Below are 72,089 nucleotides of genomic sequence, written 5' to 3' on the forward strand. Positions count from 1 at the left end.
CACCTGGGTGTCTTAGCCGCGCAATGTACCTGGAACACGTAGCATGATACTCCATGGAGGCAGAGCCACACTCCATCCTGCGGCAACTTAGGCTGCCAATTGCTGGTTCGTGTCAGTGCTGAAGGTGGTGTCTCAAGTGGCGTGTCCAGGGTCCAGGACGTCAACTGTAGACTTGGACGGCTGCCCACTGGGGATGGTGCTGACGTCCGAAAGAGTGGTATTGGCTGTGCACATGGCGGTGCTGATGGTGGTGCAGGTGGCGGTGGCTGCGGCGGAGATGCTGCCAGTGCTGGCCGTGGTGCAAGTGTCTGTTGTGGTGGATTGAGACACCATACCGTCTCCGTCAGCCTCGGATGGCTGATCCTTGGGAAGGATGCTGCAGCCTGACGTTGTGGCAGCTGCGGTGCAGGTTGCGGTGCGGGTGGCGGTGCAGGTGGCAGTCGGAGCAGCGGTGGTGACTGTGGTGCAGGTGGCTGCCATACCTGATGATATGGTGTCACCAGCCCCTCACCAGGAGACATCATGCCCTGATGTGACTTGCCCTTTGGCTTGTGGCCCTTCCCCACCTTGGCAGTCGCTGCAGGGACCTTGGCACTGTCCTCTCTGTGTTTGGGCGAGGCCTTACTGGGTGGGTGGTGTGACTTTCCCCTGCTGGAAGCCGGCCCCTTTTTGACCTTTGCAGTGATGGAATAGGGTGGTCCTGCTTATCTGTTGATGGCATACTGGCAGCTCTGACTGGTGCCCCCTTCGATCATACCAGACTAGCAGGGACCACAGCTGATGCAGATTTGGTGGCTGAGGTGCTGGGCTGGGATCTAGACATCCTGGCCCTAGGGGAAGGACGGGGGGAGGTGTAGGGAAGAGGTTAATGTTGGCTAGGAAAGGTTTTTTAGACACACTGGGACGGGAAGATGGAGGGGGTGTGGGAGTGGAGGAAGAGGTAGTGGTTGTAGGAGGTGTACGTCTGCTGAGTTTGGGTGACGGTGCATGGGCTGGAGGCTGTTTTGAGGTGGATGGCTGTTGAGTGGGTGTGTGCCTGCATTTGTGTACTTTGGGAGGAGGGCTCACAGACACACTGGGAGAGGACACAGGGGACGTCTGAATGGTAGTGGGGGTGGTGATTGTGCGTGAGCAGTGTGTAGTGATGGGCATGCTGGTGATGGAGGCAGTGGCTGATGATGTAGTGAATCCAGGTGTGAGTGGAGACTAGACAGGGAGGGAGGTGGAGGACGTGGAGGAGGGGGAAACAGTGGAGGAAGTGGATGTTGGTATGTGTGCATGGGTATGCTGCTTGTGTGAGTGCCTGTGGGATGTGTGGTGCTTATGTTTTCCTGAGTCACTTTTGTGTGTTGATGTGTGTGCATGCTTGTCTGATGGTGTGCTTGAGATAGGGTGAGGTAGAGGGGATTGGGTCTGGGTAGTGGAAGTTGGAGGGGGAAGGCTGGACACAGGGACAATGGCTGCCATCAGTGCTGTGGCCAGAGCCTGAAATGCTCTCTGTTGGGCCGCCACCCCAGAATGAATGCCATCCAGGTATGCATTTGTTTGCTGCAAGTGCCTCTCGACACCCTGGATGGCATTCAGAACGGTTGACTGCCCAACAGTGAGGGATCTCAGGAGGTCAATAGCCTCCTCACTGAGGGCAGCAGGGCTGACTTGGGCAGGGCCTGAGGTGCCTGTGGCAAAGGAGATGCTCACCCTCCGTGGTGAGCGGGCACAGGAAACTCGCTGAGGGGCTGCTGGAAGGGCGGTGCTGGTAGGAGGAGTGGCGGCTGTACCTGTTGTTGGGGTGGGCACAGGGGTGTCCACCACCACCAGGGAACTTCCATCAGAGGAGGAGTCGCTGTCGCTGGCATCCCCTCCTGTCCACGTCGTGGAGCTCCCCTCGGCCTCCATCCCACTGGTGCCTTCACCCTCCGTGGATTCACCCTCATGGGCCATGTGGGATGCAGCTCCCTCCGTCGCCGGTGCCTCTGCTCCTCCACCAGATGATGGTAATACACACAAGGACAGGGTGACAAAACAAGAAGGGGGGTGTTAGACCTGACAGCCTTAGGGTGGTCACCCCTAACTTTTTGCCTGCCTCACTCCACTTTTTGGACACTGTTTTTGCTGGCTTTTAGACTCTGCACACTTTACCACTGCTAACCAGTGCTAAAGTGCATATGCTATCTCCCTTTAAACATGGTAACATTGGATCATACCCAATTGGACTATTTAATTTACTTATAAGTCCCTGGTAATTTGCACTGTATGTGCCCAGGGCCTGTAGATTAAATGCTGCTAGTGGGCCTGCAGCACTGGTTGTGCCACCCACTTAAGTAGCTCCTTAACCTTGTCTCAGGGCTGCCATTGCAAGACCTCTGTGTGCAGTTTCACTGCCACTTCGACTTGGCAATTAAAAGTACTTTCCAAGCCTAAAACTCCCCTTTTCTACATATAAGTCACCCCTAAGGTGTGCCCTAGGTAACCCCTAGAGCAGGGTGCTGTGTGGGTAAAAGGCAGGCCATGTACCTGTGTAGTTTACATGTCCTGGTATTGTAAAACTCCTAAATTCATTTTTACACCACTGTGAGGCCTGCTCCCTTCATAGGCTAACATTGGGGCTGCCCTCATATATTTTTGACGTGGTAGCTGCTGATCTGAAAGGAGTAGGAAGGTCATATTTAGTATGGCCAGAATGGTAATACAAAATCCTGCTGACTGGTGAAGTTGGATTTAATATTACTATTTTAGAAATGCCACTTTTAGAAAGTGAGCATTTCTCTGCTCTTAAATCTTTCTGTGCCTTACAATCCACGTCTGGCTGGGTTTAGTTGACAGCTCCTTGTGTATTCACTCAGACACACCCCAAACACAGGGTACTCAGCCTCACTTGCATACATCTGCATTTTGAATGGGTCTTCCTGGGCTGGGAGGGTGGAGGGCCTGCTCTGACATAAAGGACTGCCACACCCCCTACTGGGACCCTGGCAGACAGGATTGAAATGAAAGGGGACCTGGTGCACCTCTAAGCCACTCTTTGAAGTCTCCCCCACTTCAAAGGCACATTTGGGTATAAACCAGGGCCTCTACCCTACCACCTCAGACACTTCCTGGAGAAGAAACTTGTAACCAGAACCTGCATCCTACCAAGAAGAACTGCCTGGCTACCCAAAGGACTCACCTGACTGCTTTCTGTGAAGGACTGCTGCCTTGCTGTTGCCCTGCTGCCTTGCTGCTCCCTGGCTGTGGTGAAGAAGTGCTCTCCAAGGGCTCAGGACCAAAAAGACTTCTCTCTTGCAACTGGACTCCTTGTGCAGCGAAAATTCGACACACAGCTTGCTAAAAGCGGCGCACATCCTGTTCTGTGGTAAAAAATTCACTGCACGCCGAACCGGGAAAACGCCGCTCGACTTCGCAAGGAAAAGATCGACGCTGCGCTTGCGGTGCAACCGGAACTTCGACGCACGGCCCACCAGATCGACGCACAGCCGACCTGGGATGACGCCGCCTGACTTCCAGAGGGGAAATCGACGCAGCGCCTGCCGTGAGGGAGAAATTTCCCCACACTGCCCACCGGAACAACGCAGAGCTTCTCAACAAGCCCAGGATTCTACGCACAGACCCCGGGGCATCTGAAAACCCTGCAACCCGAAGAGGAGCCACGACGAGCGCCGGAAATCGATGCCCAGCCGGCCCTGTGTGGAAATTAAACAACGCATCGACCGTGTGCGGCCTGAGCAATCAACACACACCCCTTTGTTTCCACACTTCTCCTCCTCTGCGGCCCTTTGAGGAGAATTTTCACTCCAACCAGGTACTTTGTGCTTGAAAGAGACTTTGTTTGCTTTTAAAAGACTTAAGACACTTTATATCACTTTTCAGTGATATCTTTACATTTTCTTATTGGATCTTTGATCGTTTTTGACCTGCAAATATCCAGATAAATATTTTATATTTTTCTAAGCACTGGGTGGTGTATTTTTGTGGTGCTATACTGTGTTATTGTATGATTTATTGCACAAATACTTTACACATTGCCTTCTAAGTTAAGTCTGACTGCTGAGTGCAAAGCTACCAGAGGGTGGGCACAGGATAATTTGGATTGTGTGTGACTTACCCTGACTAGAGTGACGGTCCTTGCTTGGAAAGGGGGTAACCTGACTGCCAACCAAAGACCCCATTTCTAAGAGGGGGGAAAGACAGAGAACACACATGGTCAATGCCAGCAACACCACTACCGCTGGCGGACACAACACACAGGGAGCAGCCATATGCACTAGGCCATGCACTACCAGTTAGTAGGAAAGTCACCAGGCCATGGGGTACAATGCCTAACGCCATTAGCTGCACACTTGAAACCCACAGGAGCCTGCCCAGTTGTAGATGCCCACTAACACTATTGGGGTTGGAGTGCCTCAGAGCCTGCCCAACAAGGGACCTACACAGCCATGTTTGCCTGGGCCTAGGGGCACCCACAGCCCACATCCCCCACCCAGATACATCCTAAAGCGCGCAGAGGCAGCTTTATGACACTGTACTCACCCCCTTGTGGCTGCTGTGATGCCCTCAAGCGCCCAGCCAACTCCGGATAGGCCACCGCCAGGATGCAGAACATCAGGATGGTCATGGTGCGATGGGCACCCCTTCCACGTTGGGAGGCCAGCCCCAGCTGGGCCTCTGCCGTCTTCTTGCTCCAGCGGCGCAGATCCTCCCATCTCTTCCGGCAGTGGGTGCTCTGTCTATGATAGACCCCTAGGGTCCACACTTCCTTGGCAATGGCATGCCAAATACCCTTCTTCTGGTGGGCACTGACCTAGAGGAAAGGACATTACTCACCCGTCCAGACCGTCAGACTCATTGCACACCAGTTCCCAACCATGCCCTGATGCACATGCACTCACCATCCTCACATGCAGCCCTCAGCCCCCCCAACATGTATCTTCCATCCACACCACTCAAAACAGCCATTGCCCACGCATCATGCTCACAGTGAACTCACCTGTTTGTCTGGAGGACCGTAGAGTAGCATGTACTGGGGGAGGACCCCATCCACCAGTTTGTCCAACTCCTCCGTGGTGAAGGCAGGGGCCCTTTCCCCAGACACTCGAGCCATTGTCGCTTCCAGACACAGGTCACAGAAGCACTTGCAGTGTAGGTCCTCTCCTGTTGAAGGTCAGCTTTCAAGTGAGTAAACAGATAGAAAATGGCGGTCACATCTGTGGCGGTTATTACCATCACCGCCGGCATACATCGCCATTGGCTCCTGGAACCCATACGGCCCAATGATAACCAATGCTGAATTACGCGGTGGTCTTTGACCGCCTTCTGCGACGCAGCACAACACCAGCGCAGTTACCTCATTTCCCCTTGTCCACCCAGCTGCCATTTCAGGGTGGCACATGCCATGGCACCTAACTGCGTCACAGCACATTTTGGCACATATACGGACTAACTACTCCACACACGGATTTACTAACATTACTGCAGACACACATGTGCAACCTATGTGGTACATGACTCTCTGCTCACCGTTTTCCTCCATAGGCCACAACCGCTGGGGCAGATGATGAGATGGCGGCATCCTCCGGTGTACAGACCCCTTGTGGACCTGTCGACAATGGAAGAAAGACACATCATAATCACCTACAGACTTGATTGTGCCACAATACAAGACCTGTGTGCCCAATGGAGCCAGAGCTGATGTCATCTATCTGCCATCCCACAGGAATCCCCCCTCTAGTGCAGATCCTGTCAGTGCTCCATTTCCTGGCAAGTGGATCCTTTCAAACAACTGTGGCCATGGCATCAGGGATGTGTCAGCCAATGTTTTCTAACGTGTTGACCAGAGTGTTGTCTGCCCTGCTGAAACACATGCGCAGCTACATCGTGTTTCCCCAGGTGGAGGATTTGCCCACAGTGAAGGCTGACTTGTATGCCCTGGGACATATCCCCAACATCATTGGTGCCATTGATGGTACACATGTGGCATTTGTTCCCCCCGCAGAAATGAACAAGTGTAGAGAAATAGAAAAAGCTACCATTCGATGAATGTGCAGATGGTGTGTTTAGTGGACCAGTACATCTCTCATGTGAATGCCAAGTATCCTGGCTCTGTGCATGACGCCTACATATTAAGGAATAGCAGTATCCCTTATGTGATGGGCCAACTCCAGAGGCACCGGTTGTGGCTAATAGGTGAGCCCAAGGTCCCCACACAGTATGAAGAGGTGTCTGGGTATGGAGTAGTCCATAAGGGTTAGTGTGTGTCTCACAATTGTCCCTCAATATTTGCAGGTGACTCTGGTTACCCCAACCTGTCATGGCTACTGACCCCAGTGAGGAATGCCAGGACAAGGGCAGAGGACTGCTACAATGAGGCACATGGGCGAACTAGGCGTATTATTGAGAGGACGTTCGGCCTCCTGAAGGCCAGATTCCGGTGCCTCCATCTAACAGGTGGCTCCCTCTACTACTCACTGAAGAAGGTGTGCCAGATAATCGTGCATGCTGCATGTTGCACAACCTGGCATTGCAACGCCAGGTGCCTTTTCTGCAGGAGGATGAGCATGGTGATGGTCTTGTGGCAGCGGTAGAGCCTGTGGACAGTGAGGAAGAGGAGGCAGAGTAAGAAGATATTGACAACCGAACGAACATCATCATGCAGTACTTCCAGTGACACACAGGTAAGAGACTGTAACTCCTCCTCACATTTCAGAATACTGTAGGACATTGTATAAGTCAGCCTCTTAACCTCTGTCTATGGACACTGACAGTTCACTTTGGATTTCCATTTTCAGATCTGGGTACCCCATTCTGCCGTCTGCTATATGTACTGCTGCCCAACAACTGTCATACATTGGTATGAGCAAATGAACTTTTACTTTGATATTTGTTACTAATGTTGTCATCATACATTTGTGAAAGATCAGACTGACTCCAGATTGGTTTGTGCTTACAGGGTGTTTATTTAGGGGCTAATGAGTATTGGAGTATGTGCAAGGGGCTGGGGTGATGGTGGAGGAAGGTTCATAGTAGAGTCCAGTCTCTTGGCATCACAGGTGTATTGTCCAATGGGGCATAGGAAGAGGAGTAATGGCAGTTCAGTTTGGACAGGATGATATAGTGGGACAGAAGGGTGACAATCAGGAGAGTATTATTTCCTGGCGGGGGTCTTGGCAATGTTCTCTGTCTTCAGCCTGGATCGCAGCGACCGTTTATGGGGTGATTCTCCTTCTTCAGGGGGTGGGGTGCTTGTGGCCTATTGGTCCTGTGGCGGCACCTCCTGTCCACTAGCGCTGACGGAGATGGAGGGCTGTTCCTTGATTTGGCTAGTGTCAGGGGCCCTTTGTTGTGCCACTGCCTCCCTCATGGTCTTGCCTATGTTAGCCAACACCCCTGCTATAGTGACCACGATCGTGTATATGTTGGTGAGGTCGTCCCTGATCCCCATGCATTGTCCCTCCTGCAGCCGCTGGGTCTCCTGAAACTTGGCCAGTACCATGCCCATGGTCTCCTGGGAATGGTGGTATGCTCCCATGATGTTGGAGAGTGCCTTGTGGAGGGTCAGTTCCCTGGGCCTGTCCTCCCCCGTCACACAGCAGTCCTCCCAGCTTCCCTGTTGTCCTGTGCCTCTGTCCCCTGAACCGTGTGCCCACTGCCACTGACCCCAGGTCCCTGATCGTCCTGGGTTAGTGGGGTTGCCTGGGGTCCTTGTAGTGGTGGACACACTGCTGATTGACGTGTCCTGGGGACAGTGGCCTGGGACCGCTGGGTGGGTGCTGTGGTGGAGTTTCCTGAGGGGAGAGGTTCTGTGGTGGTTTGGGACTGTGGCAGGGTCACTGACTGTCCAGAGGTCCCTGATGGGCCAGGCTGGTCATCTTAATCCAGGAGTGCAGAGATGCTGTAATCACTGTGGGCCTCTTCTGTGGGGGTACTGAATATGGCTGGCACCTCCTGTCCGGTGACGTTGGGTAGAGGTCCTGTTGGGATGTAAATGCATTGTTATTTTATCTGTGTGTGCCATCTTGTGCAATGGGTGTGTTTCCCTGTCTTACTGTGCTCGCACTATCACCTTCGCCCTTGTGTGAGTGGTGATTTTGTGCCCTAGTTGGGTCTCTCTATTGGACATGCTTTGGTGATGGGTGTCCATGCATGTCTGTGATGGGTCTCCATGCATTGTTGTTGCATGCAGGGCTTGGTTGTGGGAGTGGTGGGTTGTGAGGGTGGGGTGTGTGTGAGGTGGTGGAGTCATGGGAGTGAGGGTGAGGGTGGGAGAATGTGATGGCACGCAGGTAGGGTGGGGGGGGATATAGTAGTGAAGATTTGCCTTACCAGAGTCCAGTCCTCCTGCTACTCCTGCGAGGCCCTCAGGATGCATGATCGCCAAGACTTGCTCCTCCCATGTTGTTAGTTGTGTGGGAGGAGGTGGGGGTCCACCACCAGTCCTCGCTATGGCTACCTGGTGTCTTGATATCATGGAACTTACCTTCCCCCGTAGGTCATTCCACCTCTTCCTGATGTCATCCCTTGTTCTTGGATGCTTTCCCACTGCATTGACCCTGTCCACAATTCTCCGCCATAGCTCCATCTTCCTTGCAATGGAGGTCTGCTGCACCTGTGATCCAAATAGCTGTGGCTCTACCCGGATGATTTCCTCCACCATGACCCTGAGCTCCTCCTCAGAAAACCTGGGGTGTCTTTGAGGTGCCATGATGTGGTGTGAGTGATGTGTGAGGTGATGGGTGATGTAATTGTAATTGTATTTATATAGCGCTTATTACCCCTGACGAGGCGTCAAAGCACTTTTCGTCGAGTAGCACGCTACTCTGTAACTCAACAAGAATTAGTGATGGATTAGTATCGGGAAATATGAGTACAGTTTTAGTATTATTATAAGTTAATTTGAGCCGCAGATATGAGAGTTTCTTAGTTAGACTGACTGGAGTAATGGAGGGGTGGAGGAGGAAAGAAATCCAGAAGTGTTAATTGGGAGTATATCCCTCATTTACTCATTCCAAAGGCTTGGGATGAGGAAAGGGGGATGGAGTAGGGAAGAGTCTGTGGAAGGGTTAGGGAGATCATAGTAGCAGGGTGAGATAAATGAGGGAGAATTTAGTAGGGTTGTTTGGGAGGTCATGGTAGTAGAGTGAGGTTTGGTGAGTTAGATGTGGAAGCGGAGGGAAGAGCTTAGGCCGAGTTATTTAGGAGATTAAAGTAATAGAATGGATTTGGGGTGAGTCAGAGTGGGAATGGAGGATAGATTGATAGAGACATGACATATGATGATGCATAGATGAGTGTGATAAGATGAGAGCAGGGATTCATAGATATCTAGTATAACAACCCACCCAGGAGCCATGCAATGACCCACGAACATGCCAAGCACAGAACAACATACAAACATACACACATATGTATATATACATACACACATACACACACACATACATACACACACATGAATACACACACATATGCACACATATATGTACATACAATACATAATTAGAACCATGGGTAAATATACTTAGTCAAACAGGTTTAAAGAGTGTGTGTGTATTTTATTGTTATGACATAGTAGCAATACATATTTTCTAAAGAACTATACATAACTAGAAATAGACACGTAATCAGAAAACATATTTATCAACATAGGCATATGCAGTCCATAGTTGTTTGAATATGGTGGTTATGAAGGAAAGAGCCAACTCTTGAGTAGTTTTCTGAAGACAAGAAGGTTATCTGTGGCTCTTATATTTGGGGGTAATGAATTCCATAGTTTGGCTGCTTGAACGGAGAACGATGTACCACCTATAGTCTTTTTCTTGTATGGTGGTGTTCTAAGGCGGGGTGCCAATCTTGGACTGAGGTTTCTTTGTTGGATGTATTTGGTTATTTTGTTTCTGATAAAAAGCTGTCCTGTTCCATGTATAGCTTTGTGGGTGATACAAAGCAGCTTGAAAGTGCATCTTCTGGCAACGGGTAACCAGTGTAGTGCTCTCAAGGCAGGGGAGATGTGGGCTTGCAGCTTTACATGGAATAGTAGCCTGGCTGCGGAGTTCTCAATACGTTGTAGTTTTTTCATAATAGATAGAGATGATCCATGGTAGAGACAATTGGCATAATCCAGTTTATATAGTACAAGTGAGATAGTAGCTTGCACCTTGGGGCAGATGTAGCAACGTTTTTTACCCATTTTGGGGGTGATTCTAAGTCTGGCGGGCGGCGGAGGCCGCCCGCCAGACTTCCCCCCTCCAGAATACCGCACCGCGGTCGGAAGACCTCTGCGGCTATTCTGTGTTTTACACTGGGCTGGCGGGCGACCGCCAAAAGGCCGCCCGCCAGCCCAGTGTAAAACTACCTTCCCACGAGGACGCCGGCTCAGAATTGAGCCGGCGGAGTGGGAAGGTGCGACGGGTGCAGTTGCACCCGTCGCGAATTTCAGTGTCTGCAAAGCAGACACTGAAATTCTTTTGGGGCCCTCTTACGGGGGCCCCTGCAGTGCCCATGCCATTGGCATGGGCACTGCAGGGGCCCCCAGGGGCCCCGCGACACCCCATACCGCCATCCTGTTCCTGGCGGGAGAACTGCCAGGAACAGGATTGCGGTATGGGGTGTCAGAATCCTCCATGGCGGCGCAGCTTGCTGCGCCGCCATGGAGGATTCAGTTGGGCAGCGGAAAACCGTCGGGAGACCGCCGGTTTTCCACTTCTGACCGTGGCCAAACCGCCGCGGTCAGAATGCCCAGCGGGGCACTGCCAGCCTGTTGGCGGTGCCCCCGTCATTTTAGCCCTGGCGGTCTTGGACCGCCAGGGTTAAAATGACCCCCTATGTGTCTATGGGCAAAAGTGTTCGTACATATGGCTCCTTGTGTGGAAATCCAAGGTGGGGGAAGATGCGTTGTAGAGTCTTCAAGGTGATGAAGCTTGTTTGTGCTAATTTGTCCACTTGGGCATTCATAGTTAACTTGGAATCCATGGTGATTCCAAGGTTTTAAACTTTTTTGGATAATTGAGGAGGTGGTCCGAGATCGTCAGGCCAGACGCACAGAGGGTCATAACTTTCCCAGTCACCACATATGAGTATTTCTGTTTTGGAGGTATTTAGTTTGAGATGGCTCCAGGTCATCCACTGATCAACGGCTCTGAGGCAACTGAAGATTTCTGAGTTTTCAATGTTTTTGGGGCATTCTAATTTAGGTAGTATTTGGGTGTCATCTGCATAGTTGTAGCATGTGAGATGGAAATCATTGATCAGTTCTGGTAATGATATCATGTAGATGTTGAAAAGCAAAGGTGAGATGATTGATCCTTGGGGCACCCCTGCTTTTGTGAGGTAGGGTTTGGATGAGAAGGGGGGCATGTAGATGATATTAGATCTTTTTTGAAGATAGGAAGTAATCCAGTCAAGAGCAGTCCCTTGTATGCCGGCTTCGTGGAGTCTCTGAATTAGGGTGTCATGGTCAACTGTATCAAAGGCAGCCGAGAGGTCCAAGAGAAGTAGTGCAGTAACTCCATTGCGGTTGACTGTGTTTTTAAGATCATCCCAGATTGCTATGAGTGCCAATTCAGTGCCTCTTCCTGGGCGGAATCCAGTTTGGAAGTCTGAAAGTATGGAAATTACTTTAATGAATTGTGAAATCTGGGCGAATGCTGCTCTTCCTATCAATTTTCCCAGGAAAGGTCCATTTGTGATTGGTCTGTAGTTGTTGGGGTCTTGCGGGTCTAGGTTTGTTTTCTTTAATAACGGTCATATGTATGCTTTTTTCAGGTCTACAGGAAAAGTTCCTGTAGTTAATGACTTGTTGATGATTCTTCTTACAGGTGTGGCAGCAGAAGTAGATAGAAGAATGTTCTTGAATCTTTGTGGTGGGCTAGGGTCAGAAGGGCAACCGGAAGGTCTGCTTGCTTTGACCAAATCCATAAATTCACCTTGGGATATTTGTTGGAAGGACTGTAGAGGCTGAGTTGGTTTATTCTTAGAGGGTATTTTAGGAAAGGGGTTGGTGCTGATGGTTTTCTTCTGTTTTAAATAGGAGTCCAATGTGTCTGCCTTGGTTGTGTAGTGAGTTGCCAATTTTTTTTGCAAAATCTTGAGTAGTGGGATGACTTACTTCCATGCATTTAGGTTTTCGAAATTCGTTGAGAATTGTATAAAATCCTTGGTTGCAGATTTAGCATTTTGAATTCTGTCTGAGTAGTACCTTTTTTTAGAGTTTTTGATTGATGATTTGTATATTCTGTTAAGTTTGTGTAGCTGCAGTTTGTCTTGACTGTTGTTTGGTTTGAGGCAGGTCTGCTGCAACTTTCTGATTTGTTGCTTTATCTTTTTAAGTTCTGTGTTTCTCCAAGATGTTGGTTTTCTTTTGTCGTGTTTAGTTTTTCTGAGTGGTATTAGGATATCAGAAGCTTCCTGTAGCCACTCATAACGTTTTGGCACAGAATTAATTGTATCTAGATCTGTGTTGGCTGTTAGTTGTGTTTCTAAGTCATCCAAATTGAGTTTGCTCCATGGTCGATAGGTGCATGTATGTAAGTAGTTGTGGGGTGTGTTGATTTGTGGAGTTTTATGTTGGAAAGTTATCAAATGGTGGTCTGACCAAGTGATTGGCGTGATGCTATGAATGATAACTAGTTCAGGCTTAGCAAAAATGACATCTAGGATGTGCCCAGTGATATGTGTGGGATTGTTTACAATCTGATGTAGGTTCAATGCGACTAGGCCAGTGGTATTAGCTTTTGGATGGGGCATATTGGGTTTGTCAAACCAAATGTTTAGATCCCCAAGAATGCATAGGTTGGAGTATAGTGTAATAAGGTTTGAGAATGTATCTAGAAAAGCATCTGGGAATGTGGAGTTGTTAGGTGGAGGTCTGTAAAGGAGGTGAAAGTTACAGGAGGAAGTTGGAGTAGGGTGGCATCTTGTGAGGAGGGCTTCACAACCTTGTATGGAAATGTTGCCTGTTTTTCTGAGGTTTATTGCCTGTTTGAATATAATAGTTAGTCCACCTCCTCTCTTGCCTATACGGTTTTGTGTGAGGGTTTGATAGCCCGGAGAAAGGGCTTCGTGCAACACAGGCCATGTCATCTCCCAACCAGGATTCCGTTATGAATAGTAAGTCAGGTTGTGTGTCTGTGAGCAGGTCGTAGATGTGGTGCTTGTTTTCTTAGAGTGATCGAGCATTTATGAGCTGGCAGTTTAGAAAAGGTGTGTTAGTGGTAGTGTTGTTTTGTTTAGGAGCAGGGTAAGTAGTATAATATGAGCTTGAAGCAGGAGTGTTGTTAGTTGTGATAACTGTGTGAGGCTCACCATAGTCTTGCTTTTCAATATAGTGTTCCTCTTCCAGAAGGTTAAGGAGGCAGTTTGTTGGGTCTGTGTGCGTGGGTGATGGACTTGGTGGCAGAGAGACATGAAGAGTGTACTGTTTTTTGTAGGGTAGTCTTATTATGTAATAGACAAGGGGATGCAAGGTTGTTCAAAATGGCTTGTTGTTTATTTTGTTTGCGTCTGTTTAGTTTGGATGGAGTATGGGTTAGGGGTGGTGGAGGAGCATGTGGATCATGATGTAAGGCTCTAAATTGTGCAATGGAGGAGAGGTGGGTGAATGAAAGTTGCTGGGTTGGGGTGCTTGTGGTAGGTGTTTGTGAAGAATGAGAAAGTAGGGGTAAATATAGAATGGGATTTGTATTCTTTGTGTAGTCCTGAGGTTGGGAGTGGGTGTGGCGATAAGTGTAATGAAAATTTGTGTTGATTTGATGTGCTGATGTGTGTGGTCTGTATTGTTTTTGTGGAATAGTGAGAGGGGATATTGATGTTGTTGTTTTTGGTGAAGGATTTGTATGTGAGATAGTGCTGGTGAGTGGAATTAGAGTGTTAGATGGGGTGTTTATATGTTTTGGAGATGAATGGGCGAGGTGTGTAAGAGGCGAAGGATGTGTGTCAGGGAAGTTAGTGTTACTTGTGATGGCTAGAAGAGGTAATATGTGTGGTGGAGTGAAGTGTGGGGATTGTATGGTTGTGTGCAATTGGTGAAGAGAGGGGAAGGGTGTTTGTAGATGGTGTGTTGGAAGGCTGGGTTTGGGCATTGTTATGATGAAAGGTGGTATGTGTGGAGCAAACAAAGGATAGTGTTGTTGGTTAGTATGAACAGGGAGTGTGTATCTGGAAGGCTGAGACTAAGAGAAATGTATAGTGTGGCTTTGTGTTGTGTGGGTGATGGCAGGTTGTGTTAGTGGGAGTGGACAGAGTAGTGTTTGTTGTGAGAATGCAGGTGTTTGACTGTTCTAGTTGTGGAGGATATGTGTATATGTGTTGTATAATGGGTATTGTGTTGGGTGATGGGACATTGCAATCTGTCTGCAGTCAGTTTATGATGCATGAGTTGGATGTCTTTGCAGATAACGTGTTTGCATGTTGACGGATTTGTAGGGACTGAAATCAATCCTGGTCCATAGTGAATTGGGCAGCATTTCTGGACCTAGTCCCTATTGTCCCGAACAGACCCAAACAGGCAACTGCCCTTGTCTTCTCCACCCTTTGCCTCCACGCCCGGGCTGAGACGCCCTGAGTCCTAGGCTTAAATAGCCCTACTGACCAATAGGAACCTGGTCCTAACCCTAACCAATCCAATTTCTAACCCTGATTCAAACAACTAATGGGAGACCCAGCCCTAATCACCAATCATACCCCTAATCCTGACCACCAATCACAGCCCCAGCCATAGAACCAGCAACCAATCAGATTCTCAGCCCTATCCATCAATCACAGCCCAGCCCTGGAGCCAGCAGCCAATAAAAAGACCAGCTCCCAACAACCTATCACAACAACATATGCAAAAACCAATAGGAACTTATAGAAGGAGCAAGTTAACTGAAGTCCAGTCCCTGTGGCCAGGGAGGAGGCAGCCTCTGCTCTATTCAGAATCTCCTTGGATACAGACAGGCTGAATCCACACTTCCAAGCTAGCAGAGTCTACTTTCTAGGTAACAGAGAGCTTGTTTAAAAAACAAACACTGAAATACTGTTGGTCGCACACTCAGAAAAGTGGCTTTTTTTAAGGCAAGAAACAGGGGGAGCAGACAGTTTCTAAACACAATTTAAATCACAGAAACAGATTAAAACCCAGATGTGATGTGTGGGGTGATGTGTTGGGGTGTGTGGTGTGGGGTGTGTGGATGGTGTATGTGTGATGGTGTTCTGTGCCTCTGGATGATGGTGTGGTCTTTGCTTTTCTCTCTCTCTGCCTCTTCAAAATTGTTGCACGTAAGGGGTTGTGGGTAATGTGGGTGTGTGTTTTATAGTGGTGTGAGTGTGTGGGTGTGGTGTGTGTATGTGTGTCAGCTGTGTGTATTTTGAATTGTCCAATGTGGTTGCGTTTTGTAAATGTGTCTGTATTTTGAGCGCGGTGGTGAGTACTGCCAATAGTTTACCGCGGTTGAAAGACCGCCGCGTTGATTCGTGGGTTGTGATACTGTGGGCGTATTCCTGTTGGCGTAACGGTGTTAGTTTTGCTATCACCAGTTTATCACTGACATTTGGTGTGGTGGACTTGTGTGGGTGTCTGTATGGTGGCGGTTTTTTCAGTGTGGGTCATAATACCCGTAGCGGATTTCCGCTGCGGTCACAGTATGTTGCCAGCTGTCGGCAAGGCAGTAAGCGGAATTTACCACCAGGGTTGCAATGAGGGCCTCAGTGTTACAAAAATAAAGTTACTTTATTTTGGTGACACAAATACCAAAAATACCATAGAGGCTTTACTCCCTTAGGAGGTGAGTAATACACAAATTATATACACTAGTATGCAGAAACAGGTGTAAAAACAGTTAGAAAACAGTGCAATTAGTGAAAATCACAAACGTTAGATATGGGCCTAGGGGGAGCACAAACCATATACTAAGAAAGTGGAATCCAAGAGTCGGTCTCCAACCTAGGCAAGTGTAGTGTGTAGAGAGGAGCTTGGAGTACTAGAAAACCCCAAAGGTAAGTACTAGAACCACCCCAGTGTCCAGGAAAGCAGGAGTAAATCACAGTAAGTTTTCTAGGACACACACAGAAATGAAAAGAAGAAATATGCAAGAACCAGAAGAGACTGCAAGACACCAACAGTGGATTCCTAGACCAGGGGACCTGTGGGAGAAGGGGACCAAGTCCAAGAAGCACAGAAGAGTCCAGGAAGAACAGGAGCCCCTGCTAACCCGGATGAAGGTGCAAAAGAAGAACCACCGATGTAAAAGAACATTCAGTACTGCACCCCTAAAGACAGATTTGGGTTCCTGGAGGATGCAAGTGATGTCCCACACCGGGTGGAGGATTGCAGTCTGGTTTGCGTTGCTGGAGTCCACCAACAAGCCTTTGCACATGCAAAGCTGGCAGTTAGAAGAAAATGGTGCTGCCCAGGACCAGGAAGGTCTAGATGGACTCTACCCAGGAGGGAGAGTCAGAGGGGGCTCTCAGCAACTTAGAGAGCCCACAGAAGACCAGGCAGCATGTACAGGAGTCCCACAGCACAGGGACAAAAAGTTGGAGAAGGGGCCCATGCAGCACTACGACAAAGGCTCCCACGCCGCTGGAAAACCACTCAGGAAGCTGTGCCTCACAGGATAGAGTGCTGAGGGCTGGAGCTACAAGGTGCATGAAGGACTTGGAGGAAGGATGCCAACAAGCCTTGGCAGCTGCAAAACACGCGGTGCACGGGGTATGGTCATGCGTGGGGATGCAAGCTCTTGCCTCCATCAAAGTTGGACAGTGGGACCACTTCAGGATCACTTCAGTCCACCACCCATGATGCAAGATTTATGCAGCTCTTCAGGAGAGGGGATCCACGCAGCCAGTCATCGTTGCAGTTGGCACCTGCTGAAGCAGGGGAGTGACTCCTTCACCCCAAAGGAGATTACTTCACTCTTCTGGTGCAGGCTGAAGACAGGCTGTCCTCAGAGGATGCATGACAGAGAAACAATTGCAGTTGCTGGCAGGAACCAGAGATACAATGTTGCAGAAGGCGTCTTGCTTCTTTGTTGCAGCTTGTAGAGCTCCTGGAGGGTCAAGATCCAGTTGCAGAGGATTCCTGCTGGAGTCTTGCAATCTGAATCTGAGGAACCAACCAAAATAGAGACCCTAAATAACACTGAAAGGGGGATTGGTCACCTACCCAGGAAAGTACCTATCAGTGGAGGGCTCTGACATCACCTGCTGGCACTGGCCACTCAGATGCTCCCAGAGTTCACTGCCAACCTTGAATCCAAGACGGAAAAACCCAGGGACCCTCTGGAGGAGCTCTGAGCACCACCCCTGGGGTGGTGATTGACAGAGGAGTGGTCACTCCCCTTTCCTTTGTCCAGTTTTGCACCAGAACAGGGACTGGGAGCCCCTGAACTGGTGTAGACTGGTTTCTGAAAGCAGGCACCAAATGTACCCTTCAAAGCATTTCCAGTGGCTTGGGGAGGCTACCCCTCCCATGCATGCAACACCTATTTCGAAAGGGAGATGGTGTAACACCCCTCTCCCAAAGGAAATCCTTTATTCTGCCTTCCTGGGCTTGAGCTTTTCAAGCAACAGGAGAGCAGAAACCTGTCTCTGAGGTGGCAGCAACTGGGGTTTCCTGGAAAACCTCAGAAGGCTGCAATGGCAATACTGGGGGTCCGCTAAGGAGCCCCCAGATTGCAAGGAGTCATACAAACAATGCTTTTAAAAGCCTTGGGGTATGATTCCAACATGTTTCATACCAAATACCTATGTTCTGCGGTACCATTATGTAGCTGGACATAGGTAGTGTCCTAGGTCCAGTACACACGTACAATGGTGTCTCCGCACTCACGAAGTCTGGGAAAGTGGTCCTGGAGGTCGTTGTGGTACCTCTGCTAGTGCAGGGGTGCTCTCACACACAGTTACTTTGCACCCTGCCCTCAGGGCTGGAGGGCCTGCTATAGGGGTGACTTATAAGTGACCTGGTGCTGTGTAAATGTCAGTGCACCTTGCACCTTTTCACGCAGGCTGCAATGGCAGTCCTGCAGAAGCCTTTGCTTTGGCTCCTTATGGGTGGCAAAATATATGCTGCAACCATAGGGATCCCCTGGAACCCTAATGCCCTGGGTACCTAGGTACCATAACTAGGGACTTATTAGGGGGCACCACTATGCCAATTGTGGATGAAATACTGTGTTAACAGTAGCCAGCTACAAATTTAGGGAAGAGAGATCTTAATCACTGGGGTCTTGGATAGCAGGATCCCAGTGAACACAGTCAAACACACAGACATCAGGCAGAAAATGTGGGTAACCATGCCAAGAAAGAGGGTACTGTCCTACAGTAACCTCTAAAGAAAGGTCTTTGTAGTAATAGCTGTAATGGCAGTAACAGGAAGTAAGGAACACTTTTGTCCTGCAGAATGGACATTCAGAATGCTTATGTTTTTGTGCTGGGTGCTTGAGTGCATTGTTTTCTACTTGCAGTGGTTTCATGAGTTGCAGCCTTGACTGGGGACTATTTATTGTGCTCAAAACAGAAACATTATTGCTGGGATCCACAAATAATGATTTAATGTAGTCTTTAGAGTGTCATGCTAGACCTGTTCCCTGTGGTCCCCACTAACTGTGAGAAAGTAAACCTGGCATGTCTGGCATTTAGCTTGCCATCTCTGCCCTGTCTGTCTGGTGCATGTATTGGATTTCAAATTAATTTATGTAATACTCAGAAACACAGTTCATATACATTTTCTCAAGGTGATGAATAGCATTCAGTGATCCTGGGATAGACTATGACATTTGTCTACTTCCTCCGCTAGAGCAAGTGCTAACTCAGCAAGTATTCTGCATTTTCTAGTTCAGAGGCTGTTGCTTATTTTGAGTGCAAAAAGAACAGATAATGGATGGAATGCGAAGCAAATCAAACATTCACCCCCAGTCACAGATCTGGGTATAATCCATCAGTTTTTATTCTCGCTATGCTATTCCACTTTGGACCCAGCCACATGCAAAACAGTCCTGACCCTGCATGGCATGGGAACAGTCCAACCGGAACTTCCAGGCTACGTCCTCCCTGGTCTAAAAACAAGCATCCTGCGACCGGTTTTGGGATATGACCCCACATCAGCCAGGCTAGTTTGAATCTGGTGGCATAGAAAGTAAGGGCCCCGCATCTGGGCATACCCTTGCCACTTGGTGTGACAAATGCAAAAAGAACACATGATGGGCGGAAGTTCTGTCTGGACTGTTCCTATGGTAAACAGGGTCAAGACTGATTTGCATATGGCTTGGTCCAAACTGGGGTGGCGTGATGAGCAAAAGGATTGATGGATTAAACCCAGATCCTTGACTGGGGGTGAATGTTTGATTTGCTCTGCATTCCGTCCATCATTTGTGTTTTTTGCTTTTGTCACCCTAAGTGTGCCAGACCGGGAGCGCGGTGGTATACCGATATGCGTATTATGACCCACACATAGAAATCCGCCACTATACAGCCACACACACAAGTCCACCAGCCCAAGAGTCAGTGATAAACTGGCGGTAGCAAAACCCACACCGTCAAATCAACAGACATTCGCCCACAGCATTATGACCCACGAATCACTGCGGCGGACATCCAACCCTGGTAAACCATTGGAGGTACATACCGCTGCGCTCAAAATACACACACACTAACAAAACTACACCACATTGGACAATATATATAACACACACCTGACACACATACATACACACACCACACCCACACCACTATAAAACACACAACCACATTACCCACAACCCCTTACAACTCAAACAAATTGACAAATGAGGGAGAGACACACCAGTAGCACCCACAGAATCAGAGCCACAGAACACCATCACCCATTCATCATCCACACACCTCACAGCACACACCCCAAAACATCACCCCACACACCCTCACACACACCACTCACACTACACCCATGGCACCACAAAGACACCCCAGGTTCTCAGAGGAGGAGCCAAGGGTCATGGTGGAAGAAATCATCTGGGTAGAGCCACAGCTATTCGGATCACAGGTATAGCAGACGTCCATTGCTAGGAAGATGGAGCTATGGTGGAGAGTCGTGGACAGGGTGAACGCTGTGGGACAGCACCCCAGAACAAGGGATGACATGAGGAAGAGGTGGAACGGCCTAGAGGGGAACATACCCATGCACAAGATGTCACACGCAGAAACAATAACACTGCATTTACATCCTCACAGGACCCCCACACAACGTCACAGGAAAGGAGGTGCCAGCAACATCCAGTCCCCCCTCAAAAGAGGCCCACACTGATGACAGTAGCTCAGGATCAGGATGACCAACTTGGCCTATCAGGGACCTCTGGACAGTCGGAGACCCAGGCACAGTCCCTTACCACCACAGAGCCTCCCCCTCAGGAAACACCACCACAGCACCCACCCAGCGGGCCCATCCCTCTGTCCCCAGGACACGTCAATCAGCAGTGTGTCCACCAATACAGGGACCAAAGAGAAACCCAGAAACACAGGACGATCAGAGACCTGGGGTCAGTGGCAGTGGGCACACGGTTTAGGGGACAGAGGCACAGGACAACAGGGAAGATGGGAGGACTGCTGTTCGACAGGGGGAGAACAGACCAAGGGAACCGACTCTCCACGAGGCACTCACCAACATCCTGGGAGGATACCACCTTTCCCAGGAGACGATAGGCCAGATACTGGCTAAGTTGCAGGAGACCCAGCGGCTGCAGGAGGGACAGTACCTGGGGATCAGGGAGGACCTGAGGGACATCCACACCACCCTGGTCACCATTGCAGGGGTGCTGGCAGACATGACCAACACCATGAAGGAGGCAGTGGCACATCACTGGGCCCCTGACACTAGCCACACCAATGAACAGCCCTCCACCTCTGCTGATGCTAGTGGCCAGGAGGGCCCGCCACAGGAACAACAGGCCAACAGCACCCCTACCCCTGAAGAAGGAGAACCACCACGCAAAAGGTCCCTGCGATTCAGGCAGAAGCCAGAGAACATTGCCAAGACCCCCGCCTGGAAATATGACTCCCCTGAATGTCAACCTTGTGTCCCACTATATCACCCTGTCCACCTTGAACTGCCATTGCCCCACTTCCTATACCCCCGTGGACAATGCATCTGTTATACCAATAGACTGGACTCTATCCTGGACATTCCTCCATCATCAACCCAGCCCTTTCCAATACCCCCTACACTTATTATAACATAAATAAACACCCTTGGAACTAATACAAGTATGGAGTCTGTCAATTGATTGAAATATGTATTAGTTTAACAAGCTGTAAACATTGCAATTCAAATGTACAGTTATATATGCATAGGTATGACCTGTAGTGGGCAGCAGTAAACACACCAGGAGCCAGAGTTGGGGCACAGATATCTGAAAATAGAGATGCCAAAGGGTACAGTAAGTGGCCACGGAATTTGGAAAATCAGGCTGCCATGTACAATGTCCAACAGAAAACTGCAATGGAAGGTAAAGTTACAGTGTCTTACCTGTGTGTCACTGGAAGTACTGTTGAATTATAGTTGTTCTGTTGCCCACATCCTCTTCCTCAGCCTCCTCTTTGTCACTGCCTACAGGCTCCACCACTGCCACACGACCATTCCCAGCCTCATCCTCCTGCAGAAAAGGCACCTGGCGTCTCAAGGCCAGGTTGTGCAACATGCATCATGCGTAGATGAGCTGGCACACCTTCTTGGGTGACTAGCACAGGGATCCACCTGTCAGATGGAGGCACTGGAATCTGGCCTTCAGGAGGCCAAACGTGCGCTGAATGATCCTCCTTGTTCGCCCATGTGCCTCATTGTAATGTTCCTCTGCCCTTGTCCTGGCATTCCTCACTGGGTTCAGTAGCCATGAGAGGTTGGAGTAACCAGAGTCACCTATAAATATCGAGGGATACCTGTTAGCCAGACACACACCCTTAGGGCCAAACCCACACCCATATACCAACAGACACTGGGTGGGGACCATAGGCTCACCTATTAGCCACACCTTGTGCCTCTGGAGTTGAGACATCACATATGGGATGCTGCTATTCCTCAAGATAAAGGCATCATGCACAGAGCCAGGATTCTTTGCATATGCATGGGAGATGTACTGGTCCACCAGGCACACTATCTGCACATTCAGAGAGTGAAAGCTCTTTTGATTTTTGAACACCTGTTCATTTCTCCGGGGGGGGGACAAAGGCAATATGTGTACCATCAATAGCACCAATAATGTTGGGGATATGTCCCAGTGCATAGAAGTCAGGCTTCACTGTGGCCAAATCCTCCACCTGGGGGAATACGATGTAGCTGTGCATGTGTTTCATCAGGGCAGACAACACTCTGGTCAGCACGTTTGAGAACATAGGCTGTGACAACCCTGCTGCCATGGCCCGCTTGGAAGGATCCAATTGCCAAGAAATGTAGACCTGACAGGACCTTCACAAGAGCGGGATATCAGTGGGGTGGCGGATAGCTGAGATCAGGTCCGGCTCCAATAGTGCACACAGCTCATGGATTGTGGCCCTATCAAGTCTGTAGGTTAGGATAATGTGCTTGTCCTCCATTGTCGCCAGGTCCACCAGGGGTCTGTACACGGGGGTATGTCTCCATCTCCTATTCATCCTCAGTGGTTGAACTCTAGGCTGAAAAACGGTGAGCAGATGTCATGTTCAAAGATATCCTCAGGTTAATATGCCTTGCATTTTTTAACAGAAACAGTATGTGAATGTGTAGATCCATTGATGTGCCTATGTCTGCTGTGATGCAGTTAAGTGCCATGGCCTGTGCCCCCATGAAATGGCGGCCGTCTGACCTGTGAGGAGGGACAAGTGGAAATGAGGTAATTCCGCTGACGTTGTGCGTTGTTGCAGGAGGCAGTCGACGACTGCTGTGCAACACATCATTGGTTATCATTGGGGTCTAAGGGTTCCAGGAGCCAATGGTGATGTATGCCGACGGTGACGGTACGCACCGCCGCAGACGTGACCACCATTTTCTATCTGTTCACTCACTTGCTACCTGACCTTCAACAGGAGAGGACCTACACTGCAAGTGCTGCTGTGACCTATGTCTGGAAGCGACCATGGATCGAGTGTCTGGGGAAAGGGCCCCTGCCTTCACTTCCGAGGAGTTGGAGAGACTAGTGGATGGGGTCCTACCCCAGTAACCTTTACTTTATAGTCCTCCAGACAAACAGGTCTGTGAGCCGAATGTGTGGGGCATGAATGTATGGAGTGCTGTGTATGCAAGCCTCGTGCGGGGGGTGAGGGGTCCAGGGCTGAGTGCTGCATGTTTGGTGGGCAATGTATGTGCGTAAGGAGATGAGAGGGATATGGTGGGCCATGAGTATAACAGTCCGGACGGTATGACAAATACCTTTTCTTATGTATCTTTTTCTGCAGATCAGCGCCCATCAGAAAAAGGGTACTTGGTGTGCCATCGCCAAGGAGGTGCGGACCCTGGGGTCTTTGACAGGCAGAGCACCCACTGTTGGAAAAGGTGGGAGGACCTGCGCCACTGGGCAAGGAAGATGGCGGAGGACCAGCTGGGGATGGCCTCCCAACGAGGGAGGGTTGCCACTGACCCCCCTGATGTTCCACATCCTGGCGGTGGCCTATCCGGAGTTGGATGGGGGCTTGAAGGCATCACAGCAGCCACAAGGGAGTGAGTACAGATTCAGAACCCTGAAGTTGTGCTCGTTAAGGTGTAACCTGGGTGTGGGATGTGGGTCTGTGTGTGCCACTAGACCAGGGCAAAAATGGCAGGGTAGGTTCCATGATGGGCAAGCTCCGATGCACTCCAACCCCAATAATTCTATTGGGCATCTACTACTGGGCAGGGTCCTGTGGTTTTCAGGTGTGCAGCTAATGGTGTTAGGCATTGTACCCCATGACCTGTCGACTAGCATTTTAACTGGTATTGCATGGCCTAGTGCATAGTGCTGTTCCCTGTGAGTTCTATACGCCAACGGTAGTGTTGTTGCTGGCATTGAACACGTGTATCCTCTGTCTCTTCTCCCATTTTAGTTTTGTCACCCTGTCCTTGTGTGCATTAGAATCATCTGGTGGAGGAGCAGAAGCCTCAGCGATGGAGGGAGCTGCATCCCACATGGGCCTGGAGGCCGAATCCACCGACGGTGAGGGCACCAGTCGGATGGAGGGCAAGGGGAGCACCATGACGGAGACAGGAGGGGACAGTTCTGACAGCGACACCTCCTCCGATGGAAGCTCCCTGGTGGTGGCGGACACCTCTGTGGCCACCCCAACTATAGGTACAGCTGCCACCCCTCGTACCAGCACCGCCCTCCCAGCAGCCCCTCAGCGAGTTGCCCGTGCCCACTCACCCAGGAGGGTGGGCATCTTCTTTGCCCCAGGCACCTCAGGCCCTGCCCCGGTCAGCCCTGCTGCTCTCAGTGAGGAGGCCATTGAGCTCCTGAGATCCCTCTCTGTTGGGCAGTCAACCATACTGAATGCCATCCAGGGTCTAGCAGAGTATTTGCAACAAACAAATGCATTCCTGGAGGGCATTCACTCTGGCGCGGCGGCCCAACAGAGATCATTCCAGGCTCTGGCCAACTCACTGATGGCAGCCATTGTCCCTGTCTCTAGCCTCCCTCTATACAGTCCCATTCCCCTCAACCCCAGCCTATCCCAAGGACACCTTCAGACATGCATGCACCCAAATCAACACACAGAAGTGGCTCAGGCAAACACAAGCACCACACTTCATCCCACAGGCACTCACACAAGCACCATCCAGATGCAGACACACCAACATCCACCGCCTCCACTGTGTCCCCCTCATCGTCCACCTCCCTGCCAGTTGCGTCTCCACTCACACCTACATGCACTACATCCTCATCCACTAACTCCATTACAGCACGCCTATCACTACAACCCCCTCACTTGAAGTCACCACCCTCACATCCATGCACACGTCCCCTGTGTCCTCTCCCACTGTGTCTGTGCCCCCTCCTCCCAGAGTACACAAACGCAAGCACTAAGGCACCCAACAGCCATCCACCTCACAACAGCATCCAGCCCATGCACCTGCACCCAAACACAGCAGACAGACACCTCCTACAACCACTCCCACTTCCTCCACTCCCAAACCTTCACCCTCTTCCAGCCCTAGTGTCCCTAAAAGGCTTTTTCTCTCCACCCTTGACCTATTCTCTGCCTCTCCCGCCCCTGTCCTTCACTGGGGTGCAGTGTGGGCAGAACCCAGCCCAGCACTTCAGCCACCCAGTCCACGGACACTGCAGTTTCTGCAGCTACTGCAGGTGTGAGAGGCTCCAAGGAGGCACCCGGCAGCACAGCCAGTGTGCCTGCACCACCTGCCAAGGGCAAGAAGGGGCTGCCAGCTAGCAAGGGCAAGAAGGGAACACCAGCCAGCAAGGGGAAGGATGCACCATAAGCCAGCAAGTGCAAGGATGCACCATCAGCCAGAAAGGGAAAGGAGGCACCAACAGCAAGCAAGGGCAAGGGGGCAGCACCAGCTAGCAAGGACATGAAGGGAACACCAGCTGGCAGAAACAAGGAGGCACCACCAACTGTCAAGGGCAGGAAGGGAAAAACGCATGTCAAGGCCAATGTAAAAGGAACAGACGCCGCAGGCAGGATGGATCTGGTGTCTGGGGCTGGAGCAGCATCTGGGCAAACAACACCATCCAAGGGACTTCAGCCGTCCGAGGCTGCAGGGGAAGGGCTGGAGCCTCCTCCCACCACTGACAGCACGGCCAACTGCACCGCCGCCAGCATGGCCACGTGCACCGCCACATGCACCAGTGCCAGCAGCACCACTGCCAGCAGCAGCAGCCCCAGTGGGCAGCCATTCGGGACTGCAGGGGAAGGGCTGTAGCCTCCCCCATTACTGACAGCACCGCCGCCAGCCCCGCCACCTGCCACCACTGTACAGCCGTCACCACCACGAGCAGTGTGTAGTCGTGACTACATGGGCTGTAGTGCGGCGCGGCCCCTGCTACAACTGTAGGTGTGACACACAGGTGAGCGACTGTGACCTTGCACCATCCAGGATCTGCATCACAGGGCACAAGGCCCCCTCCAGAACCTGTGGAAGAAGGCGTCCACTAGAGAGACTGTGGCTTTGCACTCCCCAAGACCAAGCAGTGGGCAAACCACGCACTAGAGAGACTGTGGCTTTGCACTCCCCAGGACCAAGCAATGGGCAAACCATCCACTAGAGAGACTGTGGCTTTACACTACCCAGCACATTATAGAGGGCATGTAGCCCCCTACAGGAACAGTGGCGATGTGCCATCTTCCGGCTAAGGTGCCCCCCGTTCCCCTTCCCCCTGAGGTGCCTGTGTATCTTCGACCTGATGCCCCAGCAGTGTTCTCTCCATATTGAGGCAGGAGTCAAGTGTGGCCTTGGCCTATGTGTTATGACCCTGTGGGCCACAGACATTTTGAAGTGGGCATTGTCCCTCGATTTGTATATATTGTACATTCTGTTTTGTTCTTTGAGGACGTATTTCTCACAATTTATATTATTACACTCACTTTAATCTATTCCTTTTGTCCTTGCGTTATTCCTGAGGGTTACGGGGTGGATATGTAATGTTGTTGCATCTGTTTGTGTGCATGGTGTTGGGGTGGGGGTGGGGGAGTTGTGTGTTGCGTGTGTGTGTCACTCTCTCCCCCCCTCCCTTGTGTGCTAGGTGTGGTGCTCACATGGTCGTCTACGCCACCGTTTGTGTTCCTGGTGTAACAGGAGGTATACCAGCATGGGAAACACATGTAGTTCGAGGTGAGTTGTTTCCCTTCTGTGTACTGTTTCCGCTGTGCTTTTGATGGCGTTGGTACCGCCCCGGAAAAGGTGGCGGATTGGCCTCTAATAATAAAGTGGGCGGTACATTGTCTTCCGTCTAGCTGTTGGGGGTTACCACTGCGGTGCTTGTTGCTACCGCAGTGGCGGTCGGAGTGTTAAAGTGGCTGTCTGTGTTGGCGGTTTCCGCCGTGGTCAGAATTACATTTTTTTTTAGCACTGGCCTATTGGAAGTATTACCGCCACTTTATCACCGACCGCCAGGGTTGTAATGAGGGCCTATGTGTGATTTTTTTATATCTGCAACAGTTTATATTTGTGTCCATGCTGCCTAAGCAGTCCAACACATGCAAACTGGCTATCAATGCCGTACTAATAATCAGCTGTTGTAATGAGCCTATGGGAGAGGTGATAAAAACCAGGATTTTAACAGGAACCTGGGACCAACAGAAGGGAGGTATGAGCAGACGAATGTTGAGAATGTGATATAAGGAGTCACTAAGGTGGGTGGAGATCTGCAGAAGGCTATCTCATACATAGCAGATCTACATCATATAGTCTCACCCCCACAAATCTTTTGCCACAAGCATGCTGCAAACGTCCAGTTTCCCCTCCGATACCAGGATGTGGTATGGTGGGACCCCCGGGAAGGAGTCCAACAATTTTTGCAAAAAAATTAATTCAGGCCTGGTGACTGTGGGCATTTGGTGGGACCTTTTTAAAACTTTTATGGGCCTATGTGGCATTTGATGGGACCCGCAGGACAACAGTTTATAAAAAAAACATTTTAACCCAACGCCAATGGGCTTGCAGCAGGCCCTGGAAGTATTATTAAGCTCCGGGGCACTGTGACAGGTCCTCAGTGTGCAAGGATTTTCTAGAAATAGACTTTTACCCCTTTTCCTTTCACTTAGCTTCAGGTCACCTGGGCCACACGTTTGATCTAAGCTGGTGCTCCTGATTGTGCACTGCAGCATAGAATGTGCCATATATGAGTTTCAAAGCACATACTGCGGAACTTCCTGGGTGCTGTGACACTCATCCATTCTCTGGTGCAGTCAACTCAGCATAAAGGTAGTGTGACCATTTGCACCTTCTGTGATGATAGACCTGAGTTTGTAGAGGGAGAACAGGATAAGTGCTCAGCATTTGCCAGTCTCCTTCGGACCATAATGTTGCAGACCGGGCCCTCCAGGAAGTGGAGTTCAGAGAGTTGTGATGCAGTCCTTCAGCAACACCACTGTTTCACAAGTGTGATTTCAAACAAAGAACCTGCTCCAGTTTCCGCTCTTTCTCCCTGTTACCTGGCAGGGGCTACTTTCCCCTCCACAGAGCAACCCGGGAGCCACAAGTCTGCCCTCACAGGTGGTGATGCGCTTTACTAATACACATAACAATACCTTTCTGTCCTTTAGCCTCAGGGAAGTATGTCATTTCCATATTGAAACCTGTCATCACCAGTTGTAAACCCACTCCATTTCACTGAAAAATATACTTTTCACTTCTATTGTGAAAATATCCTTGAGTCATGTGACTTCTTCCCTTACTTGCCACTGTTAAAAATTTATTTACATATCTCACAATCCATAAAGAATAACAAAAAACAGATATGCTGGCAGCTACATAACCAAAATAATTTAAAGTTAATTTGGGAAAAAGTGTTAGACTAATGTTTAAATTGTGACTCTCCAAACAACACATGTGTATGATCATCATTAGAACATTAACGCACTGAGGCCCTGATTTCAACTTTGGCAGGCGGCAGAGGCCGCCCATCAAGGTTGAACTGCCAAAAGGCCGCCTATGCAGCCGCAAACCCACTGGCCGCATTTCAACATCCCCGCTGGGCCGGCGGGGATGTGGGCCGTAACATTGCAGCCAGCTCCTAATGGAGCCGGCGCAATGATGGCAGTGCGGCAGGTGCAGCAGCACCCGTCGTGCTTTTCACTGTCTGCCAAGTAGACAGTGGAAAACGCAATGGGGCTGTGCCTGGGGGCCCCGCGAGTCCCCTTACTGCCAGCCTTTCTGTGGCGGTGTCTACCGCCATGGGCAGGCTGGCGGTAAGGGGAGTCAAAATCACCAGGGCAGCGCTGTTGGTGGTAAAATGAGGCCCTGAGTTAGCTTTGTGCAGGGCCCCTGTGCCTCTTCAGCTGCTCCCTCCAGCCAACCAGTAAACAAATGCCGACTTCTGAAAAGCTGCTCTTCACAGCTCATGATGTTCACATTAAAAAGGCTTGAAAGATTACCCAAGGACCCATTCCCAGGATGATCAGGGCATCATTCCCAGTTGCTCCACACAACATATCCTTTCTATGCCTTTGGCCTTCTGTACTTTATGCTCTGTGATTGGCAAACATCAAAACATTTGGGGCCTCATTATGACGCTGTTGGTGAGTGATTAAGTGCTGGTAATACCGCCAACAGGCTGGTGGTAATTACCACCAAATTATGACCATGGCGGTGATAACGCCCATAGACAGCCAATGTACCACACCAACGGCCAGGGTGGAAACAACACTTACCATGGCGGTAGCCGGCAACAGCCAGGCGGAAGACAAAGTACCGCCCACCATATTTTGATACATCAATCCACCATGTTTTCTGGGGTGGTACCAATGCCATCAAAAGCCTGGCAGAAACGCATCACTGAAGAGAAAAGACACAGGGAATAACAACGCCGCCATGGAACCGGAACTGCAAGTCTTCCCAATGCTCATCTGTGTCATGCTCCACCTGGAACACCAACGCCGACGAAGATGACAACTGTGAGTACAGCCGTCTAGCACATAAGGGACTGAGGGAGGAAAACGAGAGTGACACACACAAACACATGACACACACCACACACACAACCAGCTGCACATGAAAAACAATGGCACACGATACACAACACAATAATGCAAGGACAACAAGAATGTACTAATGAGAATGTATTTATATAAACAGCTACTAAATAATCCAATTGTACGGGAACAGATATGTACAAATGTACACAAAGGGCCACTGCCCAGACCAATGTACTAAGGACCCACATGACCACAGGGCACAGTCCAAGGCCCAACTCAATTCCTGACTTCATCCGCATAGAACTCTACAGGGGCATCAGTTTGCAGGTGGGCAGGCACTTCAAGTGGGTGGGGGGTCAGGGTCACCTCAGCCGACTACAGGAACAAGCCCACTGGTTCTGGAGGGGGATCCATGCCCACATCTCTGTGCTGGGTTGTGCAAGGCCACAAGGCCACGTCTCTCAGGTGGGTGACTTTCCCACTGGTTCTGGAATGGGCTCCTTGCCCATTTCTCTGTGCTAGGGATTGCAAGGCCACAGTCTCTCAGGTGGGTGACTTCCCCACTGGTTCTGGAGGGGGATCCATGCCCACATCTCTGTGCTGGGGAGTGCAAGGCCACAGTCTTGCAGCTGGGTGACTTTCCCACTGGTTCTGGAGGGGGCTCTATGCCAATTTCTCTGTGCTGGGGAGTGCAAGGCCACAGTCTCTCAGGTGGGTGACTTTCCCACTGGTTCTAGAGGGGGCTCCATGCCCATTTGTCAGTGTTGGCGACCCACAGTCTCACAGGTGGGTGACTTTCCCACTGGTTCAGGAGGGGGGCCCTCTTACAACAGCACATGGTGGGTGGTCAACATGCCCTTCACTGGTGGTGATGGCTGCACTGTGTCGTCTGGAGGTGAGGGCTGAACTGTGGTGGCTGGTGGAGGTGCCTCCGAGGCAGCCTCTGCTGGGGTCGAGGGCTGAGCTGTGGTGGCAGGTGAAGGTACCTCCTGGGCAGCCTCTGCTGGTGGTGGTGAGGGGTAAACTGTGGTGGCAGGTGAAGGTGCCTCCTGGGCAGCCTCTGCTGGTGGTGAGGGCTGAACTGTGGTGGCAGGTGAAGGTGCCTCCTGGGCAGCCTCTGCTGGTGGTGAGGGATGTACTTCATCAGCTGGCGGTGGGGGCCCCGTGACCACTGGTGGTGGTGGAGGTGTCACCCTGACAGCCTCCACTGGAGTCATGGGCTTCTTCCGCTTCATGGTATGCAGCGTGGGATCCTGACCCTTCCTGGCAGGGGTTGAGGGCTTCTTCCGCTTCACGGCAGGTTGTGCGTGTTCCTTAGCCTTTCGGGCAGAAGTCAAGGACTTCTTCCCCTTCGTGGCAGGAGGTACAGGCTACTTCCCCTTCATGGCAGGAGGTGTGGAATCCTTCACCTTCTTGGTTGGTGGAGTGGGATCCTTCACTGACTTGCCACCATGACATTGGGACCCTGCTCTTACGGGCAGGACGGGGGACGGGAGGGAAGAGGTCAAGTTGAGCAAGGAAAAGCTTTTTAGGGACAGTGGGGCGGGAGGAGGGAGGAGGGATGGGAGTAGAGGTTAAGGGAGTGGTTGTAGGAGGTGTATGTCTGCTAGATTTGGGTGCAAGTGAATGGGCAGTATGCTGATGTGAGGTAGATGGTAGTTGGTGTGCTTGCATTTGTGTCCTTTAGGAGGTGGGACAGACAGGGTGGGAGAGGACAAAGGGGCCACGTGCATGGATGTTGTGGAGGTGTCTGCTAGTGGGGTGTGTGTGCTGCTTGGTGTGGTGATGCTGGTGGTGGATGTTGATGCAGTGCATGCAGGTGTGAGTGTGAGGTGACTGTGAGGGAGGTGGAGGAGGAGGAAGAGGGGGGACACAGTGGAGGCAGTGGATGTGGCTATGTCTGCAACTGTCTGGTCTTCGCGTGACTGCTTGTGGGATGAAGTGTGGTGCCTGTGTTTGCCTGTGCCACTCTAGGGTGTTGTTTTGTGTGCATGCTTGTCAGTATGTGTGCATGGGATGGGTTGGAGTTGAGGAGACTGGGACTGGAAAGTGGTAGTTGGAGGGGGGAACGGTAGGAACACGGACAATGGCTGCCATCAGAGAAGAGGCCAGGGCCTGAATCGATCTCTGTTGCGCCGCCAATCCACCGTGGATGCCCTCCAGGAATGCATTGCTGCATATGGGATGCCAGCCCCTGGATGGCATTCACAATGGTTGGCTGCCCTACAGAGATAGCGCTCAGGAGGCCAATAGCCTCCTCACTCAGGGCAGCAGGGCTCACTGGGGCAGGGCCTGAGGTGCCTGGGGTGAAGGAGATGCCCACCCTCCTGGGTGAGCAGGCACGGGCAACTTGCTGAGGGGCTACTGGGAGGGCGGTGCTGGTACGGGGTGGCGGCTGTACCTGCAGCTGGGGTGGTCACAAAGGTGTCTGCCACCATCAGGGAGCTTCCATCGGAGGAGGTATCTAAGTCTGTGTTGTCACCTCCGTCCCACTGGTTTCCTCAACATCGGTAGGCTCTGCCTCCTGGGTCCTCTGGGATGCAGCTCCCTCTGACGCCGGTGCCCCTGCTCCTCCACCAGATGATGCTAATGCACACATGGATAGGATGACAGAAGAAAAAAGGGGGGAGAGAGAAAAAGGAAACACTGGGTTGCTGTACCAACACCACAGTTGGCATTCACAGCACCATCACACACAGGAATCAGGCTTCAGCACTATGCATTGCACTGATTTGGCTAGATGCCACGGCAAGATGAGGGCCACACAAAAGCAACTGCACCCCTCCTGGGACGCACAAAGCTGTGACTGACATGGAATGCTAACAAGCTAGGTTACCTCCATTTGCCATACACCCATTAACCTAGAGTTGACTCACACTGCAAAGTCTGGCCTAGCCTTAGAGGCACCCACTAACTCACATCCACCACCTGGATCCCATGCCACCTGCCAAATGTTTTTATAATGCCTACTGTACTCACCCCCTTGTGGCTGCTGTGATTCCCTCAAGCGCCCATCCAGTTCTGGGTAGGCCACCGCCAGTATGTGGGCCATCAGGGGGGTCAGGATCCGTCGGGCACCCCTTCCTCGTTGGAAGGCCATCCCCAGCTGGGCCTCCGCAGTCTTCCGTGCCCAGCGTCTCAGGTCCTCCCACCGTTTCCAACAGTGGGTGCTCTGCCTGCCATAGACCCCCAGAGAGCAAACATCCTTTGCGATGGCACACCATAATCCCTTCTTTTGATGGGCGCTGACCTGCAAAGTTGATACAGACAGGAGAACACCATTACACATACAATCCAGCCTGTCACACATATGGCCCACCAATCTCGTTTCCATCACCATTGGCACACACATCGGCCGGTGCATACTATGTACACCACCACAAGACATTTCACCCCCGATAACACGATGCTTGCACACACATCTCCATGCATCCATCCCACATGCATCATGCTCAAAGTGTACTCACCTGTTGGTCTGGAGGTTCATACAGCAGTCCGCGCTGGGGTAGGACCCCAGGCACCAATCGCTCCAACTCCTGTGAACTGAAGGCAGGGGCCCTTTCCCTGGTCACATGGGCCATGGTGAGTTCCAGACACAGGTCACAGCAGCACACGCAGAGTAGGTGTTCTCCTGTTGAAGTTCAGGAAACAACTGAGGAATTAGATAGAAAATGGAGGTCACGTCTAAAGCTGTGTACACTGTCACCGTCGACGCATATCGCCATTGGCCACTGTACACCATAGAGCCATAGAGCTCCATATTATCCAATGAGGAATTGCACGGAGGTGCAAGACCGCCTTCGGCCACGATGCCCAACGTCGGCGGAATCACCTCACTTCCACCTGTTCCTACATACAGGACAGGCAGTCTCCATTTCAATAGGGAGGACAACGGTCTTATTGACGTTAACTGCATCACAGCCTAGATTAGCATATACCTCGCAATTCACACTGTCCCATCACATAAATGCACTATGTACACTGAAGTTGTGGTTCTATTGTTCAAATTGTTACAGCCTACCCACTCTTGTGTCCCTTATGTACCTACCCCGTGGATGAATAGGAGGTGGATACATACCCCGTGTACAGACCCCTTGTGGACTGGGCTACACTGGAGGACAGGCACATTATACTCACATGTAGACTGGACAGGGCCACAATAACTGAGCTGTATGCCCAATTGGAGCCAGACCTGATATCTGCTATCCGTCATCCCACTGGGATCCCCCTTCTTGTGCAAGTGCTATCATTGCTCCATTTCCTGGCAGCAGGTTCTTTCCATGTGACAGGGGGCTTGGCAGCAGGAATGTCACAGCCAATGTTCTCAATGAGAGTTTTTTCTGCCCTGGTAAAACATATGTGCAGCTACATTTCTTTCCCCCACTTGGAAGATTTGGCCACAGTGAAGGCTAGATTCTGTGCAATGGGACGTATCCCCAATATTATTGGGGCGATTGATGGAGCACATATTGCGTTTGTCCCCCCCACCAGAATGAACAGGTGTTCCAGAATAGTAAGAGTTTCCACTCACTGAATGTGCAAATGGTGTACCTGGCAGACCAGTACATCTCCCACGTCAATGCTAAGTATCCTGGGTCAGTGCATGACACCTTTGTTCTGAGGCTTAGCAGAATCCCAAATGTGATGGCCCAACTACAAAGGCACAGGGTGTGGCTAATTGGTGAGCTATGGTCCCCACCCACTGTATGTTGGTGTGTGCCTTCAGGTGTCATCCCTATAGCACAGTGTGAGGCTAACTGTTGTCCTTCAGGACTTGCAGGTGACTCTGGCTACCCAAACCTATCGTGGCTGTTGACCCCTGTAAGGAATGCCAGGACAGGGGCAGAGGAACGTTATAATGAGGCACATGGGTGAACCAGAAGGATCATTGAGAGGATCTTCGGCCTTCTGAAGGCCAGGTTCAGATGCCTCCATCTGACAGGTGGATTTCTGTGCTACTCACTGGTCTGCCAGATAGTAGTGGCATGCTGCATGTTGCACAACCTGGCCCTCAGATGGCATGTACCCTTTCTGCAGAAGGAAGAGACTGGAGATGCCCCTGTGGCAGCAGTAAACGCTGAGGACAGTGAGGATGGAGAGGCTGAGGATGAGGACAACAGAACATCAGTTATCCATCAATACTTCCAATGACACACAGGTGAGACAGTGCAACTGACCATTCCTCTCACTATTGCTGTATTCTGTGTGGCTGTAGCATGATGGCATTAACTTCCTTTGCATCTCAACTTACTGTCACCTATGGCTTGTCATTTTACAGATGTTGGTGATATAACAACTGTGTACTGATGTGCTGACTACAGACAGCTACAGGTCATTATTTCTATGCTCTCACAGTGTTCAGATCATTTGCACTAGATGTTACTGTTTCCATAAAAGCAAACTTTCAAAACATAAAATACTATCAATCAAGTTGTGCTCAAGGGTGTTTATTGTAGTGCTATGAAATTGAGGGAGAAGTGCAATGGAATGGGGTGATGATGGAGGAAGGTCCAGGGTATTGTTCCAGTCTGTTTGTAGCACAGGCGCAGTGTCCAAGGGGCCATAGGAAGGGGAAGAAAGGCAGTTCAGAGTAGACAAGGTGACAGGGTGGAACACAAGGGGGACAAACAGGAGAGTCTCATTTCCTGGCGGTGGTCTTGACAAGTGTCTCTGGCTTCTGTCTGGTTAGCAGGGAACGTTTGCGTGGTAGTTTACCTTCTGCAAGGGGAGGGGTGCTGGTGGCCTGTGGGTCCTGTGGCGGGGCCTCCTGCCCACTAGTGGAGGTGGAGGGCTGGTCAATGGACTAGCTAGTGCAGGGGCCTGCTGGTGTGTGACACTGCCTCCCTCATAAGGTTGCCATGTCTAACAGCACTCCTGCTATAGAGATCAGGGTTTTGTTGCTAGCCTGCAAGTCTTCCCTGATCTCCTGATAGTGTCCCTCCTGCAGCCGCCTGTTCTCCTGCACGTTGTCTAGGATCTGGCCCATCGTGTCCTGGGAATGTTGATAGGCTCCCAGGATCTCAGAGAGCACCTCCTGGAGAGTTGGTTCCCTGGTCCTGTCCTCCCCCTGGCACACAGCACTACTACCAGTGTCCCTGGTGGCCTCTGCCTCTGTCTCCTGAACCGTGTGCCTACTGCCACTGACCCCAGGTCCCTGATTGTCTTGTGTGCAAGGTGTGGCTGGGGTCCCTGTACAGGTGGGCACACTGCTGATTGACGTGGCCTGGGGACAGAGGTTTGGGTACGCTGGGTGGGTGCTGTGGTGTTGTTTCCTGATGGGGGAGGCTCTGTGGTGGTCTGTGACTGTCCTTGGGTAACCGGCTTTCCAGTGGCCCCTGATGGGCCAGGTAGATTGTCCAGATCCTGAAGACCAGAGTTACTGTCATCACTGAGGGCCGTTTCAGTTGGGGGACTGGATAGTGCTGGCACCTCCTCTCCGGTGACATTGGCTGGGGTACCTGTGGGGATGTAAATGAAGTGATATGGTTAATCGTGTCAGGAATCCCCAAGGTGCCTCTTGCGTTATCTGTCAGCATTCCCAGGGATTAGGGTTAAAGCATATCTCTGTTCTTGGTTAAACCTTCATGTTTCTAAGTAAACATAATGTGCTGTGTTACACAATTGGTTTTATCAATGCTTGTTTCTCTAAAGCTTGTTTGCTAATGTGAGCAGGTGTAGACGTGTGCTTCTAATTGGGTGTGGTGACTCACCCACATGTGGAAACTCAACTGATTTCCTAATTGGCTATAAATAGCAGAGTGAAGCATGCCTCCCTGCTTGGCCTTGTTTTACTTCCTGATCTCAGAATCTGACTTGGCAGTCCAGCCCCTGCTGTCATCCCCGTATTCAGGACTTTTGAGGCAATTCTTTTCTTCATTTCTGTACCAGATGACACCAGGCATTTCACCAGCACTCCAGAAAAGACTGCAACTAAGTGACTAGTATTCTCCAGGGAGTTTGTTTTTTGAGCACCGTGCTTTCCTAGAACAGCTGGTGTATTTCAGACCTCGTATTTTGGCAGAGTGCTTATCTTGAAGAGACAAATGCATTTCTGAACATTCTACATTATTATTGTAGTTACTTGCCTCAATGTGCTTCAGGAAATCTGCTTGAGCTCAAGTCTCACATCTTCTGGCTAATACCACCAGTCCAGTACCTCGACATCTAACTCTTATTGTGACGTTAGTGTTGTCCCCTCAGGTTCATAAGGTCATTCCTATATTGCTTGACTCTGGGGCTACCGGAAACTTTTTAGACTTGGGTTTGGCTAAAACCCTTAATATTACAACTGTCAGAAAAGACGTCCCTGAACCAGTCAGAGCCTTGGATGGCTCTGAATTGTCCTCCGGGCTTATCGTTTATCAAACAACACCCATTGCCCATGCTTTGTGCAAACAACCATACATTACAAATTCAGTTTGACCTCATAGATACCCCAGTATTTGGAGCCATTTTGGGGATACCCCGACTTCAGTTACACATTCCCAAAATTGACTGGGCAGCAAGGACAGTGACATTAGACTTTAAACATTGCTGGCACTCCTCTCACCAATACAAACCATTACTAGTGACACCCTTGCATTGTGGGTCCACACACAGTACGGCCATCAAGCCGGAGGACATACTGGCCATTCCTGCACTGTGTAAAGACTTCCATGATGTCTCTAGTGAACAGAAGGCCACCCAGCTGCCCCCACATAGGTCATACGATTGTCGTATAGACTTGATTCCAGGGGCAACGCTACCATGTAGTAGGGTGCATGCTCTTTCTGAGCCTGAGAATCAATACCTGCTAGACTACCTGGATGATCTTTTGGCTAAGGGTTTCATTCGTCATTCAACATCACCAGTATCGTCGTCTTTGTTCTTCGTTCCCAAGAAGAATTGCAAGCTGCGCGCCTGTATAGATTATCGCGCAGTGAACAAAGTGACCATAAAAAATCTGTTGATCCCGGTACTTTTAGATCAGGTACGTCAATCGTCCATTTATACCAAACTCGACCTCCGGGGTGCCTACCACTTGATCTGAGTGATGAAGGGGGATGAGTGGAAGACTGCGTTCCGAACTAAATTCGGACTGTTTGAGTACACAGTGATGCCCTTTGGGTTGTGTAACGCTCCTGCAGTGTTTCTGTTTTTCATCAATGAAGTGCTGCAGGAGTTTCTGGATATCTGTGTAGTGGTATACATCAACAACATTTTGATCTATTCATCTTCCACTGAGGAACATATAGGGCATGTAAGAGCGGTTTTACAACGGCTTCGTGAGCATCATCTCTTCGCCAAGCTGGAAAATGTGTTTTTCATGCTACAACTGTAGAATTACTGGGATATGTGATCATTCCCGTTGGATTTTCCATGGATAGGTCCAAGGTACAGGCCATCCTGGATTGGGTAGCCCCAAGATCCATCAAGGAAGTGCAACAGTTCTTGGGCTTCGCAAATTTTTATCAGCGATTTATATCCCACTTTTCTACCGTGGTATCTCCCATGACTCGTCTCCTACGAAAGGGGGTTAAGTTCCTCTGGGATGCAGAAGCTGAGAAGGCCTTCCAGCCTCTTAAAAACACATTCACTGAAGCACCCATTCTCCATCAATCCAACACGGCTCAGTCATTTTTTGTGGAAGCAGACGCTTCCCAACTGGCAGTGGGTGGTGTCTTGCCCCAACAAGATCCTGAGTCTGGGCATTTCCATCCAGTAGCTTACTTCTCAATGAAATTGCTACCCGCACAGCAAAAAAACACGGTGGCAGAGCGGGAACTTCTGGCCATCAAGCTTGCCTTCCAGGAATGGTGTCACCATCTACTAGGAGCTAGACACATCATAACTATTTACACAGATAACCGTAATTTAGAGTTTTTTCAAGCGATCAAGGCCCTGACACCTCGTCAATTACGCTGGCTTCTATTCTTTAATGAGTCCTATAGGCCCAGTACTACACAACAAAAGGCAGACACATTGTATAAGATGGGTTCCTCCTCTGATGTTGCACTAGAACAGGTCAGAAGCATTATACCCCCAGAAAAAATCGTGGCTGTGTGCACTTCCCAAGAGTTCCTTGAGAAAACACGGGTAGCCCAACACAAGGTTCCCTGTTCAACTGATGTGTATGAAAAAGAGGGTTTACTATACAATGCTGATCAGTTGTACATCCCTACCAAAGAATTACGGGATACAGTGTTAAACTGGAGACCTGATTCTGTCCTCGCAGGTCATCCAGGTGAGACAAAGATGTTAGATCTCTGTCAAAGATGGTTTTGGTAGCCCACACTTGTGCAGGATGTCAGAAGCTACGTCCAGACTTGTTCCACCTGTGTTCGGGCTAAAACCCCACATACTTCAGCCACAGGATTGTTACTTCCCATGCCAATTCCGGTGGCCCCATGGCATACCATAAGTATGCATTTTATTTCTGTTCTCCCAGCTTCCAATGGACACACTGTCATATGGGTGGTTGTAGATTACCTAACTCAAATGGCTTATTTTGTTCCATTAAAATGCCTCCCTACGGCTTCCAAGCTCTCTGATTTGTTTGTCCAACACAATGTACGGCTTCATGGGTTGCCCACCACAATTGTTTCTGATCGTGACCCCAATTTATATCACGGTTTTGGCGTAGCTTCTGTTCCACTGTCGGTATGAATGTCCGCTTGTCCTCTGCATATCATCCACAAACGGATGGGCAGATGGAACGTGCCAACCAATCGCTGGAGCAAATCCTGAGATGTTACATTGACACGTGGTCTACTGAGTGGGATAAGGCTTTACCTCTTGTTGAATTTGTATATAACAACAGTGTCCATATGGCTACAGGAGTATCCCCATTTTACTGTTTGTTTGGTCTTCAACCAAGAATGCTACCTATAACTGGGTCCCAAACATCCACAAGAGTCCTATCAGTACAGAAAAACCATAAAGAGTTACAGGAGATTCAAAAACAAGTACAACACCATTTAAAACTCTACCAAGCTCAAGTAAAAAAACAAGCAGACAAAAGAAGGAGACCTGCTCCCTCTTATCAGATAGGAGATCAGGTGTGGCTCTCATAAAAAAATCTCCATCATGCAGGATCCAGAAAATCAAACCCCCGAATTCTATGCCCCTTTCCTATTGCCAAAATCATCAATCCTATGGTAGTAGAACTGACATTGCCAGATGATTTCAAGGTACACCCTGTATTTCATGTGTTGTTACTCCGTCCCTATCCCCTGATACCCGCGATGCCCCACCACCTCCCCCGGTAAAAGTAGACGTGCAATGGGAATTTGAAGTGGCAAAAACTCTTGACTCCAGACGTGTCCGTGGTGTTCTATACTACTTATTGGCTTGGAAAAGCTATGGGCCTGAGGACAATTCCTGGGAACCCACGTCCACAGTTCATGCTGCACGTCTTACTAAAAAATTCCATCTCCTGCACTCTTCCCAGCCCCGCCCTTAGAGAGGGTCCTTGGTAGGGAGGACTGTCAGGAATTCACAAGGTGCCTCCTGCGTTATCTGTCAGCTTCCCCAGGGTTTAGGGTTAAATCATATCTCTGTTCTTGGTTGAACCTTCATGTTTCTAAGTAAACATAATGTGCTGTGTTACACAATTGGTTTTATCAATGCTTCTTTTACCAATGCTTGTTTGCTAATGTGAGCAGGTGTAGACATGTGCTTCTAATTGGGTGTAGTGACTCATCCACATGTGGAAACTCAACTGATTTCCTGATTGGCTATAAATAGCAGAGTGAAACATGTCTCCCTGCTTGGCTTTGTTTTGCTTCCTGATCTCAGCATCTGACTTGGCAGTCCAGCCCCTGCTGTCATCCTCATATTCAGGACTTTTGAGGCAATTCTTTTCTTCATTCATGTACCAGCTGACACCAGGCATTCCTCCAGCACTCCAGAAAAGACTGCAGCTAAGTGACGAGTATTCTCCAGGGAGTTTGTTTTTTGAGTGCAGCGCTTTCCTAGAACAGCTGGTATATTTCAGACCTCGTATTTTGGCAAAGTGCCTATCTTGAAGAGACAAATGCATTCCTGAACATTCTACATTATTATTATTGTAGTTACTTGCCTAAATGTGCTTCAGGAAATCCGCTTGAGCTCAAGTACTACAAAAAGTGACAGTGCAATTTTAAAAGAGCATTTACGTGACTTTTCTTTCTCTAATAGCATAACTCTTGGATTTTAAATTGTGTCATTCATGCCTGTGTTTCAGGTTTGAGGAATTTGCTCTTCGAAGAGTTTTTCACACACACAGTGAAACCAAACCAAACTGTGCCACCCTAACTGTTTGAACCCAGAGTGGACATTTGTATTTCTTGCATTGTTTTTGTTCCTTTTAGTTTAACCCTATGCATGCAGGAAAGTTGTATGTGATATAATTAGTGCCCTTGTTTGTCTTTCTTGTGCATGATAAGTGCATCCACAGTTCTAATTGTAGTGTGCAACAGTGAATCTCTGTAAAGTCAGCCCTAGCGTTGCAGTACTTATTGTTATGGTACTCAGTTTGGGTTTTTGGTAATGTAGTGTTAGAATTGTGTCAATAGTTATTATTATCCAAGAAAAGTGCTGGAGCATCCCGGTGTTCTTCTACCGCTCCTGTGCCCATATCAGAAAGAAAGATTCAGTTTCAAGGAAGTTTAGTGCACTAACTCTACTATCACTCTGTCAACAATGACCTGTCCCCCCGAAGATAAAGGGTGCCTGGCTGGACCAGCAAGACGTGGCAGTGTTTTGTCTCTTTCTCTTCCACTCCCCCTTTCTTTTTGGGACACCTGCCGGGGTTTCTGTGTCCACCAGGAAGTGCTGAGAGGTGTTCCAGGAGGTCGGAAGCATACCGTCGCCCCTGCAGACATCCTACTTTTCAGGTGAGTGGCCCGCCTCGACAAATGGGTATGACATATTGTACATTCCTGGCTTCCCCTCTATGGTTGGTGTTGCCCTGCCAGCTTTTACTTGTGTATGTTGGTGTATGGTGGGATTGTTAGTTCTCTATGCTGTGCATGCTTTAGTGATGAGTGTCCATGCAGGGCTGTGAGGGGTGTCTATGCATTGGTAGAACATGTAGGCCTTGGCATTGGGATTGAAGAGATGTGATGGTGGAGTGTGTGGGATGTAGTGGAGTGATGGGAGTGAGGGTATGTGATGGCATGCAGGTAGGGGGCTGATAATTGTTGAAAGTTGACATACCAGAGTCCAGTCCTCCTCTGACTCCGGCCAGGCCCTCAGGATGCAGTATTGCCAAGACATGCTCCTAACATGCTGTGAGCTGTGGGGGAGGAGGTGGGGGTCCACCGCCAGTCCTCTGGATGGCGATCTAGTGCCTTGCTGCTATGGAACGTACCTTCCCCCGTAGGTCGTTCCACTTCTTCCTAATGTCTTCCCTTGTTCTTGGGTGCTGTCCACAATTCTCCGCCACAGCTCCATCTTCCTTCCAATGGATATTTTCTGTACCTGTGCTCCAAACAGCTGTGGCTTTATCCTGACAATTTCCTCCACCATGACCCTTAACTCCTCATCAGTGAAACGGGGGTGCCTTTGTGGGGACATAGGTGTTGTGTGGTGTGTGTTGGTGAGAGTGTGTTGAGTAATGTGGTTGGGTGTGTGAAGTGGGGTGCATGAGGGATGTATGGGTATAAGTGGTGTTTGTCTCTGTGCTGTTCGTGTAAATCTCCTGGCAGTAATTGTTGTCTGTAAAGGTTTGTGGGTACTCTCGGTGTGTGTTTTGTAATGCTGCGGGTGGGTGGGTGTGGTGTGTGTATGGGTGTCAGGTGTGTGTTTTTCATATTGACAAATGTAGTGTTGTTTTGTATGTGGGTGTCCATTCTGAGCGCAGCGGTGTGTACCACCAATGGTTTACCACCGTTGAGTGTCCGCCGTGGTGATTCGCGGGTCATAATGTGGTGGGTGTTGTTTTGTTGGCATAATGGTATGGGTGTTGGGACTGCCACTTTATCTCTGACCTTTGGGCTGGTGGATTTGTGCATGTGGCAGTATTCTGTAGGATTGGTGTGTGTGTGTCATAAAATGGAGAACGGATATTCGCCACTGCGGCGGTATGTTGGTGGCCGTCACCGCAGCAGTAAGCGTGATTTACCGCCAGTGTCATAATGAGGTCCTTGGTGTCTTACAGCAGATGGCTCTGTGCCTTGGAATTGCTAGCCCCAAGTCAGCACAATGCCACAGAAAACAGGACGACTATGAACCCTGTGCTATTGTGCTTGGCTTAGCCTATGCCTAGAATGCTACCACAAAGGAGTGTATAGCAAAAAAAATCTCAGACACATTGAACGTGCCACTTTCAAAGTGTAATAATCTGCTAAAACAGTTTCTAATGATTTAGGGCTGAAAATGAATGATTACAAGTAAAACGAAGTGCCACAATAATGTCACAAAATTTCATTTTTTTTGCTGCAAAAGTTTCAAATGTCTGCTGCAATATCCTAGGGGGTTAGTCTAGGGTTGTTTTTAAAGCAACGCAAAGTAACATTTTATTGTCATATGTAAAGCCAACCCTCCTGCTGCACAAGGCTTTTGGTCATGGGTGGCATGAGGTTGGCCACAGACATTCAACCCCATGCCGCGCATGGCCAACCCACCCGGAGGCAGCCATTTCCCCCAGACAGCCAACCCCATGCTGCACACAGTCTTTCTTTGTGGAAGGCGAAGGGTTGGCTGCAGGGCCTGACTTGTAGCCAGGCCCTGCTTCCAGCTCCCCACAGGCAACCACCCAGAGGCAGTCAACCCCACACCTCACAAAGCCTTTGGTCATACATGGCGTGCGGTTAGCTGCAGGGTCTGTCTTGCAGCCAAGCCCTGCTTCAATCTCCCCTGCAGACACCCAACCTCATGCTTCACACATCATTTTTCTGTGTGAAGCCTAGGGTTGGCCTTCGGGCCCTGGGGAACCCATGCCCTTGGGTAAAACATATATATTAAGGGGAGTGGGCATAATTACATACATAAATGCATAAATAGATGCTGCATATATATATATATACATACATATATATGTCTTCCTCAGTGAGCCCGCCCTTGAAACGAAGTTGCTCAGTCTTGCATTAAGCGTTGAACGGAGTACATGCCAATCCAGGATAGTTTTGTCTCCAATTGCTAAGTGCACATGCAGAGGATTTGTATCCTCCTGCAGCCCAACACATCGTTTTGATGTTATCAGTCCTCCTTGGAATCGGGCGCTGCCATCATTAATAAAGGTGCATATATATTTGTAAAAAAAGTGGCACACTCTAACTGCTGGTGCAAGCGTTTGGGGCTTGACCATGTTGGGGCTTGACAATGTGCCCCATACATGGTCAAGCCCCAAACGCTTGCACCAGCAGAGAGAGCACCAGTTTTTGACCAACTATATACATATATATATATATATATATATATATATATATATATATTCATTCTGTTACAAGTAGTTTATGTATGTGTGTCTGTATATATGTTGGAGGACTTACACTGGACCTCATAATCCTCCGAATCCCCTTATTTTTTGATATGTATATATGTATATAAATATACATACATACCCACAATATAAACAATAAACCTGTAAACAATATAAACAATTGATAAGAAAAATTATAATAAATAACAAAAATTTGAAAATGTAAGAAATATATTTACAAAAAACTATGAACATTAAAATAAATTAAAAAATAAAAACAATAATATGATTTATTAACAAATATATACACTGCAATAAAATCTATTTAACCAATATTATGAAAACTATTGGAGTTTAAATTAAGAATAATAAATATACTATTTCCACTCTAGTTAATTCAATAGTAGGGGCAGTGTTGGACTTCATGGGGGTTAGTTTTAATACTCCTACTCCAGTCATCACAATAATAGGGTAAGTGTTGGACTCTGGAAGAGTTAGATTTACTATTCCGACTCCAATCATGACAACAGTAGAGAACGCTTTGGACCATAGAGGGGTGGGATGTACTATTCCCACTCTGGTATAAGCAACAGCAGGGAAAGTACTGGATTTTGGAAGCGTGAAATGTACTGTTCTCACTCAATTCTACACAACAGTAGGGAACGTGTTTGACTTTGGAGGGGCACATTTCCTATTCCCAAATCAAACAACGAAACAGTATGGAAAGGGTTGCATTTCCAGGGTGAAGAATTTAATATCGTCACTCCAAAAAGTGCCACAGTATGGAAAATACTGTACTTTGGAGGGGGTAAAATTTACTATTCCCATTCTAGTCTGTGCAACAGCAGAGAAAGCATTGGATTTCATAGGGGTGAAAGTTACTTTTTCCTTTGCAAACAGTGCGATAGTGGGGATGGTGCTGGACTTTGTAGGCATAAAAAATTACTTTGGGGTGAAATTTAGGGGCATATTTATATTCTGTTTGCACCGAATTAACGTCATTTTTTTTTTTTACTCTAATTCGGTGCAAAACTAATTCCACATTTTTACTTTGGCACTAGACCCGTCTAGCCCCAAATTTATGGATTTAAAGTCATTTCTTGGATGTGGAAACCTACCTTGCCTTAATGAGATGCAAGGTAGGCGGTCCCGTGCAAAAAATTACTCTATGGTCTTTACGCCATATTTATACTCCCATGCAAAAATGGTGCATCGGAGCGAGGAGGGGGGTCAAAAAATGGTGCTTTGCCCCATTTCTTAATGCCTGAGTCAGGGCAGGCGTTAGGGGACTTGTGGGCCTATTTCCGTGGTGGTACACCACGGAATAAGCCCAGAGGTGCCCTCCCCATGCCCCAGGGACACCCCCACCCACACCAGAGGGACAGCAGAGGAATCGAGACCCCATCCCAGGTAAATACAGGTAAGTATTATATTTTATTTTTTAAAGTTCCATAGGGGGCCCCCATACCTGGCACAGGGTGCAATGACCATGCCCAGGGGACTCTTGTCCCCTGTGCTGGCAATTGGGGTGGTGGGCCTTACTCATGCCTTTTCTAAGGCAGGAGTCATGTGGCATGGTAGGTTTAGCGCCATAAAATGACGCTAATCTGGTCAGAGTAATTTTATTTTTACTCTAACCAGCCTAGCGTCATTTTTTGGTGCTAAACACCCATCTCTCATACTGCCACCCTCACCCGGCTAGCATCAAATTTTTTCAAGCTAGCCCACCCTTTGAACCATCTAGCGTCATTCCTTAAATATGACTCCCGGCTGGCGTCTAAGAATGGCGCTAGCCGGCACTATACTTTTTGCTGCAAACCTGCGCTAACCCAGGTTTGCAGCAAAAAGTATAAATCAGGGCCATAGTCTTCTGACTCCAGTATGAGCGACAGTATGGAAAGTGTTAGACTCTGAAGAAATAAAACTTACTATTCAAGCTCCATTCTCTGCAACAGTAGGGACAATGAAATATTCCCACTCCAATGCAACAGTAGCTAAACTGTTGGACTTTGGAGGGGTAAACATTTTTGGAAGGTCAACATAATTTGATTGTTATTCACAACGGGTGTTCATTAATGTATTTACACCTATATGGAGATCTTGTGTCACCTTGAAAATGATGTTTTGTAAGTGTATAGTGTCCGATACCATTGATCTTTATTAAAAGAGACATGAAATGACTGCTTTTCACATTGCTGATTGTTATTCACATAGGGGCTCATTAATGTATTTGCACCTATGTAGGGATCATATGTCATCTTGAACATGATGGTCAATTGGTGGCACCCACAAGAGATATGGCTCTCTCCTCCCCTCTCTTACGCCAGTGCAGAATGTTGCTGCAGAGCACTACGTGCACACCTTTGGGCTGTAGTGCAAGGGTCTGTAAGTGAGTCTGGCATAGGTTTTGTCCTTGAAGGATTCCCTTCCACTACACAATACTAGGCTTAGCGTGTGTACTGTAATGCAAAGTCGGAGAAGAAAGGCAAATAAAAACATTTCTCCTTTTATCGCTTCCTTTCAGATGGCATTATTTTTTTGCACAAACCCATGTCTACTATTGTGAATAGATAGGGTTTTACATAAAAAATCATGGGTTGTTCCATGGGAATGTCCCTGTACTATCCATATAACACCCCCTTGATGCTAAGTAAAGCAAAACAGTGCTTCACACTGATGTGTGCTACTTTGAAGCTACTTTCCAGTGCAAAATACGTTATGTGCTGGAAATTACATTAGACAAACATTTTGAGCTGGTTTGCGTCACTTTTATGATGCAAACCCAGTACAAAATATTTGTAAATCTACCCCTGAGTTTTTCCTCAAGTTCCTCTGCTTGGATGTCCTGCTACAGTTTTGACATAATTGTAGGAACTGACCAAATGGTACATTTTCTCTGAGATGTTGCAGGTGGAAACTGTCAAATATGAATAAATTATTTTGCCAATGAGCTTGTGGTGGTGCCAGTTGCTAGATGGCAATTGTCATTTAAAATTCTTCTGATGTCAAGCAAGACCAACTTCTGGTTACTGATGGTGTATGTAAAATTGTGATGAGTATTCTAAGCTTTTATCCAAGTCATAAATTGATTGGCTACATTCATAGTGCCATGCCATATGATGAAGATATAATTTATATACATATTTCTGGTAGTTATGTGTGTCATGAATGGGATGTTCTTACTGAGCACCCATTTTTGTTTTGAAGTGATAGATGTATAGACCAGATACACTTGGAGCAAAGGTTCCCCCCATTTTTTGCTTTGTGGCTGCAAGAACAGTCAGCTCTTGAATTCTTAGTAATTTTGTGTATGTGCTATTCTTACACACTCCATGATGAAATGCCGTGTGTTGTAAGTTCCCATTCTTGTTAGAATAGGATTCCTTCTAGGACCTCTAAGGTTTATGTTTGTGGAATACTCTTCTAGAGGGAATCTATGCCCATGCTGATGAGAACATCTTCCACAGTATTGAAGGTGAGGTCATCTTTGAGTTAGGAAGGTGTTTTCTTGTACCAAGGGGCATAAACAATGGTTACACAAGGTGGACAGGGGTTGCAGCAAAGATGCAATTGCTGATTCAATTGAACCACATAGTGGTGGTGGAGTTTTTTGGGGGGAATTTTTGTAAGAATGTAAAAGTAATATATTCTGGGTTCCATGGCTCTGAGGAAGTCACCTTCTAGCTGGTGATCCATCCGCATGCTTCTGCTTCCTTGATCATTCTCTCAAAGTTGTTCCTAAAATTAACAGTAAGATTGATCATGAGACACTGGTAATTGGGGTCACTGCAGATGAAAACATTGAATATCATAGTCATGTATGTTTGTTAAAACAGCTGCTCCCCCCTTTTCGGTGGGTTTTGATATGAGATTATTTTTGGATTGTAAATCCTGGATAGCATCCTATTTACTTGCACTCAGATTGTGAAATACTATGAGGTTATTTATGTCAACCATCTCTAATTCCATGATTACTGCTTGTTTAACAGAAACATTTTCTGCAGTTCTTGCCACTTACGCCAGTTGATTTAGGTCTGTGTTGTCCCAGAGAGGGGGTGGTAGGTCATATTGTCCATTTTGCCCTAAATATTTGAGGCCCTGCATCCAAGCATTGATAGATGTTATGATCGGGTTGATCCGGCTATCTTTCAAGGGCCATCAAGTATGAAGTATTAGAGAGTCTTATGCTCCCTTTTTAATTTTTCTCTCTATGATGACTCAGTATGTTTTTTCCAGATCCGGGTGAAAGTGGTTGGCAAGTTGTGTGAGACCTTGAGTGGTATCATAGACTTCAATTTTGGGAGGCTCAAGCATACTGCTGTGGTGGCTACATGTAGAAGGGAGGAAGAAGGTCTTGAGGATTGAGATTGCAAGATATGGGCTTTGTCTATTTCTCTCAGTAGAGGTAATCAAATATGAACCAGGACCATGGTCAGATCATAGTTTTATGGAGCAGTTATCACCATTTTAGTGGTCTGCATTCTACCCCATAAGAATTGAAAGAGTTTATACTATTTCAGAAAGTCCCTTTGTGTTTGATTCATCAGATGGTTCAAGTTGTCCTTTATTATTGTTTGAATATTCACTTTACAAATATTCCCAAGTATTTCAATGTTGAGACTTTCCAGGGGAAGAGTTGATCCCCCAGAGGGTTGGGAGTGGTGTAACAGGAAAAGAAAAGGACCTTGCATTTACTCCAGTTTGTAGCCTGAGAAAGTTGGGAAGGATGCAGCGGTGGGCAAGAGGAAAGAGATGGATAACCTGAGTGATGACAAAGCCATTAGTGTGTCATCAGTATAGAGCATAATTTCTTCTATCTTTAGTGGAATACCATTAATGTAAGTTGTTTATTGTATAGCAACAGCTAGGGTTCCAATGCAATTAGGAATTATAGTAGAACAAAGGGCACTATTGTCATTGATCCTTGAAGTAGGACCTTTATGCAGCCATTGTGTCATTGTTATAAATGTAGGTCTGATGCCCATTCTGGCCATTGAGTAGTCCCACTCCACTCTGTCAAAGGACTTCATGGCTTCGAAGGAGACAGCTAACTTTTCCTCCATGTCACAGAAGTGCATGAGAGTACGTAGGTAATTTCAGGAAGAACAACCAGTTAAGAAGCTCTCTTGCTTCTTATGATCTGCACAGGTATAACATTTGTTAGGTGTGAGTCAAGGGTCTTAGCAAGGTTTTTATGTCGCTGTTGATTAAGGATGTGGGTCGATAGCTATCACATATCAAATGATCTTTATCAGTCTTGGGAATTAAGAAGATCAAAGCCTTGATAACGTGATTAGCAGGCTTTCTTTCTCATCACTTCTTGAAGACCCTTCCATGTAGGGGGACTGACAGAGGCGTTTTGGTTTTATAGAAGTCTAAGGAAAATCTGTCTTCCTGTGGAACTTTTCCAGTTATGTTATGCTTTGTTATGCAGATTTGAGGAGCTCACTATCACCTGAAAGGGTATACTAGAGCTGAGAATGTGTGAGTCTAGCCAAACCTATGGCCTAGTGGTGCTTCTCAAAAACCCAGATATTCAGCTTCTTCTGGAATTCAGGTAATGAGTAGAAGGCCCTTATATTAGCAGCCGGGTGTTCCAAGCTTAAGGAGCAATGTAGCAGGCTTTACCACCGGACCTGGTTATTCATATGCATGGGATGTGTGCAAGTAGGAGTACAGAGGAGCAGAGTTGTCTGAAAGGTATGTGGAAGCAGATGCAATTGTTGAGGTATGACGGGCCAGTGTTATACACTATATATAAAGCGTGGGTGAGGAGTTTCAATTGGGCTCGTTTGTACGTGAGGAGCAAGGTGAGTTCCTCCTGTTGTGGTGTGATGTCAGTACTGTATCGCAGGTTTTCCATGTGCTGATTGGGAGATATTTGAAAATCTTCCTCAGCATCTTCAGGGTATTGACACATGAGGCAGTGATGGCATTGATTTGGGAGGTCATGCTGGGTTTTCTGTCAGTTGCAATGCCGAGGTTCTTGGCATGAATGGTGATTTTGGTCTTAGCTCTGTTGACTACCAGGTGGAGTCCCATGATTCAGTGCCTTTCCTGAAGATCGTGATTTCTGTCTTCTCGGTGTTCAGCTTCAGACAGTTGGTCTTCATCCAGTGGGTAGTTTCAGTCATGCAGGCATTGAACTTGAGACAGGTAATGGAAACATGGAGGAAGAGGATGAGCTGTGTGTTCCTGGCATAGCCATTGATTTAATGGTTTCCATAATTTCTTCATCAGTGATAGGCATGTTGAGATCCTCACCGATCTTGTCTAAAAGCTAGGGTATGCAAGTTGAGGTTATGAAACTGTTCTCCAGAGTGTCATCAGATGGAACTTTAGATGTGTATAAGGAGGAAAATAATGACAGAACGTCTTTTGTGCTACCTTAGGAGTAAGTCAGGAGATCACTACGATAGTTACTGTCAGAAATTGGTTTGTTGGTTGAGGGGGATGAAACCCTACTCAAGCATCAGCCACCATCCTTGCCAGAGTGAACCACAAAAAGTTGCTAAATTAATCTGTGCTTAACTGTCTGATGGCTTGCTTCAAAAGCAGTCAGACTTAACTTAAAGGCAACGTGTAAAGTATTTATGCAGCACACAAACATTAATTAAGTGAAAACACAACACAAGAAAACTTCCACACCAATGTAGAAAGAATAGAGTACAATTAATACATTATGTAGCACAGAAATGACAGAAATCCAATCAGCAGAACAAGAAATATGAAATTTTAAAGGTTTAGGTGAAAACAGTGTTTAAAAGCACATATCACCAACTGTGAACATATGATCATACTGGGCCGGAGTATAGTCACAAGTTCAAGCTGATTGCAATGAAGTGCAGGTAGGATACAGGGACCAAGATAGTCCCACTGAGAAATGTACCCTAAATCCCGGTTTCAGAATGTTGTACCACACAGCAGCTGCCTGAACAACAATGCAAGATCCATGTTGAGGATGCATCACACAGTGGCTATTCCGATGAGCTGCACACCTGCGATGAGGTCTTGCATCATGGCTGCATCACTATGTATACCTGGTGCCTACTTTGACTTGGTGGAAACTTCCAGAGTCCTCCAACTAAAAAGGTACCTGAAATTTCCTTTCTCCCTGCTTGTCTGGGGCACAAAAACTAGTGTGAAATCCTTTCTGAGTGTGCTGAGGCAGGGTCTTCATGATGTACTGTGGTTGGTAACAGCTCCTCTCCCTCATCCTGACAGAGATGGTCCAATCTGACAAAACACCTATTCCCCCTTTGCCTCACTGTGTGACAGTAATATATGAAGTCCAATTGCCAGCTACACTAGTCATGTGACGAAGGATACAGGATGCAGGTACCAAAAGGTTGGGAAAAGAAAATGTTAACGTTCTAATAGTGACTTTTTCAGTTGTGACTAACAATCCTACTGTACAGTTAAAGAGGATTTATTACAGTTTTTCAGAGATCAAACTCGAATTTCCTACCTGCTCCCATTTGAAAGCTATCACTTACGTACATGGCCAAATTTTCACATACACTGCATCAAGCCCTATAAGCTGTTTAGCACTTATGGTAGGGGTGATTTATCTGTGATAAAAAGTAAGACAGGTCGAAATGACACTTTAAAACTACACACACACTGGCTGCAATGGCAGGTCTGAGATATGTTTAAAATAATACTTAATGGGTTGGCACAATGAGTGCTTCAGGGACCCTAGTAGCATTTCATTTACAGGCCCTGGGTACACGTAGTAGCAATTTACTAGGAACTTAGAAATACATTAAATGTGCCAATTGGTTGTAAGCCAATTTCACCATGTTTAGGAGATAGAGCACAAGCACGTTAGCACTGGTTAGCAGTGGTAAAGTGCACAGAACTCTAAAACCCAACAAAAATTGATTCAGAAAACAGGAGGGTGAAGGCAAAGGGTTTGGGGATACCTCTGCAGAGAGGGCTAAGTTTAACAGTTATGAATTGCAGGAATGGTTTACAGCGCTTTCCTTTGTTTACGTTGTAATGTCAAAACACTTCCTGCTTTTTCTCCACACTCATGTTGCCTACGTCAGAAATGGTGCAGTGCTTTTTGGCCTGTGATATAAAGAGCTTATTTAGCTTGTATTTTCGAATGCAGTAGCTGGAGGACAGCATGGTTGAGGGGTGGAATGATATTGGTGCTAATGGAATGGAATGTCTATTCCCAGTATTGATTTCTTTTCCTTAGCTTTTTCACATGAGATGATAATTACACCTTGGAGATATGCGTTGCTTGCCACCCAAAGGGTATGAGGGGATGTTACATAATGTTCATTTAGAGCCATATAATCTCTGAACTGGTGGAGTAATTATTTCTTCACCTCTGGTTGTCTGTAGTGGAGAGTATTCCCATATCAGATCTTTAATATAAGCGTTTGGAGTTGTTGGCCAGTTTGATTCGTGCCTGGTCAGAGGCCCCTTCTGTTTCAGTTACACAGCTTGTAATAGAGGGGTATCCGGCTGGTATGAGTCGTCTATTCCAGTTTCTGTGCCATGAGAGTAGAACAGTGAGATAAGGTCCCAGTAGGATAATGAAGTCTCCAGGGTTCTATGAGAGAGTTGTTGTTTGTTAGATCTTTAAGAAGACCTCTGTCAGGGTTGTTGCATGGATTTAGTAGCCCAGGGTGATTGAGACCTGGGTCAGGTGCTAAATTCCAGTCTCCTCCTATGATCACAAAATGGTGGCTGAATTCTGCCCCCACTCTTTTGAGTTGAGAGAAGAAAGAGAGCTTGGGGTGTACATAGGGCATACAATGAAGGAGTGGTCATACAAATTTATCCTTGTGAATGTATGTCTACTACAAGGATCAGGACATCTCACTTGGACCTTTACTGGGAGTCACTTATGAAAAAGAATTGCAACCTTGTTTTTTTGTGGAGGTTTTAGAGTCAAAGGTGGATGTGTCCATCTCATGCAGGGAACTCGAAGTTTATACCACTTTGCCAACCCAGTCTCTTTTGAGCTTGTCGGAATCTGTGCAGGATATTGGAGTCTACTGAATAATAGAATTTCCTTTGCATGATACTAGTCTCAAAGGAAACATCTGCTGCTATCAAACTTTTGTGGTCTTTATAAGTGAATGACCCATAGCATTTTGCTGATTGAATGTTTTGGTGTACTTGGTGGTGTCTAAGAATACACATGAAAATGGATCTTGGAGAGTTTGTACAGAGTTCCCTGATAAGGAGAGGTGGTGGGCCCTTGGAAATCTAGTGGCAGGTTAAACTCCATGTTAAGGAGTTGGGGGAGGAAGGTGCAAGTACATCCTAGTATAAAAGGCAAGACCTGTGATAATAAGGCAGAAGAAACATAGGGGCATATTTACAAGCCCCTTGCACCTCCTTGCACCGCCCTAGCATCATTTATTTTTACTCTAAGGAGGCGTTTAGGAGGTCCCGCCATGCACCATATTACTGGCTACCCCTTTACTTTGTAACCCCTTGCACCGCATTGTACCTTCGCCAGGTATATTGTATACTTTCACCATCATTTTTAATGCCTGCTCATGGCAGGCATTAAAGTGATGTTCCCATAATAACCTATGGACTTCCCTGTGCTTTGCTGGACTAGGGCCAAAATGTATGCGTAAAAAGAACCACAATAGTGTCATTAATTGTGATGCTTTTGTGCTAACCTGAGCCGTGGTGCACTGAATAATAAATACAGCAATTTCATGATGGCATTAGGGGGCATAGGGCGAGGCGCATCAGACCTTATGCACCACTTTCTTACAAATATGCCCTATAGTAAGGTATTCATCATTACTACCAGTGCAAAGAAGATAAACAAACTAACCATGTTGTATGATTCTCACGGGTCTAGAGATGCCATCCTACACCCTATGTCTAAGTCTGACAGCATAACAGTGATAACCCTTATGCCTGTTCTGATCTAAGGGAATAACCTTGACTGCAAACTTGAATGTGATAGCAAGGTTCTGCCTGTTGTCTGGATGGAAATCCTCTCAGGAGGCGGAAGAGTCAGTGTCAGCATCAGTAAAGCTGTCTTTGGAATGGTGTGCATCCCAGGATGACCATGACTGGGATGCCCTCTGCCCCCCTTAGGCCTCTGTGTTGTTTATATAATAACTCATAGAGAGTTCTAAGAACAGGCCTGACGCACTGATGTGTCTAGTAAATGGGGCTGGCTCCTGAGCTCCTGGAGTGACAATACAAATTAGTATGTCATGTACCAATCATGACAGCCTGGAGCAAAGCACAGGTTGCATTGTGTACAAAGGGCTGATAAAATGTGCAGTGCGAACAACTATGGCCCTCATTATGACCCTGGCGGTAAATCCCACTTACCGCCATGCTGACGGCAGCCAACTTACCGCTGCGGCGCTGGATATCCGTTCACCATATTATGACACACACACACCAATCTGACAGAATACAGCCTCAGACACACATCCGCCAGACCAAAGGTCACTGATAAAGTGGCGGTATCAAAACCCACACTGTTAAGCCAACAGAACAATGCCCACCACATTATGACCCACTAATCACCACAGTGGAATTCAACGGTGGTAAACCATTGGCAGTACATACCGCCACGCTCACAATGAACACCCACATACAAAACAACACCACATTGGACAATTCAAACAACACACACCTGACAACAATACACACCACACCACTATAAAGCACCCACCCACATTACCCACAACCCTTTATGAATACAAATCTTTGGCACAAGACTGACACCAAGACCATTGCTACAACTACATACACACATCATATGCACCCTTACAACCCTCACGCACCCCACTTCACACACCCCAACACATTACCCAACACACCCTCACCAACACACACCACATAACACCCTTGGCCCCACAAAGGCAACCCTGTTTTACTGAGGGTTAAGGGTTATGGTGGATGAAATAGTCAGGGTAGAGCCACAGCTGTTTGGAGCACAGGTACAGCAAATATCAATAGCCAGGAAGAAGGAGCTATGGCAGAGAATCGTGGATATGGTCAATGCCGTGGGACAGCACCACAGAACAAGGGACAACATCAGGAAGAGGTGGAACAACCTAAGGGGGAAGGTATGTTCCATTGCAGCAAGACACCAGCTCGCTATACAGAGGATTGGCGGTGGACCCCCACCTCCTCCCCCACAACTCACAGCATGGGAGGAGCAAGTCTTGGCAATACTGCATCCTGAGGGCCTGGCCGGAGTCAGAGGAGGACTGGACTCTGGTAAGTCAACTTGCAACAATTATCACCCCCTACCTGCATGCCATCACATACCCTCACTCCCATCACTCCACTACATCCCACACACTCCACCATCACATCTCTTCAATCCCAATGCCAAGGCCTACATGCTGTACCAATGCATGGACACCCCTCACAGCCCTCCCTGGACACTCATCACTAAAGCATGCACAGCATAGAGAACTAACAATCCCACCATACACCAACATACACAAGTAAAAGCTGGCAGGGAAACACCAACCATAGAGGGGAAGCCAGTGATGTACAATATGTCATACCAATTAACCATAATACATAATTTACATCCCCACAGGTACCCCAGCCAATGTCACCGAAGAGGAGGTGCCAGCACCATCCAGTCCCCCAACTGAAAAGGCCCACAGTGATGACAGTAACTCTGGTCTTCAGGATCTGGACGATCTACCAGGCCCATCAGGGGCCACTGGATAGCCGGTTGCCCAAGGCCAGTCACAGACCACCTCAGAGCCTCCCCCATCAGGAAACAACACCACAGCACCCACCCAGCGTATCCAAACCTCTGTCCCCAGGCCACATCAATCAGCAGTGTGCCCACCTGTACAGGCACCCCAGGCCACACCTCGTACACAAGACAATCAGGGACCTGGGGTCAGTGGCAGTGGGCACACGGTTCAGGGGACAGAGACACAGGCCACCAGGGACACTGGGAGGAGTGCTGGGCGTCAGGGGGAGGACAGGACCAGGGAACCGACTCTCCAAGAGGTGCTCTCTGAGATCCTGGGAGCCTATCAACATTCCCAGGACACGATGGGCCAGATCCTAGACAACTTGCAGGAGAACAGGCAGCTGCAGTAGGGTCAGTATCAGGGGATCAGGGAGGACTTGCAGGCCATCAACAACACCCTGATCTCCATAGCAGGGGTGCTGGCAGACATGGCAACATTATGAGGGAGGCAGTGTCACACCAGTAGGCCCCTGCCACTAGCCAGTCATCTGAACAGCTTCCACTTCTGCTTCCACTACAGGACTCACAGGCCACCGGCACCCCTCCTCCTGACAATCCTGCAGGAGAACATTCCCTGCGATCCAGAACGAAGCCAGAGACACTTGTCAAGAACCCTGTCAGGAAATGAGACTCTCCTGATTGTCCCCCTTGTGTCCCACTCAGTCACCCTGTCCACCTTGAACTGCCATTGCTCCTCTTCCTATGTCTCCTTCGACAATGCACCTGTGCTACGAACAGACTGGAACAATACCCTGGACCTTCCTCCTTCATCATCCTATTCCATTGCACTTCCCCCTCTATATATAGGCACTACAATAAAGACCCTTTGATATAAATCAATTTTGAGTATGTCATGTATTTCACACATGTATTGATTGAAACAGGTACAACCAGTGCAAATGAACTGTACTTAGAATGAGCATAGAATCAATGACCTGTAGCTGGCTGTTGTGATCACACCAGGAGTATTTGTCAAATCACCAACCTCTACAAAATGAATAGCCGAAGGTAACAGTAAGTGAGCATAGAAGTGGGAAATACCAGCATGCCAATGCCACACAGAATACAACCAAAGTCATTGAAATGTAAAGTTTCATTGTCTCACTTCTGTGTCATTGGAAGTACTGATGGATTACAAATGTTCTGTTGTCCACATCCTTATCCTCTGCCTCCTCATCCTCACTGTCCACTGCTGCCACAGGGGTATCTCCAGTCTCCTCCTCCTGCAGAAAAAGGACATGGCATCTGAGGGCCAGGTTGTGCAACATGCAGCATGCCACCACTATCTGGCAGACCTTCTTGGGTGAGTAGCACAGGGATCCACCTTTTAGATGGAGGCAATGGAACCTGGCCTTCAGGAGGCCAAAGGTTCTTTCAATTATCCTTCTGGTTCCCTCATGTGCCTCATTATAACGTTCTTCTGCCCTTGTCCTGCATTCCTCACAGGGGTCAGCAGCCATGATAGGTTTGGGTAACCAGAGTCACCTGCAAATATTGAGGGACAACATTTAGCCACACACTATCCCTTATGGCCAACACCATAGGCATACAACAACATATACTGGGTGGGAACCAGGGCTCACCTATTAGCCACTCCCTGTGCCTCTTTAGTTGGCCCATCACATTTGGGATGCTGCTTTTCCATAGGACAAAGGCATCATGCACCAACCCAGGATACTTAGCATTGACCTTGGAGATATACTGGTCCGACAACAACAAGCACACCATCTGCACATTCATAGAGTGGAAACACCTGTTCATTCTGGCGGGGGGCAAATGCAAGATGTGTTCCGTCAATCACCCCTATTACATTGGGGATATGTCCCATTGCATAAAACCCGGTCTCACAGTGGCCAAACCCTCAACCTTGTCAGCACTATTGAGAACATTGGCTGTGACATTCCTGTCACTTGGAAAGAACCAGTTGTTAGGAAATGGAGAACTGATAGCACTTGCACAAGAGGGGGGATTCCAGTCAGATGACTGATAGCAGATATCAGGTCAGGCTCCAATTGGGCACACAGCTCTGTGATTGTAGCCCTGTCCAGTCTATAGGTGAGTCTTATGTGCCTGTCCTCCAGTGTAGCCAAGTCCACCAGGGGTCTGTACACGAAGGTATGTCTCCATCTCCTATTCATCCACAGCAGTAGGTATCTAAGGGACAAAAGAGTGAGGAAGCTGTCACAAACTGAACAATGGAGCCACAACATTAGTACACAATCTGTAAACATGTTATGGGACAGTGTGATTTGTCAATTATGGGCCTAATTATCCTGTGACGCAGCATTATTCCATAGGCCTGCCCCCCCCTGAAATGGCGTCCGCCTGGCCTGTGTGCAGGGACAGGTGGAAGCTAGGTAATACCACTGAAGTTGTGCGCCGTGGCGGGAGGCAGTCGGGAACCGCTGTGCAATTGATCATTGGTTAGTATTGGGCCCTATGGGGTACAGTGGCCAATAGTGATCTATGCCAGAGGTGACGTGTACACTGCCATGGATGTGACCGCCATTTTCTATCATATTCCTCACTTGTTTCCTGCCTTCTATAGGAGAGGACCTACACTGCATGTGCTGCTGTGACCTGTGTCTGGAACCTACCATGGCCCGTGTGACCGGGGAAAGGGCCCCAGCCTTCACTTCAGAGGACTTGGAGTCCCAGTATAGACTGCTGTATGGGCCTCCAGACCAACAGGTGAGTACACTGTGGGCACAATGCATGTGGCATGAATGTATGGAGGTGTGTGTGAAGGCATTGTGTAAGGGGGGAGGGATGTCCTCTTGGCTGGGTACACATTGAGTGCTGGGCTATGTGTGTGCCAACAGTGATGGAAACGGATATGGTGGGTCATTCGTGTTACAGGCTGGAATGTTGGTCTAATGGTGTTCTCCTGTCTGTATTACCTCTGCAGGTCAGCGCCCATCGAAAGAAGGGTATATGGTGTGCCATCGTCAAGGAGGTGCAGACCCTGGGGGTCTATGGCAGGCAGAACCCCCACTGTCGCAAACGGTGGGGGGACCAGAGACGCTGGGCACAAAAGACCATGGAGGCCCAGCTAGGGATGGTCTCCCAACGAGAGAGGGGTACCCATCGAGCCCTGACCCTCCTGATGGCCTACATACTGGTGTGGCCTATCAAGACCTGGATGGGCGCTTGAGGGCATCACAGCAGCCACAAGGGGGTGAGTACAATGGCCATCATTGAAGAAAACGGCAGGAGAGGTGGTATCTGGGTGGTGGGTATCTTGTCAGTAGGTGCCCCTAGGTCAGGCCAGACATAGCAGTGTAGATCCTCTGGTGGCTAAGGGTCTGAAGGGGAAATACTGCCTACCCAAATTGTTACCATCCACTACTAGTCAGGGCTGCGTGGGTCCCAAGTGTGCTGCAGTTGGCGTGTGTGCTCCTCCTCATGCCTTGGTGGCTAGCAATATTGCTGGTAGTGCAATGCATAGTGCGTAGGCCTGTCCCCTGTTCGTGAGGGTGCTGTGTACGCCAACTGTGGTGTTGGTGCAGTCATTGATCCAGTGTATCCTTTGTCGCTGTCCTCCCCTTTCTTGTTTTGTCATCCTGTCCTTATGTGCATTAGCATCATCTGGCGGAGGAGCAGAGGCACCGGCGATGGAGGGAGCTTCATACCACAGGAGCCGGGAGGCAGAGTTCACCGACACTGAGGGCACCCATGGGACAGAGGGTGAGGGGAGCACCACGGCGGAGACAGGAGGGGACAATGCAGACTCTGACACCTCCTCCAATGAGAGTTCCCTGTTGGTGGCGGACACCTCTGTGACCACCCCAGCTGCAGGTACAGCCGCCATCCCCATACCAGCACTGCCCTCCCAGCAGCCCCTCAGCAAGTTGCCCGTCCCCACTCACCCAGGAGGGTGGGCATCTCCGTCGTCTCAGGCCTTACCCCAGTGAGCCCTGCTGCACTGAGTGAGGAGGCTATTGACCTCCTGAGATTCATCTCTGTAGGGCAAACAACCATTGTGAATGCCATCCAGGGGCTGGCGGACCAGATGCAGCAATCTAATGCATTCCTGGAGGGCATTCACAGTGGATTGGCGGCCCAACAAAGATTGATCCAGGCTCTGGCCTCCTCTCTGATGGCAGCTATTGTCCCTGTTTCAACCATCCCCTCTCCAATTTCCACTTCCCAGTCCCATCCTCCTCAACCAGAACCCATTGCAAGCAGACAGACAGACGTGCATGCACACAGGACAACACCCATCTTTTCCTTTACCAGATTGACGTCTTCCCTACCCCTTCCCTTCTCCTGCACATATGGCCAGTGTATCAAGGACCCAGCCAAGCACCTCAGCCGAACAGTCCACGGGTCCAGTTTCAGCAGCACCTATTCATTTTGAAAAGGATTCCAGGCCACAAATACTAAGGGAAAGGAGCCTGCACCAGCTAGCAAGAAGGGGAAGAGCCTGCACCAGCCAGCAAGAAGGGGGAGGAGCCTGCACCAGCCAGTAAGAAGGGGAATGAGCCTGCACCAGCCAGTAAGAAGGAGAAGGAGCCTGCACCAGCCAGCAAGAAGGGGAAGGTGTCTGCACCAGCATCTGTCACAGAGCCCTCACCACCAGTCGTGGTTGTGCAGCCATCAGTGAATGCAGGGGCTGAGCATGAGCCTCCCACAACCACCACCACAGTGCAGCCATTGGAGGGTGCAGGGTCTGAGCATGAGCCTCCCACAACCACCACCACAATGCAGCCATCTGAGGGTGCAGGGGCTGACCAGGAGCCTCCCCCAACCACCACCACAGTACAGCCATCGGAGAGTGCAGGGGCTGTGCAGGAGCCACCCACAACCACCACTACAGTGCAGCCATCGGAGGGTGCAGGGGCTGAGCAGGAGCCTCCCACAACCACCACTGCAGTGGAGCCATCAGAGGGTGTAGGGGCTGAGCAGGAGCCTCCCACAACCACCACCACAGTGCAGTTGTCACCGCTGGCGGATGCCATATGATCCAGCCTGCATGGGCTGCTGTGCGGCCTGCCCCCTCCAGAACAAGTGGGCAAGTAACCCACTTGAGAGAATGTGCCCTTGCACTCCCCAGGACCAAGCACAGGGCATGGTGCCCCCTCCAGAACCAGTGGTCTTGTTTTCGCATCCAGATGAGGTGCCCCTCCCTCCCCCTGAGGTGCCTGCCTAATTGCCAACTGATGCCCCTGCAGTGTACTCTTCGTATTGGTGCAGGGATCAAGTAGGGCCTTGGACTTTGCCCTATGGCCATGTGGCCCCTGTGAACTGGGGACTGGGCAGTGTCCCTTTTTTGTTCATTTGTAGAAATCTGTTACATTGCCACATCGACTTATTATTTTTGATGTTGATTTTATTACAATCACTTTAGTCAATTCCTGTTGTCCTTGCATTGTTCAGCCAATTTTCTGCAATTAATTGATTATCTTGTGCAGCTGGTTGTGTGTATGGTGTGTGTGTGTGTGTGTGTGGGGTGTGTGTCGTGCATGTGTGTGTGTCACTGTTGTTTTCCTCCCCTCCCTTGTTTGCTAGGTAGCTGTACTCACCGTTGTCGTCTTCATCGGCGTTGGTGTTGGTGTTGGAACATAAAGTAGAAAATCATCGGGAAAACATGCAGTTCTGGTTCTATGGCAGTGTGGCTCTTTCCTGTGTCTCTAATGGTGAGTCCTTTGACCTCTGGGCTCTGTATCCACCAGGCTTTTGTTGGCGTTGGTACCTCCCCGGAAAAGGTGGCGGTTTGGCATGTCATAATATGGTGGGCGGAACATTGTCTTCCGCCTGGCTGTAGGTGGCTACCGCTGTGGTTGCTGTTATTTCCACCCTGGCGGTTGGTGTGGTACACTGGCTGTCTTTCTGAGTTATCACCGCCATGGCCATAATTTGGTGGTACTTACCGCCGGCCTGTTGGCAGTATTACCGCTACTTTATCACCAACCACCAGGGTCGTAATGACCACCTATGTCTTTTTGGAAAGAAGCAGCAATTAAAATATAAAAACAACAAGCTAAAAGCTGCCTGTGCTACAAAAAAATGAAACAAATAAAATGTGTCTGAATACAAAAGGCACAGGCTATGGACCTAATGTTAAAATAAGGGTGCCTAGCCAAGGTGCTAGGGGCAACCCACAACAAAAAAGACATATGTTTCATTTGCTCATGGTCTCCACCTCTGCAACTGTTTTAAAAGGTTCCAGAGGTCAATTCCTCAGTCAGAGGTGTTAAGGACGTTTCCCTCATCACCTGCACATCTCATGGTTAATGTCAGCACCTATCAAATGCAGTATCAGTACTTTTTTTGTGATGCTGTTCGGAATTTATTATTCCCATACCATGATGTGAAAGGATTGACCTTCCTGCATAACTTTGGTCCATAAATAGGGCTAGCACACACTTCTTATAGAGTTGTAGGATACAACATTCCTCATTGCTGGTTGAACGCTTGTGCCTACCAACCACCCATCTTCTTCCCCCAGATGTTCATGAGGGTGAAACCTAACTGGATCTTTACTGCTTTGACCTCCATGTCACCTTTGCCACCCTCGTTTAATTTTCCAACTGGTGCTATCTGGCAAGGACCCTCACTCACTGTACCTCATTCAATTTAATACCTCAGTTTCTTCAGTGATATGGACACAGAACATGGGTGGTTGAAGCCCAATAACCTAATCAATACTGCAGCCTTCAGCACCCTAGAGCAACCATGTCACAGTGATGACCTCTGACATGACAAGTGGTTAACAGCCTCAACAGTTCTAAGTCTCTATACTAAGAATTTGATGAGTTACAAGCACAGTCAAAAAGATCTCTGCCTTGCTAGAAAAGCTGCAGACTGAAACTCATAGAAGTACAACAGACAATATTGAGTATCTTCCATCCTTAATGCCATTTTTGTTGGGATGTGTTAGGAACATTTAAACAGTTGCATAACACCACATGGGCATTTAAGAGCTGTGAAACTTATTAGGATGCCCGACATTTGAGCCAGACCGTCAACTCTTTCCCACTCCTCTCCCCCCACCTGCAACACCACACTCCCAGGGCAAAATGAGTTTCTGGACCCAAACATGGAGAAAACATGCTGTTGCCAGAATTATTAGGACAATTCCTGCATGCAGGTCCCTAATTCTGAGCTGCTTACTTTGCACGTTTTCTCCATTCTTTTATCAGGTGGAATATGTTTGCAGTAAAGAAATATGGGGCATATGTACAAGCCCCTAGTGCCACCAGAGCATCACTTTTAGCAACGCTCTGTGGCGCTGTGCACTGCACCACATTTACAAGGCGGCACTAAGCCACTTTTTGTGGGCCCCTCAACACAGTTTTCTGCAGCAGAGGGGCGTGCAATTGGTGTTGCTGTGGGTGTTCCACCGCAACACCCATTGCTTTTGACATTGCCCCAGATTTACAAGGAATCATAAATATGAGACAACACCAAAACCGAACGCAGTCCCAGCATGGCACAACAAGGAGAAATACTTTTATTTCTCCTAGGTTTTGCTTTTTCTATATGTGCTGCATTTTTCAAAAGCCTGTTAATGATTGTTTATGTGCAGGAAGGTGTCCATAAACGTATATCAATAATGACCATTTGCTACTTCTATGTGTGCTGCATTTTGCAGCACACATAGAAGTGCCAAATCACCACTGAAGAGCACCTTCCGGCACATAAACAATCATTCCCTTCAACACAGACATCCTTGCACTATGGTGCAAGGATGCCTGCGTGGGCGCTGGCAGCTAAATTTAGCACCAGCACTATGGGAAACACAGGGGTGCGCCCTATTCTTGTAAATACGGCGCATCCCTGTGTTTCAGAACTGGTGCAGCGTGGCGCTGCAAATTTTGATGCAGTGCTGCACTGCGCCAGTTCCATGGAAATATGCTCCTATGTTTCACTGGGTGCTTTCCAACATCACGTGGAAAGAATTCTGTTTGACTTGCAATGAGGTCCTATGTTTATGAAGAATTTCTCATCCTTTGCTACTTCTGGTCTGATGGTAAATGATGTAGATCTTCAATAAAGTTGATGGTGGAATGGTTTCTCAGACAGTTTAGTCTAGGTGGTTCAGACTGGGTGTTAGAAAGCATGCCCTCAATAGTATCTACATAGAGCCTTAGATGAACTGAGAGGTTTTGCATGAATGTCAGGAATAACAGTTGATTTTAAAAGAAGAACAAACATGTTATATAGAGTTAGGTGGTAATTAATAGGTTTCAATGTAGGTGTATAGTACCATAGTTAAACTTGTAACCTGTACAAACTGCAATGTGCAACAACTTGTATCTAGTATGAGTTCATTTGAAAGGAATCTGAATGTACAGACAGCTGGAAAACAGAAAGAAGGGTGGCTAGAGTAGTTACGAGACTAGAATGAGCACAAAGAGAAATGAAGGCTACATATCAATACAGGAAAAAGTGCAGGTTTTGAAAAAATCTTCGGGCCTGATTATGACCTTGGTGGAGGGGATAACTCCATCACAAATGTGAGGGATATCCCGCTGGTATCCTATGGAACTTGTAATATGGCGGACAGAAGTAATCCCCTCCGCCAAGGTCGTAATCAGGCCCTTAGTAATTATAGCATCTAAAAGCAATAACTGAAAAAGCTTGTCAATCTGGTGCTGCGGCCAGCCTTTTGTTTTTGGCATTTCTTGTTTTGTTCTGTCATGGCTTTTGTAAAACGTTATGAGTAGCAAAGCTGCTGGGCCCTCATCAATCTAAAAAAAAAACACTAGCTAAAGGCAAAACTATTTTTGGATCTTCCTGGCACTGTAGAGAGATGTTTTGTAGGTGGATGTATTGCTTGTGAAAGTGCAGCAAGAAATAACTCATAGTGAAATCAGTCAGTGGCGTAGGAGGCTGCCCTACTTCCCATGATGCATACTAGAACAGGTAGAAGTAAAATGTGAATGATGCAACAACAGACTAATGGATGATGTTTGGCTGACTACCCCTTTAACTAAATATGTTATATACATAATTTAGGTCAAATCAAGAGATCTTGGCTAACACCAGACCAATAAATCCAATTGACCTGCCAGCCTCTTATCTTTGTTAATTCTGCTTATGTAATTTTTAAAATAATTTTTTATTACAAACAGATAAAGGGGATTGAAAAGATAAATAAATAGAAAGACATGCAAATACCGTGGGTTGTGTAGATAGATAGACTGGAATAAATGGCACATTTTAAATCGGCACAAAAATAGTTACATTTCTATGCAAGGATGATATACAAGAACACTGAATCTGCACCTCAATGGGGTGCTGGAATCAACCAACACCGGGAAAATGGAGACTTATGTGGAGCAGATGATCACATCAGTATTTGGATGCAATAATCTGACCTTGATGACTGAAAGGGTGCACAGATCCCTGGTGCCTCAGCTGCTGCCTAGGGCCCCACCATGCTCAAGCAACATGATGCAATGGCTTGTATGAGAAATGAAAGATTTAAATTACCAAGGGAACTTGATTTAAAGAATATGTCCTGATTAAAAAGCAGCTACAGAAAGAAGGCATTCCATATGCCATGTTGTACCCTGCATGCCTTTGAGCTGAACAGGGAAGAAAACCTAAACTCTTTACAACACTGACAACTCTAGGGGTAGGGGGACAGCAGAACACAAGCAACAACGATAAGGAAGATCTTCAGCACAACACTAGTCCTCACTAGCACCAAGACATAGACGAACACTGAACTTTTGCTGAACTGATTGACAATATGGCTGGTTCACACAATCTCTAGCAGGCCAGACAGCCGGAAAGATCCGCCCGGTATGTTAGAATAATGAGCATCCCGCCCACCTCCGCTCTGTGGGAGGAGAACTGGGAGCCTCGCGGCCCCCATGAGGGAACACCCCAATGCCTTTGATGAGTATTTAGTTTTTGTTTATGTTGTACAATAAGGATGAGGAGTGTAATTTGAAGTTTTTCAGTAAAGGGTATGTGCAGGAAGTTGACTCTGCATATACTATCTGAAGTGAGAGATAGTGTGCACAGAGTCCAAGGGTTCCCCTTAGAGGTTGATAGTGGCAAAATTAGATAATACTAATGCTCTATTTTGTGGTAGTGTGGTCAAGCAGTAGGCTTATCAGAGGGTAGTGTTAAGCATTTGTTGTATTCACACGGGCAATAAATGAGGAACACACACTCAAAGACTTAACTCCAGGCCACTAGGTTTTTATATAGAAAAATATCTTTTCTAAATGTATTTTTAGAACCACAAGATTCAAATTTGAGGTAAGTACACAAAATGCAAGGTACTTCACACAGGTAAATATAGAACTTTGATTTAAAACAATAGTACACACAGTTTTGGTTAGAATGCAAATGGCTATTTTAAAAGTGGACACAGTGCAAAAATCAACAGTTCCTCGGTGAGGTACGTTTTGGTTAGTTTCTTCGGTAAGTAAAGCACTTACACAGTCAGTCTCCTGGGCATAGGCAGCCCACCATTGGGGGTTCAAGGCAACCCCAAAGCCACAGCACCAGCAACACAGGGACGGTCAGGTGCAGAGGTCAAAGGAGGGCCCAAAACACATAGGCGCCGATGGAGAACAGGGGTGCTCAGGTACCAGTCTGCTAGCAGGTAAGTACCTGAATCCTCGGGGAGCGGACCAGGGGGGTTTTGTAGAGCACAGGGACACACACACACAAGCACACAAAAGACATCCTTGGCTGCAGTGTACAAAGTGAGCGTCGGGTTTGCTGTAGACATCAATGAAGGGACCCGGGGATGAACGCAGAGCACAGGGGGGCTTCTCGAGCCAGCCACTGACTGGGCTAGGATGAGGGCCACCTGCTAGTCACTCCTGCACTGGTAGCTGGTTCCTCTCTGTCCTGGGGGCTGCGGGTGCAGGTCTTGCTCAGGGTGTCGGGTTCCTTTGTTACCAGGCTGTCCCGGTCAGTGGGAGCCTCTGGATCCTCTCTGAAGGTGTCGCTGTGGGGGTGCAGGGAGGTTGACTCAGGGTGTCCATGTCATTGGAGTTGCCTGGGAGTCCCCTCTGCAGTGTTTGTTGTCCTGAACTCGAGCCGAGGGCGTTAGGTGCAGAGTGTGAAGACTCACGCTTCTGGCGGGAAGTGAGAGTCTCTTTAAAGTTGCTTCTTTGTTGCAATATTTTTGCTGTTTCTGGACAAAGCTGCTGTCCTCTGGAGGTTCTTGGTCCTTTAGGTGCAGGTCAGTCCTCTGAGTCCTCAGAGGTCGCTGGTCCTGCTGGATGTGTCACTGTGCAGGTTCTTTGAGTCTGGAGACAGGCCGGTAGGTCTGGGTCCAAGTCAGTTGTCGTCTCCATCGTCTCTGCGGAGCTTTCAGGTCAGCAGTCCTTCTTCTTGTTTTAGGTTGTAGGAATCTGATTCCCTGGGTTCAGGGTTGCCCCTAAATACTGAATTTAGGGGTGTGTTTAGGTCTGGGGGCAGTAGCCAATGGCTACTGCCCTGGAGGGTGGCTACATACTCTTTGTGCCTTCTTCCTGAGGGGAGGTGGGCACATCCTTATTCCTATCGGGGAATCCTCGAAAAACCCAAGATGGAGGATTTCTTAAGACAGGGGTCACCTCAGCTCAGGACACCTTAGGGGCTGCCCTGACTGGTGGGTGACTTCTCCTTGTTTTTCTCATTATCTCCTCCGGACTTGCCGCCAAAAGTGGGGGCTGTGTCTGGAGGGGCGGGCATCTCCACTATCTGGGATGCCCTGGTGCGCTGTAACAACAGGCATGAGCCTTTGAGGCTCACCGCCAGGTGGTACAGTTCCTGCAGGAGGAGGTGAGAAGCACCACCACCCAGTGCAGGCTTTGTTCACGGCCGCAGAGTGACAAAGACACACACCCCATGTGGCCAGAAACTCATCTGGTTGTGGCAGGCTGGCAGGCTGGCAGGAAATGGTCAGCCTAGCACTAGGAATTGGACTGGTATACAGAGGGCATCCCTAAGATGCCCTCTGTGTGCATTTTTCAATAAATTCTACACTGGCATCAGCGTGCATTTATTGTGCTCATAAGTTTGATACCAAACTTCCCAGATTTCAGTGCAGCCATTATGGAACTGTGGAGTTCGTAATTGACAGACGCCCAGACCATGTACTCTTCATGGCTACCCAGCACTTACAATGTCTAAGGTTTGGCTTAGACACTGTAGGGGCATAGTGCTCATGCTACTATACCTTCACCTGTGGTATAGTGCACCCTGCCTTAGGGCTGTGAGGCCTGCTAGAGGGGTGACTTACCTATGCCACAGGCAGTGGGTTTGAGGGCATGCCACCCTGAGGGGAGTGCCATGTTGACTTAGTCATTTTCTCCCCACCAGCACACACAAGCTGTGAGGCAGTGTACATGTGCTGAGTGAGGGGCCCCAGGGTGGCATAATACATGCTGCAGCCCTTGGAGACCTTGCCTGGTCAAAGGGCCCTTGGTACCAGGGGTACCAGTTACAAGTGACTTATCTGGGTGCCAGGGCTGTGCCAATTGTGGGAACAAAGGTATAGTTTAGGGAAAGACCACTGGTGCTGGGGCCTGGTTATCAGGGTCCCAAAACTCTTTAATCATAACTGGCATCAACAAAAAGCAACATTTTAGGGGGTATCCATGCCAAGAGAGGCATTTCCCTACACAAGCTCCCCAAACGAAAGAGGATGAGACTAACCTTTCCCAAGAGAGTCTTCATTTTCTAAGTGGAAGAACCTGGAAAGGCCATCAGCATTGGCATGAGCAGCCCCAGGTCTGTGTTCCACTACAAAGTCCACTCCCTGTAGGGATGTGGACCACCTCAGCAGTTTAGGGTTTTCTCCTTTCATTTGCATCAGCCATCTGAGAGGTCTGCGGTCAGTTTGAACTGTGAAGTGAGTACCAAACAGGTATGACCTCAACTTCTTCAGGAACCAAACCACAGTAAAGGCCTCCCTCTCAATGGCGCTCCAACGCTGCTCCCTGGGGAGTAACCTCCTGCTAATAAAAGCAACAGGCTGGTCAAGGCCATCATCATTTGTTTGGGACAGGACTGCTCCTATCCCATGCTCAGAGGCATCAGTCTGCACAATGAACTGCTTTGAATAATCTGGAGCTTTCGAAACTGGTGCTGAACACATAGCTTCTTTCAGGGTGTCAAACTTTTCTGGGCATTTTCATGGAGGTAAGTTCTGTGAGGGGTGTCACTATGGATCCATATCCCTTCACAAACCTCCTATAGTTCCCAGTCAAGCCAAGGAATGCCCTGGCTTGAGGACGGGATTTTGAAGCTTCCCAGTCTAGAATAGTCTGGATCTTGGATTGAAGTCGCTGAACTGGGCCTCCGCCTACATGGTGTCACTAGAAAACCACAGTTCCCTGCCCTATCTGACATTTAGATGCCTTAATAGAGAGACCTGCTGTTTGCAGGGCCTGCAAAACCTTCTTTAGGTGGGCCAGGTGATCCTGCCAGTTAGAGCTAAAGACAGCACTATCATCTAGATATGTTGCACTAAAGGACTCCAAGCCAGCAAGGACTTGATTCACCAACCTTTGGGCGGTGGCAGGGGCATTCTTGAACCAAAGGGCATAACAGTAAACTGATAATGCCCATCAGGTGTAGTGAATGCTGTCTTTTCTTTTTCTCCAGGTGCCATTTAGATTTGCCAGTATCCTGCTGTCAAGTCAAAGGTACTTAAGAATTTGGCTGCCGCTAATTTGTCAATGAGCTCCTCTGCCCTTGAGATGGGGTAAGCATCTGTCTTGGTGACAATGTTGAGTCCTCCGTAGTCCACACAAAACCTCATCTCTCTCTTTCCATCTTTGGTGTGAGGTTTGGGGACCAAGACCACGGGGCTAGCCCAGGGACTGTCAGAGTGCTCTATCACTCCCAACTCCAGAATCTTGTGGACCTCCACTTTGATGCTTTCTTTTTCTTGGTCAGACTGTCTGAATATTTTATTCTTGACAGGCATACTGTCTCCTGTGTACACATCATGGGTAAACAGGTGTGTCTGACCAGGAGTCAAGGAAAAGAGCTTAGCAAACTGCGGGAGGACCTTCCTTCAGTAAGCTTGCTGTTGGCCAGGGAGGGTGTCTGAGTAGACAACTCCATCTACTGAGCCATCTTTAAGGTCAGTGGAGAGGAGGTCAGGGAGAGGTTCACTCTCTGCTTCCTGATCCTCATCAGTAACCATTAACATGTTTACATCTCCCCTGTCATGATAGAGTTTAAGGAGGTTAACATGGATCACTCTCTTGGGGGCCCTGCTAGTTCCCAGGTCCACCAGCTAGGTGGCCTGACTCTTCTTTGCTAGCACTGGGTAAGGGGCACTCCATCTGTCTTGAAGTGCCCTGAGAGCCACAGGCTCCAGAACCCAGACTTTCTGCCCTGGCTGAAACTCAACCATAGCAGCCTTTTGGTCACACCACAACTTCTGGAGTTGTTGGCTGCCCTCAAGATTTGTGCTTGCCTTTTCCATGTACTCTACCATCCTTGAGCGGAGGCCTAGCACATAATCCACTACATCTTGTTTAGGCTCATGGAGAGGTCTCTACCAGCCTTCTTTTACAAGTGCCAGTGGTCCCCTTACAGGGTGGCCAAACAGAAGCTCAAAGGGGATAAAACCCTACTCCTTTCTGTGGCATCTCTCTGTAGGCAAAAGCAGGCATGGCAAGAGGACATCCCATCTCCTTTTGAGTTTTTCAGGGAGCCTCGTGATCATGCCCTTCAATGTCTTGTTAAACCTTTCTACAAGACCATTGGTTTGTGGATGGTATGGTGTGGTGAACTTGTAAGTCACCCCACACTCATTGCGCATGTGTTTCAGTTAAGCTGGCATGAAGTTGATACCTCTGTCAGAAACCACCTTCTTAAGAAAATCCCACTGTGGTAAAAATACCTATGAGTGCTTTAGCTACTGCAGGAGCAGTAGTGGACCTAAGGGGAATTGCCTCAGGGCACCTTGTAGCATTATCCACTACTACCAGAATATATTGGTTTCCTGATGCTGTGGGAGGTTCAAGTGGACCCACTATATCCACTCCCACTCTCTCAAAGGGGGCCCCACCACTGGAAGTGGAATGAGGGGGGCCTTTGGATGGCCACCTGTCTTACCAATGGCTTGAAAGGTGACACAGGAGGTGCAAAACTCCTTAACCTTCTGGGACATACTGGGCCAATAGAAATGGTTGACTAATCTCTCCCATATTTTGGTTTGTCCCAAATGCCCAGCAAGGGGAATGTCAAGAGCTAAGGTCAGAATTAACTCCCTAAACTACTGAGGCACTACCACTCTCCTAGTGGCACCAGGTTTGAGATCTCTTGCCTCAGTGTAAAGGAGTCCATCTTCCCAATAGACCCTGTGGGTTCCACTGACATTGCCCCTATCTTGCTCAGCTGCTTGCTGTCTTAGGCCTTCAAGAGTAGGACAACTCTTTTGCCCCTTACACAGCTGTTCCCTCGAGGGTCCCCTGTGCCCAGGAGCTCAGCCTGATAAGGCTCCAGCTCCATGGACTCAGTTCCCTCAGGGCATAGAACATCTTCCTGAGAAGAGAGGTTCTGCTTTTTCTGCTGTGCAGAAGCTGGTTCCCAGTCTTCTTTCCTTTACTCTTGAAAGGTTGAGCCATTATTCCAGACTCCAACACCTCTTTTTCACCCTGTGCCCTGCTCTGTGCCCTTGTCTTGACACACACCAGTTCAGGGATACCCAGCATGGCTGCATGGGTCTTGAGCTCTACCTCAGCCCATGCTGAGGGCTCCAGATCATTCCCTAGCAGACATTCTACTGGAATTGCAAAGGAGACTACCACCTGTTTCAGGCCAGTGGGCCCTCCCCATTCTAAAGTTACCATTGCCATGGGATGGACTTTAGTTTGATTGTCAGCATTAGAAACTGGATATGTCTGTCCAGCCAGGTACCGTCCTGGGAAAAACAGTTTGTCTGTCACCATAGTGACACTGGCACCTGTATCCCTCAGGGCTTCTACTCTAGTCCAATTTATCAAGAGCTGCTGCCTGAATTTTTGCATGTTAGGCAGCCAGGCAGCAAGTGTGGCTAAATCCACCCCACCCTCTGATACTAGTGTAGCTTCAGTGTGAACACTGATTTGCTCTGGGCACACTGTTGATCCCACCTGGAGACCGGCTATTCCAGTACTAACTGGAGTAGTTGTTGTTGTGGGACTTTTCTTTGGACAGACTTTGTCTCCAGTTTGGTGTCCATGCTATCTACGGTTTTAACACCAGGCCTTCTTGGGATCAAAGTTCTTACCCTTATACCCATTTGTGGACTGTGAAGAGGCTTGGGGCCCACCCTCCTGAGCAGGTTTTTTGAGCCCTGTAGAAGACTCTTTACTTTTGTCCTTGGATGTCTCACCACCCTTTCCCTGGGGAGGCTTTGTGACCCCTTTCTTTTGGTCACCCCCTGTTGAAGTCTTGGTCACCCTAGTAATGACCCTGTGGTCTGCCTTTTTTCCCATTTCTTGGGGAGAAATTGGACTTAGGTTTACCAGATGCTGA

The sequence above is a fragment of the Pleurodeles waltl genome, chromosome 1_2 (assembly GCF_031143425.1).
Source record: "Pleurodeles waltl isolate 20211129_DDA chromosome 1_2, aPleWal1.hap1.20221129, whole genome shotgun sequence".
Classification (NCBI taxonomy): domain Eukaryota; kingdom Metazoa; phylum Chordata; class Amphibia; order Caudata; family Salamandridae; genus Pleurodeles; species Pleurodeles waltl.